This window comes from Mytilus californianus, unplaced genomic scaffold, assembly GCF_021869535.1.
Source record: "Mytilus californianus isolate M0D057914Y unplaced genomic scaffold, xbMytCali1.0.p SCAF_7, whole genome shotgun sequence".
In the NCBI taxonomy this organism is placed as follows: domain Eukaryota; kingdom Metazoa; phylum Mollusca; class Bivalvia; order Mytilida; family Mytilidae; genus Mytilus; species Mytilus californianus.
The window spans coordinates 77,482,879-77,543,826 of record NW_026262723.1 but is presented as its reverse complement, the minus strand read 5'-3'; the positions used below and the strand labels follow the sequence as shown (position 1 = coordinate 77,543,826).

General features: G+C 32.2%; 2 protein-coding genes and 1 long non-coding RNA gene across 4 annotated transcripts; 1 reads left to right on the top strand and 2 right to left on the bottom strand.

The window, feature by feature from the left end:
- Positions 1-305: 305 nt before the first annotated feature.
- On the bottom strand, positions 306-22,030 carry LOC127709042 (NADPH:adrenodoxin oxidoreductase, mitochondrial-like). The gene is made up of 13 exons (XM_052214363.1): positions 21,921-22,030; positions 19,516-19,677; positions 15,327-15,422; positions 14,873-14,995; positions 13,718-13,762; positions 13,285-13,353; positions 12,197-12,298; positions 11,317-11,509; positions 9,718-9,905; positions 8,012-8,077; positions 6,102-6,210; positions 1,555-1,722; positions 306-964 (listed from the first exon to the last, which is right to left on the bottom strand). Exons 2-13 carry the CDS (start codon positions 19,660-19,662, stop codon positions 831-833), a joined length of 1,440 nt encoding a protein of 479 aa, XP_052070323.1. The 5' UTR covers positions 19,663-19,677; positions 21,921-22,030; the 3' UTR covers positions 306-830.
- Positions 22,031-22,220: 190 nt separating this feature from the next.
- On the top strand, positions 22,221-39,492 carry LOC127709058 (rho GDP-dissociation inhibitor 1-like). Of its 2 annotated transcripts, none has more exons than XM_052214391.1 (5): positions 22,221-22,283; positions 27,558-27,752; positions 28,498-28,581; positions 32,625-32,768; positions 37,288-39,492. In XM_052214391.1, exons 2-5 carry the CDS (start codon positions 27,572-27,574, stop codon positions 37,482-37,484), a joined length of 606 nt encoding a protein of 201 aa, XP_052070351.1. In that variant the 5' UTR covers positions 22,221-22,283; positions 27,558-27,571; the 3' UTR covers positions 37,485-39,492. The 2 variants fall into 2 exon arrangements, with proteins under 2 accessions (XP_052070351.1, XP_052070350.1); XM_052214390.1 differs by lacking the exon at positions 32,625-32,768 and adding an exon at positions 32,450-32,593 and having other exon boundaries at positions 22,226-22,283.
- Positions 39,493-43,893: 4,401 nt separating this feature from the next.
- On the bottom strand, positions 43,894-46,157 carry LOC127709067 (uncharacterized). The gene is made up of 2 exons (XR_007985482.1): positions 45,537-46,157; positions 43,894-44,975 (listed from the first exon to the last, which is right to left on the bottom strand). It is a non-coding gene; the product is annotated as an uncharacterized LOC127709067 (long non-coding RNA).
- Between the last annotated feature and the right edge of the window lie 14,791 nt (positions 46,158-60,948).

Below are 60,948 nucleotides of genomic sequence, written 5' to 3'. Positions count from 1 at the left end.
ACGTACGTACAGACAGACAAGGGTAAAACTTAATGCCCCCACCGCCACGGCTGGGGCATAAAAATAGATACCCTTATAAGGAACATTCAGATGAAGTTTGGTATTATTTAGCACACTAGTTTCAGAGGAGAAGATTTTGTGTAAAAGTTTTTGACGATGGACAGACAGACAAGGATGGCGGACACCAAGAGTTGCTAATAAGGTGACGTTCACTGATCTGTGGCAGTTTTTGCCATGGCTTCATGACACTGAAAATATTAATAACTTATTGTGGTTTTAAATTAAAAAGCAAAACAAAACAAAAATACAATCATGATTAATTTATTAATCCACATTAACAATTGCTTTTTAACAATAAACTATTTGATGAAGTTATGATTAACTTTACAATTACATGTAATAACAACACCAGTGATGTAATATAATCCAATCCTTCACAATCGATTTAAAGACAAAGACTTTCTTTCTTTTCAACTTTTTATCTTCATTTATATCTTTCATATTTCTGACAAATTTATTCATGCCCCCCCTCCAAAAAAAGTTTGAAATCATATCTAACCACTAAGTATATCCATTTATTAAAAAAGAATTTTTGATCACAAATATTGCAATATCAATAATATCTATGATTTTTTAACTTTTATTGTAAACCTCATGTAACAATGTGGTAACATAATATGTATTTCAGTACATGGAATTAAATTCAACCTGCAAAATATATCGTTTAGGTAAATTATAGTACAACCCTCGTTCAAAATTTGCCAAAGTTAAATATCCATGAATTGATGTGCAAATAAATACAAAACAACAGATATACTATAAAAATATTTTTAGGATTTCTTTGCAACAGACACCATCTGACTAATGTCCACCATTTTCTCTCTTGGCTTTCCAACATCTTCTCCTTGCTTAACTTCAAACTGGTCAATATTTCCCCAGTCTTTAAAGCTTACTGTCTGAACGCCTATTAAATAAAATATTACTATTCTTATATATAACTAAGGATATATTTCTTTACAGTGTAACTACTCTTGAAACTGCAAAAAAAAGAGTTTGTAAGTAAAATACTTATATTTCAGCATTGTTTATTCTTGTTTCCTACTAAAAATATTAAAACAACTGGATTACCTTTCCTCAAAAGAAATGCTAGAATCATTTAAAATTGGACCTCAGCTCAGATAAGTTTTTTTTATATTATAGTGGACAAGATTTTTGATTTAACACTATGGACATCTAAATATAGATCTAAATGTTGCAAAATGACTTTACAATACATGCATTGAAGCATTAACATATACTATTGTTCACTTGTGAGATAGAATCTGTGAGATATGCACATTTAGCTTCACCTAAAATCTCAAGGTGACCAAACTTTTTCTGTAAGTGTTGTAATATAAAATAATACTGTAGTGTTTAAAGAGTGATGACATAAGCTCACATGGTCCTTCTGGCCAGGTGAGCTAGAATTGGTTATCTAACTGTTTATATAATTTTTTGTCTTCTTTTATTTCTTTCATTTTCAAAGAACTAAAACATTTTACTAGTAATACAAACCTTTTCTATTGAGAATATTAAAAATGTCACCTCTTCCAGGTTTAGTAAAGTCTAATATTCCATCATTAATGTCTTTCACCACAGTTTTCCCTGTTTCAAAGGCTTGGTTCATGGTTGTCAAGATAACCCCAACAGGTCCTGTACTAACCCAACCTGTACAGTACATACCTAAAACAAAACTGTCATGTCAGCTCATGACCTATTTCTAAAGACTACTTCAAGCAATTCTGGAGATTCAGGAATTTTATGACTGCATTATTATTTCAACTTTTAATGCTATTGTCAATCTGAAAGGTTAAATAAGGTAGAAAATTCTGTCCATCTGTCAGCACTTCTATGGTGTACCAAAAGGCAAGATTGCCTCAATTGATTTTCATTATTTTAATGCCCACTTAAAACAAGCATTCTGAGAGTATTGCATGGCAATACATAGTCCCCTACCGGGTAAAAATTCATTATACTGGAACAAAATGCTAACTTGTTCTATAACTTGTCATGGTGTAAACAAAAAGAAAATATCAAGTCAATATCTTCAAGCATGACTAAAAACAGTGTTGAAAACTGAATATATTAGTGAATTATTTCAAGTCCAAGGAACATAACTCTGCACAAAATTATCAGACCGAAACAAAAATTTGAACTTGATCTGTAACTTGTCATGATAAAACTATATACCAATTGTCAATCAATATCTTCAAGCATGATGAAAAAAAGTGTGGAAAACCTATAACACTTTAACATTAGATATGATTAATAGTTCTCTAAAATTAGATATGATGTAATACAATGTCAGTGATATTGTTGTTTTTTTTCAAAACTACCTCTACCGTTTTTTTTTGGGAAAAATGCATAATTTTTATTGAAATTGGGAAGTTGGTTTATTTTTTTTTAAACACATCTCAGATTTTTTGCTAAACTTTACTATCTTTTTTGCACAGTTTTATCACGTATATTTCGATTTTAAACCTGAAAGGTACTTTTAGGGGAGGGGAAAGAGACGGAAACAATGATGGTACTTAATACATTGAAAACCACGTGTTACAAACACCGTGATGATTCTGATCAGAAACCTGGATCTCAAAAGCGCTTCCATAATATCAAAATAATAACATGAATAGGAAATTTACATTCATTAATACCAATGCCATCACTTTTGGGAAAAATGTAAAACTTAATGGGAGGAATTTTAAGGCCTTTTTTTTAGTAATTGGGAATTTTCTCTAGGGGAAAAAGCCGAATTTCGGATGTAATTTGAGGCAAACAATATCACTGAATGTATATCTATTTTCAAATTACAATCAAATATAATTAATAGTTCCAAATATTTTTTCTTTCATTTGTCACAAACTAATATAGATTTGTAACTTATCTATAAAATGTCAACAACTTTTATCTACACAATGTAATGTAATGAAATATATACCTTAATATAAATAGATTATTATCTAATTAAAGGAATTCACTTAATAAAAAAAATATATATATATACATGTAGCATTCAGAAAATTAGTTTATACAAAATTACATATAAACCTGCCACAAAATTCCTCAATCAATTTACCAAAGAATGTCTTTTAAAAAAATGAGTTATCTCCCTTTGTACAGATATATGGTTTAACATAGTACTCTAACATTAGTTATGGAGTTTTTTTTATGGACCATAACTCTGGACTAAATCATCAGACCGAAATAAAATTCGAACTTGATCTATAACTTGTCATGATAAAACTATATACCAAATATCAAATCAATATCTTCAAGAACGAAGACTAGAGGCTCTAAAGAGCCTGTGTCGCTCACCTTGGTCTATGTGCATATTAAACAAAGGACACAGATGGATTCATGACAAAATTGTGTTTTGGTGATGGTGATGTGTTTGTAAATCTTACTTTACTAAACATTCTTGCTGCTTACAATTATCTCTATCTATAATGAATGGCCCAGTAGTTACAGTGGAAAATATTTTGTAAAAATTTACAAAAATTTACAAAATTTATGAAAATTGTAAAAAATTGACTATAAAGGGCAATAACTCATTAAGGGGTCAATTGACAATTTTGGTCATGTTGATTTATTTGTAGATCTTACTTTGCTGTACATTATTGTTGTTTACAGTTTATCTCTATCTATAATAATATTCAAGATAATATCCAAAAGCTGCAAAATTTTCTTAAAATTACCAACTCAGGGGCAGCAACCCAACAACATGTTGCCTGATTGGTCTGAAAATTTCAGGGCAGATAGATCTTGACCTAATGAACAATTTTATCCCTGACAGATTTGCTCTAAATGCTTTGGTTTCAGAGATATGAGCCAAAAACTGCATTTTATCCTATGTACTATTTCTTAGCCATGTCGGCCATCTTGGTTCGCGGGCGGGGTCATCGGACACATTTTTTAAACTAGATACCCTAATGATGATTGTGGACAAGTTTGGTTAAATTTGTCTTACTAGTTTCAGAGGCGAAGATTTTTGTAAAAGATAACAAAAATTTACGAAAACTGGTTAAAAATTGACTATAAAGGGCAATAACTCCTTAAGGGGTCAACTGACCATTTTGGTCATGTTGACTAATTTGTAGATCTTACTTTGCTGTACATTATTGCTGTTTACAGTTTATCTCTATCTATAATAATATTCAAGATAATAACCAAAAACGGCAAAATTTCATTAAAAATAACAATTCAGGGGCAGCAACCCAACAACGGGTTGTCAGATTCATCTGAAAATTTCAGGGCATATAGATCTTGACCTGATAAACAATTTTACCCCATGTTAGATTTGCTCTAAATGCTTTGGTTTCAGAGATATAAGCCAAAATCTACATTTTACCCCTATGTTCTATTTTTAGCCATGGCGGCCATCTTGGTTGGTTGGCCAGGTCATCGGACACATTTTTTAAACTAGATACCCCAATGATGATTGTGGCCAAGATTGGTCAAATTTGGCCCAGTAGTTTCAGAGGAGAAGATTTTTGTAAAACTTGACGGACAACGGACGATGGATGCAGGACGACGGACGCCAAGTGATGAGAAAAGCTCACTTGGCCCTTTGGGCCAGGTGAGCTAAAAAAAAGTATGGAAAGCTGAGTTGACGGATTGACGGATGGACAGAGTGCAAAACTAAAGTCCCCTTCGACGAAGTCGGTAGGGGACTTATAAATCGCTTCACTGAGCGCAGCTGGATACGACTGCAGAGGTCCAACCCTGAACAGTTGGGGCAAAAATGGGCACAATATTCGCACTTGATACAGGTCTGAATTTGGATTGTAATTAAATATTTGACACATTTAACATAATAGGTTTCTGACACAGAATAACTGTAGTCAAAGAACTTAGAATTGGTTATATGATTTGAATTTATATTCAATTTTTTGCTTTTGTGCAATACACTATGCTGTTGCGAATTGACCCCTCCCCCCCCCCCCCCCAAAAAAAATTAAAAAAATTGACCCCCCCTTTTAATCCTTTAATCCAAACATAACCTTGTATTTTATTAATTGTCCATTAACCAGGAAACCCTTGTTTTCCCCCTTTTTTGCCCCTAATTCCTAAACGGTTTGAGCCATAACCCCCCAAAGCCAATCCTAACCATCCCTTTGTGGTATGGAAACTTGTGGTATAATTTCAGAGAGATCCATACACCGTTCCACAAGTTATTGTCTGGAAACTAGAAAAATGCTTATAAGGGCCCCTTTTTGGCCCCTAATTCCTAAACTGTTAGGACCATAACCCCCAAAATCAATCCCAACCTTCCTTTTGTGGTTATAAACCTTGTGTTTAAATTTCATAGATTTCTATTTACATTTACTAAAGTTATTGTCCGGAAACCAAATGTCTTCGGACAAAGCTGCTGCTGACGACGACGACCACGACGTGATACCAATATAAGACCGCAAAATTTTTTGCGGTCGTATAAAAAGAGGGTCAATTTCCAATTTCAATTTTTCCTAATTAGACAAACAAATTGCCTTTAAAAAAAAAAATGAGATAAGAAATTATGCTAGAATATAAACAAAAACTAATACATGTATACAATTAAAATATATATTATATACTAATTAGAATTGGTTATATGATTTGAATTTATATTCAATTTTTTGCTTTTGTGCAATACACTATGCTGTTGCAAATTGACCCCCCCCCCCACCCCAAAAAAAAATTTAATCCAAATTGATTCCCAGTGTAAGAAAAGTGAAGAAAAATATTTTCTGCACACATTTTGTTAGGATTTTAATGATTTTTGAACTTGAGGTATCATATGCTTTGCTAAATTGATAAGCAGTGTCAAACTTGTGATTGGTAAGAATTTAAAAGCGTCGGGGATAGTGCAAGGCGATTTGGTGGCACGAAATATCTGTAGCATGAGTTCGAATCCCGGCCAGGGAAAAACAAAAAATTTGCTTCTGCAAATTTACAGATCTAACATTGTTGGGCTGTTGTTTAGACGAATTATATATATATATGTTTCAAATCAGTTTATTTTTTGTTGTTGTTATTATTTGTATTATGTCACAAGTATCATGTTTTCTAGTTTTCTTACCAACCTGTTTTCCCTTCTACTCTACTATCCTTATTCGGTATTGTTCCAGACTTGGTGTCAAATGGTATATCAGGGTCAATCACTATACTCTTGTATCCTATACTTCTTAAAACCTGTAAAAACAAGCAGTTTCTTGGAATTTAATGATAGGTTTTAATACAACTTATATAAACACATTCAAAGCAATTCAGGTTTATAATGCCATTAAGAACAAATATATTTCGGCTTACTATCTTTACATTGTTGGTTGTGTTCATTTATAATATAATAATAAACTGTTATCACAGAGATATGTCTCGCCTTTTTGTATTTTTGATAATGCAAATGTTGAAATTAAAATAGCAATACTTTAACATGTAAGTTATGCAAATATTCAAAGTCGATGAACCATGACTGAAGGTACATGGCTAAACAATCTCCATGGAATGAGATGTGCCAATGCTAATAGTCGTTCCCTTTAAACAAACCTAAACACAAACATTAACTTGTAAAGTATGTAAAAGTTTCAAAGTCAATGAACCATGATCAGGGGTGGGGCTAAATAATCTCCATGGAAACGATACTTGCAAATGCCAATAAATTTGCATACCAAATATCATTGACTTAACATTATCAGTTCATCTTAAACTATCTAATCACAAACTAATACATGTAAAGTAAGCAAAAGTTTCAAAGTAAATAGACCATGACTGAGGGGGCGGGGCCAAATATTCTCCATGGAAATGAGATGTGCTAATGCTTATACAACTGAACACCAATTAACATTGGTCTACCACTAATGATTCCCCTTGAACTGACCTAATCACAAACTAATACATGTTAACTTAGCAAAAATTTTCAAAGTCTATAGACCATGACTAAGGGGGCGGAGCCAAATAATCTCCATGGAAATGAGATATGCCAATGCTTATATAACTGCACACCAAATATCATTGACCTACCACTAGTGGTTCCCCATAAATTGACCTAATCACAAACTAATACATGTAAACTATGAAAAGTTTCAAAGTCAATAGACCTTGACTGAGGGGGCGGGGCCAAATAATCTCCATGGTAATGAGATGTGCCAATGCTAATACAACTGCATACCAAATATCATTGACCTACCACTAGTGGTTCACCATGAACAAGACCTAATCACAATCTAATACATTGTTGACACCGCCGCCTCCGGAAACAGCATACCTATGTCTCGCTTTTTGACTCCGTCAAGGCAAGACAAAAATGTATGTGTGTGATGTAGACTTCTGGCATGTGCCTTTTTTTACAACTACTGTATTATTTCATCTCTTGAGTGATAAACCTGGTAAGTAAGAATTGTCAAAAAGTATACAGATCCTTAGTCCTAATCATTTGTCAAAATTTGAAAATTCTGCTATAAAAATTCAAATTCAAAATTCGATTCTTTATTTCCTAATCACAGGGCTCTTTCGGGCATTGCAAAATTTAAAACAATCATTCACACATTCATACCAATCTTTCTCAATCCGCTCGCTCTGATTATGTTGATTAGAGACAGTACATTAGAACATGCATAAAAGTCATCATATAAAGTATAAATCATAAAAGTCCAATTTGTGAATAAAGAGAGATAACTCTGATTGTTAAAATAAACATTTTCTTTTTACCAGGTAGATGATCATCATAATTGAGTACAATTATGCTGTTTTCTTTCTACAAAGTTAAGCTTTAAAAATTCACACAATAAAGATAAAAATGTTTTGTCTTCATTTATCATTATACAGCTATAGCTTACTTCAAATGTCAAATATTATTTTGAGAATCAATCCCACAACATTTTTACAATTGACCTCTGATTTACATGCTAAAGGGTGTATACAGGCCGAGTGTAGGACAAGTAGGAACTAATATTGATGGATGCAAATATGATCCTAATCACACAGTATAACTTACAAGTCCACAAGACATATCTACTGTCTGGTCTGTCAATATGGCTGACTGTTTTACCAGGTCTTCTCCCTAAATATTAGATACAATGTTTTAAAATGGGACACCAATATATGACCAATGATATGAGTAATTTAATCAAAGTGCTGGATAGCACCTGTGGAAAGTTTGCAACGGTAGATGTGTAATATTTCAAATAGGTTGTAAATGTGTAGATTGGGTGTTTAACTTTTTTTCCGACTTTAAAAAAAAAATTACTTAATACAAGAAATAATTGTAACATGATGCTGTTACGAAGGCTCCCAAACAAAGCTCCCATAATTAGTCATTCCCAGGAAGGGGGTGGGAGTGACCCCAGGGGATTCGCCTTTTATTTCATTTGATTTGTTTTATTGTCCCATACAAGAATATATATGGTTTCGGGGTGGGGATCTTGACCGTTTAAAAGTTCTCAAAACAGGATGGGGTGGGGGTGACACCCAGGGACTCCCCCTATATTTCATTTGACTTGTTTTATTGTCCCATACAAGAATATATATGGTTTAGGGGTGGGGATCTCGACCATTTACAAGTTTTCAAAAAGAAGGGGGTGGGGCTGATCCAAGAGGGACTGCCGCTATATTTCATTTGATTTGTTTTATGATCCTGTGATCATTACTGAAAACCGCCTGTGTCTATCACTTACTGTTTTCAAGTTATAGTCATTTGAAAATTAAAAAAAAATAAATCCCATAGGGTTCTATAGTAAATCCCTCCCTTCTGTTAGCCCCTCAAAATACCCCTAAATAGACCTCAAGAAGAAAAATAATAAGAACTGAGCAAAACAATAAGTCTCCAAAATTTGTTTGGGAGACTTAATAGCAAGTAGTATAATTACGAATTTTGTTATAGTCCGATTTTCTGATGCAGATTATGAAATAGGCCAAGTTTATTATAGTCCAAGTTTGTTGTGGGCCGAGATGAGATACCAGGATACTTTCTATACACTCGGGCTTTTACGTCTTTAATAAACATTGTAAAAATCGTAGTAAGCGTCGAAAAATGTTCATTCGTGAAATATTTTAAACACTGTATTTATTTTCTCTTCAACCGGAGGACGGGAGGAAACCCCTGAAACCGGGAGTTTAGTACTCCCGTTGATATGGATCTCACGCATGTCTGGGGAATACCGATAAAAGCATAACGTAGAAACTGCTGTCTCGTGTAGATGTGTATTGATTTTACTTTCCGCGCAGTGCAGATCCGCGAAGTAGTGTTTGTGATAGCCATTTTCAAAATGAAGTTGAATTATTTGAATTATCAATGAACATTCAGTACATTTTAATTCAAACTGTAAGCTATTAATCAAAGTAGAAGTAACTCAAATTTCAAAAGCATCTTCCTAGAATTAGTTGTCAAACACCAGTACTACATTATCTAGGAGTAGAACACACATCCTCAAGTAAGATAGTCTGTCACTTCCGGTTTGAGGCCGATGCCTTAGGAAATTTTTTGCTATAGCAAGCTATAGCAAACTTTCCAAAAAATGAATTACATTGCTATTTTACCAATTAATATTTCATAACTAAATTGGTTAAACTAAAAGTATGTAATCTTCAAAAAAAGTTGCATTGCTATCTTACCAATTAAATTTCATAACTTCAGTGTTTCCCAGAAACTGATATTTTATCAAATAAATGATCTTAAACAGTGAGTTTACCAACAAAAGATACCTGGAGTTTGTTAATCCCTAATTTCAATCCTGTGACATAATTATCACCAAATATTTCCAAAGGACTCATGCAGAATGATAAAGACCATGACTTCTGGGCTGTTTCCCATAACTTGAGATCTTTTTCTGTTGGTTCCATACATGTCTTGTACATCAATTCTGTAAGACGTCTCCTGGGTCGAGGTAAATCTACAAGATCACACATATTTTTAGACAAATGTCATTTATTAAGGTTTATTTATACATTTTTTTAAATACATTAAAGACAAAAGTTACACATATCAAAATAGAGTAAATAATAATTCACTGATAAGATTAGGCGCACTTCCTTTATTTGTCTTTGGAGAAAAAAAGGTGTATTTGTGTTTGTTCTTTATATTAGAATGTAATGTTAGCTTTTGTAGTAATTTATTCTGATAAAATTAATAAACAAAAACTATTTGCTAAGCCTGCAAATAGTAAAAAAACAATTAATCATATTTCCTGTAAATATAATTACTTGTATAACAGGAGATTTAATGTCTATGCTACAGTACAAATTGGAATTAAGTAGGATCCAGAAATCTTCCTAGTACAAATTTGAATTTCAATATCTACTAGCAGATATTGTGATAATCTGGATCCTACTGAATTCCAATTTGTACTGTAACATCAACATTGGTTGTTGAATGGCATCACTATTTCAAAGTTAAAAAAGACTTTGTAAAAACTACATGGTCCCTGATGTCCTATGAAAAAGCACATCAATATATTTGGAAATAACGATATCACATAACAGCATTTTTTGATTGAGACATTGACAACATCACACGGCATTCATAGGCAAGTTTACTGAAAATTTAGGGTGACACAAACTTCCCTTGGTGTGGTGAGCCATGTTTTAAATGAACTAGAGGATAGAGATGAGAGACATCACATCACATAAACAAGTAAACTGTGATAGGTAATTTGATTCAAACATAGTTTATACCCAGGGAAGGTAGATGCACCACTAATCATCCCAAAACTGCAATTTTTTTTCAAGCTAGAGGTGAAAGATTTCTGTACATATGCACAGGGGTGATTAATTTGAACTAATTGAACTACATTTTTGAACAAGACCTTCACTGCAGTGTTTCATTTCTTGTATTGCATATAAAGTTTCATCACTCAAATCCAAGGAGTTTTGAAAGTTAGAGACCAGAAAAGATTATGTGCATATGCACAGTAGTGACTAAGTTAAACTAAATTTTTTACTATGACCTCCACTGTAGGGATTCTTTCTTTTACACTAGACACCATCTAGTAGTAATGAATAGTTATGCCAAATTTCAATACTGAAATCTTAGGACTTTGAAATATAGTGAGCATAAATGATTTTTGATGGATGGACACACTGACGGACAAGCTGATTGTTAAATGCATTCTGCTGATTAATCTGTGGGTCCCTTATACATAAATTTCATCTTTAGAATTTAGTTATTTGTGCAGTATAAATAGTGATGATGCACACAGCTGTAAAATCTGCAATTTGATTACTGCAGCATGCATAGATTCCTCCACCAATAGATACATTCATGTCACTATTCAAAATCTAGATGACCCAAAACAAAGATCTTACCTTGAATAAGTTTATTTACTCCTATAAAATCTTCCTCTGAAAGCACTGGTTTACAATCTGGCAATCTTATCATTTCCCTCAATTCCTTAATAGTAAAGGCTACTTGTAATGGACCACGCCTACCAATCACTGTAACTTCCTTAATCCTACTTTTAGATAAGGCATCTAATGAATACTGAGATATATCAGTTTTCTGTAAAAATAGTAGTATGGAACATAAATTAGGAAGTTTGAAGTACCTAATTCATCTTAATCAAATAATTATCAGTGTTCTCCCCAGATATTTCATTTAGCATCCTAGTAAACAGGGAAGTTTGTAAATACCATCTTGTTTCTAAAAATTATAGCATCACATCCATAACATAATCTATAAGAAAACCAATTCACATAGCATCACATTCAAGAAATATACCATCATATTACCATGATGCTTAAAGGCCCTCGGAGAACACTGATTATTATTTTTGCCTGAAGGCCTATACTTTGTAAAAGCCATCTTGCAACAAAATACCCATTTCATTTGATTTCTAGATTTTCAATGGTGATGTTTACAACAGAGAAGCTTATACATAAAATAGGAGTCCTGATTAAACAAAATGTCATTTAAAACCTTCTCTTTTTAAATTTGCAGTAATATGTGGAGAATGTGACATTTGCTATACATTTCCTCTATCTGTTTGTACATTGTGTTTCTCCAATGTTACAAGTAAAATTGTAAATTTCAATTTTTATTATAACTTTGGTACCTGTGTATATCTTTTATTTTCTATTCTTTATTATATCAATACCAACATAACTCCACAAAAACTTGTATCCAATAAAATAAATGTTACATATTAATTGAAGAATTATCACATTTCCAAGATCACTCTAAATTTACCTTTAAAAGATCAATTGGCATAAGCAAGATTCTAGCTACATCTAGTGCCACGTTTCCATGTCCAATAATAACTGCTCTGTCTGTGTCTAAATTTACTTGTAACTAAAATAAACAAATTGTGATGAGTAAAGGATTAAGGTAACCTATCCTCTGTAACTTTCAAATCTTACTGAGATAAAATTTAATTGACTCAAATCTAACTGCTCATAATCATGTTTAATCATTTCCATTCTCAATTTTATTAATCCTGCCACATTCTTTATATGCCTGTCCTAAGTTAGGAGCCTAAAGTACAGTGGTTGTCATTTGTATGACTTATTTGTTTTTGTAAAATTAGATCGTTAGTTTTCTCGTTTGAATTGTTTCATAATTTTCATGTCACAGCCTTTTATAGCCAACTATACAGTAGAGGGTTTTCTCATTGTTGAAGGCTGTATGGTTGTCTATAATTGCTTACATCCACTTCATTTGAACTCTGGTGGATAGTTGTCCCATTGGCAATCATACCACATCTCCTTATTTTTATATCACATACAAAATATAGTTTGGTAAAGCAGTTGGGCTGAAAATAACAGTAAAAAGCTTTTGTACATGAACAGGAATGAAGAGGCCTTCATATTTAATGTTGGTGCTATGTACTGTAAATTCAGAAATTATTGTGAGGTTTTTATTAATGCGTTTAATGTGACTTCTTGAGTATCACAATAATAAGAACTTGCATTCCAATAATAAATGCACGGGTTGTTGTCTCTTTGACACATTCCCCATTCCCATTTTCAATTTTATGCAATAATTTCTCAATTTACAGTTCTTAAAAAGTAATGTATTTACTGAAATAGTCTCAGGAAATAAAAGTTGTAATTTCATTTGAGATATTATATAACTTTAGGAAAAATAAACCAATTATGCAGTAATTCTTATAAATGAAAAAACCCAACATATCTCACAACTGTTATTTATAACTAGATTAAAAAGCTCAAAAGATAGTATCAGTGTTCTGTTGCATATTCTGTGTTTGAAAACAAGAATGCAAGAAATAAAGTACTAGCACTAAATGTAAATAAAACAAACAAATAAATAAATCTTACATCTATATCTTGGGGAAGACCATTGTACCAACCAACAAAGGATCTGGCTGAAATCACATTTTTTAAATTCTGCAATACAAAAGATAAGGTACTGTATTGGCCATCACAGTTGTTATCAAAATTACTCATCACATTATTGTTCAAATTTTTTAAACACTTGAATATCAGCATATTTTCTAAATGGACAAATTTTTATTCAATTACATGTACTATATCTTATATAGCCCTTATCTGTAACTCTTATCCTATTTTGTATACACACAATATAATTACTCACACACTATAAAACAGCTCTCCCATCCTAGATATTGTTTTTATGATATATGTGTCTTTGGAAAGCATTGATTGGCCTGTTTTGTACATAAAAAAACAAGTCTTTGAAATTGGTTACAAAATAATGTTGAATTTATGTAAATAAGAACTAAACTGTTACCTCTCCTGGTACTCCCAGAAGTCTGTCATTGTCTGCACCGTAAGACTGGGTTATAAAAAAAAATAAAAACATGTTTAATATGAGGATGGTAAAGTTGGTCACCATTAGATTTCAAACTTCAATATTTAGTTTGTACCTTTCTAAAATCTATTAATGTACTTCATCTATGCTATTTGTACAGTCAGAATAGCTACATAAATTTTTTTCTATAGTTGGTTACTGTTTCATTCACATATTCCTTACATCTAATGTTATCATTCACTGGCTGTTTTTGATAATATCGATATATTTTTGTAAAATATCTTTCATGTTGCAATGGAAGTTCACCAAATTTCAATCAAAATTTTAATTTTTCAAATAGTTTAAACCAATGCAGTGTAAAAGAAACAATCAAATAAATGTTGAGGACATTTCTTATGTATTATTATGAAACAGGATAGAAATGCTTGGCAATCCTTGTTTTTAACAAGTTTGTAAGCCTCTAACAAATAAATGCCAATTTATCCTTTTTAATCATTCCATGTATAAACTTTTTAAAATCAGTTCATCATCATTCCTCCATATATAGTCAGTAAGAAATGAAAGTAATCATTATTTTAATTCAATTTTTTAGGTGTTCATTTTTGGACCTTCTTGTATGAACAACTTTTACACTTTTCTTAGTTAATGTTTTTAGGAAAACAGTACTACACATGTATAACAAAGTTTTATATACAATAGATACAACATATACATTTCTAATTAACTGTTCTGTAAGCCATCCAATGATTCATAATGTGCATTTAGGTGCAATTGTTTAATCAGCTAATATTAGCTTGGTAATATGAATATGTCAACTATAGATGATCTGCATCCATTCACAATAGAACTTTTAAAGCATGTCATACATCTGAATATGGTAAATTAATTGAAATATCACACAAGATACACCACATACTAATCATTTTCATCAACTTAAATGATATGCACTTGATATTATTATGTCAGGGAAGTCTTTACTTCTGGTTATAATATATTGATAACACTTAATATTGTCATTATCAGGGAAATCTTTACTTCTGGTTATTATATATGGACAAAAAAATAGGCATACAAATACTCAAACTATGATAATTATGTTCAACAACAACTCGGCTATTTGTTATTTATACACACCAGAACAACAGCACTGTATGCCTTCTGAAGATCTGCTATAGATATGTCTTTCCCAATGGTAACATTACCAATAAATGTGCATCTGTCCTTGGAGGCTGTCTGTGTAAATGTGTTAATTACATTCTGTAAAAGAATAAAACATGTGTAAAGGGTTCGGTGGAACCTGTGTCTGCTCTTATCATTGGTATATCTAAAAAAAGGATATTTTTTGCTGACATTTTCAGTATCTGATTTGCCAGAGTCTTCTGTATATACAAAAAATCTGACAAATTTAATTTTTTTTTCTCATTTGCATAAAGACATACTGGAATGATGACTATATTTGCTATATGATGAGTACAAAGTTACAGTAAATCTTAATCATGTTCCTTTCAAGTAATCAAGTTCATCTAAAAGTTCATATTTCAATCAAAATTATTTTCTGACAGTACACTAAAGTTATAAAAATACTAACCTTGACCTCAGGGTGATCTGGAGCTACACCATATCTAACTAGTCCAAATGGTACAGGTAGCTTCTCATAGATATCTACAACAGCATTTGGATTCCCCTGTTAACACAAAGATGCAATACTGTTAAAAGTATTTTGTAAACAAGAAGTTGATGAGGGATAGATGTGACAAATCAAGAAATATCATGCTTACATGCAATTGACATGAAGCTTGATACCAAATATCAGGAAGCTCTGATTTATAGTTCTTCGGACAATTTCATGGGTTGGGCAGACATTTGTAAAACAATATTCACCCTCCCTCTTTGCAAGGTTATAAATAGCAATTATCTTTTATTTCTTTAAATATAATGTGGCAGATATTTTGCAATGTACAACCATTAGACAAACTAAAAAAAAACAGCTGTGCTATGAGCACACGATCACCCATCTTGTTGCAAGATTGAAATGACGGTTTAACCCCCATACCTTTTGAAAATTGATAGAGAGGTAACTTTTACCAATCCCAACAACAATATAAAGTTTCAAGTAAATTGGTCAAAGTATATTAATGCTATTGTGCAACATGCACGACATGTAAAAATTCAACTTAAATCAGACGGATAAAGTCCCATCTCTCTGGAATGAAAAATTAGTATTTTTTTATAAATTAAAATGTAGCTTACTTCATGTACTTTAACCAATCCAAACAATCATGTAAAGTTTCAAGTTTATTGATCCAAGCGACTTATGTTGTGTGTGAGTCACAGTGTGGCATGTGAAAAATTAAACTAAATGTGACAATTACAATCCAAATGATATTGCAAAAGTCCATATTTCCTATGGGAAACCCATAAAATAGTAAGTGCAAATTGCAATTAGGTACATATACCTTAGGTTCTCTGCTGTTTCCTAGAAAACCAGTGACTGATTAAAGAGAAGCTGTGAATACAAAGTAAGGAGAAATGAATTATCTGGACACACTGATCACTATTTACTTTACACTTCACTAAGTCAGGGTATAAAAAAGTATAACTATATTCTGTTGCAAAGCTCTAAAAATTCCCTCCAGAAGGACATTGTTCTCCCTGTGTATTCCAGCTTTCTCAATCAATAATAAAATGCTCCGCAGGGCGCAGCTTGATACGACCGCAGAGGTCGAACCCTGAACAGTTGGGGCAAGTATGGACACAACATTCAAGCTTGATACAGCTCTGAATTTGGATTGTGATTAAATATTTGACACAGCATAGGTTTCTGACACAGAATGAATGTGGTCTAAGAACTTAAAAATTTTAAATTGGACATTCACCTATTATGGTCCAATATCCAAAATCTAAATACATGGTTAGATTCAGCATATCAAAGAACCCCAAGAATTCAATTTTTGATGAAATCAAACAAAGTTTAATTTTGGACCCTTTTGATCTCAATGTGGACAAAAATGATAACAGGGCCCAAAAATCAAAAATCTAAATACATGGTTAGATTCAGCATATCAAAGAACCCCATATATTCAATTTTTGTTGAAATCAAACAAAGTTTAATTTTGGACCCCGATTTGGACCAACTTGAAAACTGGGCCCATAATCAAAAATCTAAATACATGTTTAGATTCAGCATATCAAAGAACCCTAAAAATTCAATTTTTGTTAAAATCAAACTAAGTTTAATTTTGGACCCTTTGGACCTTTATGTAGACCAATTTGAAAACGGAACCAAAAATTAAGAATCTAAATACACGGTTAGATTCGGCATATCAAAGAACCCCAATAATTCAATTTTTGATGAAATCAAACAAAGTTAAATTTTGGACCCTTTGGACTTCAATGTGGACCAATTTAAAAACGGGGCCCAAAATCCAAAAACTTAATACACGGTTAGATTCAGCATATTACAGAACCCCATATATTCAATTTTTGTTGAAATCAAACAAAGTTTAATTTTGGACCCCGATTTGGACCAACTTGAAAACTGGGCCCATAATCAAAAATCTAAATACATGGTTAGATTCAGCATATCAAAGAACCCCATATATTCAATTTTTGTTGAAATCAAACAAAGTTTAATTTTGGACCCCAATTTGGACCAACTTGAAAACTGGGCCCATAATCAAAAATCTAAATACATGGTTAGATTCAGCATATCAATGAACCCCATATATTCAATTTATGATGAAATCAAACAAAGTTTAATTTTGGACCCTTTTGATCTCAATGTGGACAAAGTTGATAACGGGGCCCAACAATCAAAAATCTAAATACATGGTTAGATTCAGCATATCAAAGAACCCCATATATTCAATTTTTGTTGAAATCAAACAAAGTTTAATTTTGGACCCCGATTTGGACCAACTTGAAAACTGGGCCCATAATCAAAAATTTAAATACATGGTTAGATTCAGCATATCAAAGAACCCCATATATTCAATTTTTGTTGAAATCAAACAAAGTTTAATTTTGGACCCCGATTTGGACCAACTTGAAAACTGGGCCCATAATCAAAAATCTAAATACATGGTTAGATTCAGCATATCAAAGAACCCCATATATTCAATTTTTGTTGAAATCAAACTAAGATTAATTTTGGACCCTTTGGACCTTTATGTAGACCAATTTGAAAACAGAACCAAAAATTAAGAATCTAAATACACGGTTAGATTCGGCATATCAAAGAACCCCAATAATTCAATTTTTGATGAAATCAAACAAAGTTAAATTTTGGACCCTTTGGACCTCAATGTGGACCAATTTAAAAACGGGGCCCAAAATCCAAAAACTTAATACACGGTTAGATTCAGCATATTAAAGAACCCCAAGAATTCAAGAATAAAACCCCATTGAAATTGATCAAGAAATAAGCAATTTATACGAAGTATCTTCTTTTGCACAATACTGTGCAATTGATTATTTCTTGCTATTGCGCAATACTGTACAATTGACAATTTCTTGCTATTGCGCAATATTGTGCTATTGGATATTTCTTGCTATTGCGCAATACTAAGCAATTGAAGATTTCTTGCTATTGCGCAATACTGTGCAATTGAAGATTTCTTGCTATTGTGCAATACTGTGCAATTGAAAATTTCTTGCTATTGCACAATACTTATTATATAATAATTTACACATCCTGTTTGGTGTGTATCTCCTACACTATCATTATTATTTGCTTTTAAATATAAATCAGAAATAACCAACTTAAAATGGAAAATTTTAAAAGAAAAAAAAAAGGAAAAAAAGAAAAAAAAAAATCCCCCCCCAAAATTTTTTGAACCCCCTTATGATTCATCACCCCCAAACTCAATCTCAGCCTTCCCTTTGTGGTATGGTACCTTGCAGTACAATTTCAGAGAGATCCATACACTTGAACACAAGTTATTGTCTGGAAACTAGAAAAATGCTTATTTTTGGCCCCTTTTTGGCCCCCAATTCCTAAAAGTTTCGGGCAATTACCCCCAAACTCAATTCCAGCTTTCCCTTTGTGATATGGAACCTTGTAGTACAATTTCAGAAATATCCTAACACTTACACACAAGTTATTGTCATAAAACTAGAAAAATGCTTGTTTTTTGCCCCTTTTTTGGCCCCTAATTCCTAACATTTTGAGGCAATTACCCCCAAAATCAATTACAGCCTTCCCTTTGTGATATGGAACCTTGTGGTACAATGTCAGAGAGATCCATACACTTACACACAAGTTATTGTCTGGAAGTTACAAAAATGCTTATTGTTGGCCCCTTTTTGGCCCCTAATTCCTTAACTGTTGGTACCATAACCCCCAAAATCAATCCCAACCTTCCTTTCATGGTATTGCACCTTATGGTAAAATTTCATGGAGATCCATTCACTTAAACTAAAGTTAGAGTGCGAAAACCAATGTGTCTTCGGACGACGCCAGACGACGCCGGACGACGACGACGACGACGACGACGACGACGCCAACGTCATACCAATATACGACCAAAAAATTTTCAATTTTTGCGGTCGTATAAAAACTGGCTGTCATGATATACATGTAGTCAGTCAAGTGTGTTGAAAGTGGTGTTAAACACAAACAATCAGTAATCAATCTAAGAATTAAGGATGACACCAAACAATTGAAATATAGGATATGCTGCATGTTTTCTTATATAAGTAAGTTTATTCAGAAACTGACATACAATGCTCTTTTACTATAAAGAGATTTCTTAATCAAGCATTTTAAGTAGATATACCTTAAGAATTTGTTGAGCTGTATAAAATCCTGCTGGACCTGCCCCTACTATACAAATATTTGGTTGTCCAGTGGTCAGCTGGCGTATATTTGACTGGACATAACTTCTCAGATGTTGTCTACAAAGTCTAGGTAAGATGAACAGCATGTCTTATGGTGTGGTCTGAATAAAAACATAAAATATGTTGTAATACATTGTAACAAATCACCTGCTAATTTATTGACTGTAACAGTTCATACATATGAAAATTCAAAAGTAAACACCAGATAAATTTAGACACCTACTTTAAACTACATTTGAATAATAAATGTTGGGAAATAGATAATGTGACATCAACCCAACTACATTGTACACATCAAGAGTGCACACACTGAAATATCTCCCCTGCATTACTGATCATGATTGGAATTATATGTTGAAAGTCTTTAAGGTTTTACTGCAGGAATCAGATAAACTTATCATTATAATACACTGATCCACAAAAATGAGGTCAAGATCAGATGAACCCTGCCTTATACATGTACATATTATGATCATTCTAAATATACAGTTGACCAATTGGGTCTTCTATCTTCTGAAATATAATATAAAAATATGAAGATTTGGTATGATTGCCAATGAGACAACTCTCCACAAGAGACCAAAAGACACAGAAATTAACAACTATAGTTCACCGTACAGCCTTCAACAATGAGTAAAACCCATACCGCATACTCAGCTATAAAAGGCCCCAAAATGACAAATTTAAAACAAATCAAACGAGAAAACTAACTGCCTGATTTATGTACAAAATAATAACGAAAAACAAATATGATATACTGCCCCCCCCCCCCCCATATACTGCAACAAACAACAACCCCTGAATTACAGGCTCCTGACTTGGGACAGGCACTTACAGAAGCTTTATACAATCAGTTTGTTTCATAGGTGGCAGGTTAGCATCCATATTCCTTGCATTTTGTGATATTGGTCACAGGCCAGAAAAAAAAAAAACAGAAAGATATCTGGAGGTTAAGTGTTGATATCATATGTTATGTTCATATATTATCAATACTCAGAATAGACCACTTTCGAGTTATGTCCTTTACTGGAAATGTTCGTCAATTGTGCGCACCTTAATGACGTCATTTACCAGAAAGAGAGGCCTGCCTCTATCCCTGCCCTATTAAGGTTCATCAAGCATCCTCGTGATGGTCATTATGCAGGATGAACTAGAAATAATGGTTTTTTTCTGTAGTTACTTAATTATGTGAATTCCCTAACGACAGCAGTGCTGATTATCACTTTTAAGAAATTAATTTACTGAATAATTTGTGCAATACAGCATCAATTCATATTTTTTCAACCGCTCGCTTAACATGCGAAGGTACAATGTAGTATAACGATGCCCCTAAACGCACGAATGATGTTCACTTAAACCAAAGTTTTTGACAGAAATGCAATGAACTCGAAAGTGGTTGATCTTCCCAAAATAAAACAATACACAGTAATACATTATTAGGACAAGAGTTAATCCAAATTTTTGTCATTTACATTGTACAATTTACCTTACTCTCTTGTTATTGTGATAAATCAAGGTGCAAAATCCATTGACATCAAACCGTGGTGTATGTTTGTATGTACATTTGTATAAGCATATCAATTAAACATTTTAGTTATATCTTTTTCTTTATTGGTACTTAAATCATATCTTGTGAATTGTCAGTAGCGTAATTCAAATTAAATAAATATTGCAATCAACATTTGTGGTCCTTTTATATGTAAAGTGAAAAATATAGTTTGATATTACAAAAGGCAATCTTTTCTCAGACTGCTTATGATGTTTTCACAATAAATATTTTTGAGGTGAATTGATTTTTCTGGGAAGTCATGATTTAGCTATTTATTTGTTGAAATTTTGACTTTAAATTAATTTGCATTCAGTAACTATATATGAGTACTCTTAGCTCTGACCGCTACATTGTCATGTTTGTATCTTTTGTCATAATTATTAGTTGTTTTTGTGATCATTGCAAAGATCTAAAGCCAAAATAAAAAAAAGAATATTTGGTATGATTGCCAATGAGACGACTATCCACCAGAGATCAAATGACGTAGATTTCAGCAACTGTAGGAGTCTGTTCAGCTTTCAACAATGAGCCCAAACAAGTTTTACATTCTTTTCCTTTACAGCTTTAGTGTCTGCATATTGGATAGTTCACTCATTGGCATTCTGTCATCCTAGTACAAGAGCCAAGGGCATGTGATTTATATAATATATATTAGCACAATTGGCATTCTTTCAAGTAAATGAATCAAGTGGTGAAAATTTGGAAAAGTCACTTCCAAATATTTCATCACAGTATGATAGTGTTGCATTCTTTTCATGACAAGTGTATAATTAGTTAGTAAAGAAGGTAGCGTACGTTCTTCCCTTTTGTTGACTGTTGACAGTTTCTAAACTCGAGGTTGAAGAGAGAAAAAATATAAGACTCAGCATGCAGTATTCAGTAGGATGCTTCTAAGGGTCAATCACCTGTTAGGTCAACATAAGATAGTTCCAAATGATGTATTGTTTTTCAAAGATTCATTTTACTTTTCTGTGACATTAAGATAATCTTATAAATCCATCTCCTCATATAAATATATATCCATAGAATCAATTATTTTTCTTCTCGGGAAGGAAAAGTAAATACCTTAGAACTATTTTTTTTAAAATTAGTATTACGCCGGAAGTCAAAATCAACCCACACCGGCTTCAAGGGGGAGAAAGAGAAAGCTACATTTTGGTAAAGAAAATCCGTTTATACTTTAAAGTTGAACCATTTTTCATATATAAAGACATTTCAGGGTTGATTTTATAATTTTACAAACTATTTTATTCTAGCAGTCCCTGCCAGAAATCGCGTTTTTGTCTCATCAATATTGATGAGTTTGTCCACTTCCTGCTTTTGTAATTTTTTCAACTGGATCCTCCTAGATACGGTAACTGAGTTTCATTTATTTATCTGCTTATGGGGTTTAGTATATGATTAGGGGTAGGTTAAAATTTGGGTTCAGTAAGGGTTGAAATATGAGCTAGTTAAGTATAGCTCTATATATGATCATATATGGGTCATGTGGGAAGCACATTCAAACAAAATTTGCATTTCTAAAAAAATTCATATTAATCCAAGATATCTGTTTCAAGAACAAGGGCAAAAAACATGTTACACATTTGTATTTAAAGTCTGCTTTTGATTTGAATAATAGATAAGATATTAATAGATGTGGGTTATACAGTACTATACATGTATATTATTTACATCAATCAAACTAGTTCATATTTTGAATCCCTGAAATGCCAAAAACCAAAATGTTTTAAATTTATTGTCAAACAAGAATGAAACAACACTTTATCAGAGACATATAATACAAGAGATTCGCAACTCGGCGAAATCCCGTAATAACACGCGGCCACTAGTTAAACCTCGCGAGATCTCCTTAGGTAATAAAGTCATTAATAAAAGTATTAAAAGTACTCGAAGTAAGGACGAATGTTTAAGCATAACATAAACTGTTTCAGTGCTAAATTTATCATAATTAATTAAATAATTTGAGTACATATATAATTATTTATTTTAATGTAATTTTGATTTTAGATTTGTATTAATGAAAAAGAGACATAATTTGATAGTGTATTAAAAAAAACTGATATTAAATAATTAACACTTGATAAATTGTGTCAGAGTTCATTTTATTTGATAGTTACATAATGGGTTTCTATTGAATATACACCTGTCTCGGAGACATAATTTCACAGTGTGACATGTATATTAGGTTTGAATTATTCGATGACCAGGTAAATCACGAACATGTTATAAATAATGAGTTTTAATTGACACCTTGTAAACAAGAAGTTGTTACACCACAGGTGTCCACACTCTTTCCAAAAATACAATTCACAAAATGTAAAATTTATAAATTATTAGAATTTTATTTATTTTTATATTCATCATTTATTGGGCTTTCATTGAGTTTTTTTTCTGTAGGATTGTCGGTAAATGTTTGATTTCTAAGTGTTGTTTGACAGTTTCATCATAGGCTTGCACTGAGTTGTTTTTTTTAAATGATTGTCGGTAAATTTATGGTTTCTTCATGTTCGAAGTGTGTATTGAGAATTAATATTTAAGAAAATTACAATTAATTTCTCATTTGAATAAAGCTTCATTCATGTGCACGCAATATGGAATTTTATTTCGTGGGATGACAATCTTAATAGTTACGACTTAAATATACTCCTAGTTGAATAAACTGATAACGAACTCTTTGTTGATAGTGAAAAGGACGAAAACATAAGCGAGAGACCCACCAACAAAAACAATTGACAATACTGCATACATAGATGGATATGTGTGTCCTAAAAGCAACAAAAAATCTATAAAAAAACACAACATTGAAGTGGGAGCCGAGGTCATACAGCAACATGGAAGACACTATTTAAAAAAAGTATTTTATAACCTTATTTCCACGAGACAATCATTTGTAGTGGTTTTTGTCTTCTTATTCTGGGGTAAAGAGATGGCAATTTAAAAGTGAGATTGTTTATGTGTATACATATACAAATCCTTGGTGTAAATAAAATCTTTTATTATCAAATATATATATATATATTATATATCTTTTGCAGTCACCATTGAAATGTCCTCAATACGATTTTAATTTAAAAATGAATTAGGTTCATGTTTTGAATGAGAAGCGTAGTCTGAAACGACAACAGATGCATGAAGCTCATTCATAATATTACGACCAGCAGAAGGTTTCCTTTACAAGGAAAATTTTACTCCTTTTGTAAATTTACTGCATTCGTTCATCTTTGGCACCCTAAAAAGAAGAAAAAAACAATGACTTCAGAATAGGAGAAGATAAACAACTTTGCCATAAACAGAATGAAAAATGAATAAATTGTCTAACAAAATGCAGGCTATAAATTTCATAGTGCACAAAAAAGAAGGACTGATTTAAGGAAATTTGTCAATGAACAATTTCAATATTTAGCCAGTTCAGAGACATATAATACAATATATGTCTCTGGCCAGTTTAATAAAAAAAATTCGGGTATCAATCAGAAAAAATCGCCACATTGTTGGATCAAATTTTACGAAAATAGTCTTATTTTCACGAAACAACATTTAGGAGTATTATTGCCCCATAAAATTATATATTTATTAGCATATTTCCAAGTTTTAAGAAAAAAATTGGGAGATCAAATGGTTTCTACGGCAATGGGTGAAGTAAAATGGGCCGAGTTTTAACTTTGTTTGTATTTGATTAATCTCATCATTAGAACACATTTTATCAATAACAAATTATTAGAATTAGTTTTTTGTAACTTTTAAATATACTTGCATGCTTTAGCTGTGAAAGGTATCGGATTTATCCATTAGAAAAATCGTGAGGCGTAGAACCTTTTTCACAACAATAGCATGTTTTTACCCATAAATCCATCGGATTAATCGGCTTTCCGGTGGCCACGTCATTTCATTGGCTGTTATATAGACTCTACTAGAGTTGCGAATCTCTTGTATTATATGTCTCTGACTTTATTAATTTCATGTGTTCAGAAGCACTTTTCTAGATTAACCTTTATCAGTCAGGGGTACTACTTGTACAAGTTATTTTTATTTACTTGAAGAAGTAAAATAAAATATACTTATATAAGTGAATTTGTAGGATAAGTATACAAGTGAATTTTATTTACTTGCATAGGTAAAAAAAAAATTGGCTTATGTCCCTTAGACATTCAGATTTTTTTACTTATATAAGTGAAAATGTCATCCTATCTTCTTTTCTTAAACATGTTAAATTCTTAGTTCTTTGCTCTAATAGAATTTTAAATTGTCTGCCCTTTGCAGATGTCTTTACTAATCATTTAAGTGTGAAAAATCCAATTTGTCTGTTATCTTCAGAACACTGCTCATCTACAAGCCCCCAAGGAGCAATTTTTGAAGGCCTTGCGCAAATACTTAAGATCTTTGTGCAATCAGTTTCTTTGTTGAATTAATGAGATGAAACATTGAACTCTAATAAAAAATTATGAGCTAAGCAGGGAAAAATCATTAAAGGCATGTTTTTACATCTCAAAACTTGAGAATTTTTGTGGGATTGTAAAAATAATTCACTTATACAAGTGAATTTTTGAGAATATTAAGGGGAGATTATTTAAACATAATAATTCACTTATATAAGTATATTTTATTTTACTTCTTCAAGTAAATAAAAATTACTTGTACAAGTAGTACCCCTGACTGTTTATCAGGGATGCTAGTCCAAATAATTATGACATCTTGACATGAAAGACTATTTTAATTTTTTGCTGTGACACCTACTCGCGACGTTATAACACCAAAACCATTATATTTTGGGTGGAGTTTTGAGAGGTAATTTTGCTTTCAACCACAACTTTGAGACCCAATTATGCCATGAAATTTTCACTGATGTCTAGAAATTTTTGCATTATTATCAGTTCTTACCTTTTGTGTGCTTGTTGGTGCAAAATTTTTTCCAGAAATATTGAAAAGTAATGATAAAGTTAGTTCCAATTTCATCCAAGGAAGTCGATGACCTACTTTTTTTCCCCCAGATTTGCCAAAATCCTTCACTTTTGGAGATGATAAAAAAACTACAAACCGAACTTCACAAAATTTGACGGAACTGAATTTTCCTGAATGTTTGATTTATTTTGTCTGGAAATTAAGGTATATTAGTGAATTGTGGTGGAGTGTTGCCACTAAAAGTGTAAATCTATAAATTTTTTTTCAAAACAGGGAATTTGTAAACATTAAAATTTGAAAATAGAAAGGCCTTGAGAATTGCTTGAAATTTTTTGTAGTCATACCATAAGAACTTTTTAAAATTTTACTACAAGTGGACTTTCAAAGAAGATCTGTTAGTTTGAATATTTATTAAATGGAAAATACACACAATGTACATGTTTAAGGATTGTGTTTCCATTGGCACTCAGTATATCTGAGTAGATATCTAATTTCCTGTTTGAGCCAAATAATATTTTTCCTTCCTCAAATACAAGCAAATTTTTATATTTGATAACTGCTGGTAATAGGGAATGCCAAAAGTAATTATCTTCCATAAAAAAAATTGTCTAAACAACTTTAAAGTCAATTTTCACAATGATTTAGATGTTACATGCATGTAGTTTTATAGGAATTATATAGCCAAAAATTGTAGGTAACCAATACTTTTTGCATTATACTGTAAATGTACATGCATGTTCTCAAATTTGATGTCAGACCAACCTTAAGGCTGCAATAGCATCTAAAGAATTGATGATATGTCTTAGAGCTTGTCTAATTTTGTTGAAAAATTTGAAAAATCGTATTTCATATCATTGAAATTTGTGCATGTCTTGAGACTGAAAATAGCACTTGGGAACATCATGATTAGTGAAATTCACCTGCAGCAGTCTTGGTCTCTGGGATATATAGATGTTTCTGTGTATCAATCAGAAAATGTCAGTGCAACATTACATCTGTTACATCTGTCATTTTAGTTGGGTCAGTACAATGTTTTGTGATTATGTTACTTAATGTTGTGTTCTGGTACAGGATCCTCACAGTTCTTCTCCACCAAACTCATTTAGTGTAATTTGATCTCTATTATTTCTGTTACTGCTTTTGGGTTATTTCAGCTAGACAATCAGAATAATTGATTTCTTCATTTTCTCGATGTTTGTCAAGTCTACTTTTAAAGCGTTTATTGACGGGCCTTTATCACATTATCACAAAAAAAGCTATTTTTCCTCAGACTTGTTTTAAATCTTGAATGATTTGATTACTATTTGTTCTTGTGCTACATGTACTGTACATGTATGTCTGTTTTCTGTATTCACCAATTATTTGAGAAAGGTACTTGTTTCTTGATCATATCTTATATTTAATATCTTGTATGTGCTTCACTGTTTTATATCAATGAACTTAAAATGTAAATCATACATGTACATGTATTTAAATGTTTATTTTGTTGTTGCTCATTTCTCTTTAACCATGTTTACTATTTTCTTCTAGTTGAAGAAATAAAAATGGCAGAATCTGAGGCAAATCCAGCTCCAGAAGATGTACATGAGGAAGATACTAATGCACCTGGATATAAACCACCAGAATTTGAACCGTTGGAAAACATCTTAAAGAAAGATCAGGAGGATGAGAGTCTCAATAAATATAAACAGGCCTTGTTAGGTGGTGGTGATGCTAAAGATCCATGTAAGATTTTATACTGTTAACAAACTAAGAAAATGATGACACAATACTTATCACTAGAACTCGATTTATCCAAAGGAAATATTTACTATCTTAATTTTTAAATCAATCAAATTTTTAGTTATGCTTTTTTGTAAAACAAGCATATATATAATTTGAAATGATACACTTCTCTATTGAAATTGATAATTTTAAATGATATTGGTTGTTGTTCTGGACAACAAATCCTGTTGTCTCATGGTAAACTTGATAAAGTTAATTTAGAAAAAAAATATACATGGCAAGAATTAATATTTTCCACTTTTCAGCAGATTTCCACTATTGTTAGTTTGAATTAATGTTTTATAATTTCCTAATTATACATAGTGATTTTGTTCTGGTACAGCCACATTAAATTTTCATTCTAATGAGCAAGAAATCATTAATGTACATGTATATATTTGTTACAAATTTGTTATTGTGTATATGTCTTATTGAAATATTCAGTCTGTTCAAGATGCTTTTAGTTTTGTGATATGGTAAAAAGTGAAAGAACAATGATATTTTATACACCAATACAACTCATGGTTGACATTCACAACTTGTAGCACACAATTTTTTTGGTAGTTTTATGTATTTTTTAGTCAGTTTGGTGTACTTACTGTCATGTCTTCTTGTATGTTTGTCTAAATAGTCCAACATACTTGTATACTGCAAATATTATCATGATCAAATAGCTTTTTACTGACAAAAAAATATTTCATTTCAGTCCCAAATGACCCACGTAGAGTTATAGTAACAGAGTTGGCATTAGTTGTACAAGATAGAGAGGATGTTACATTAGATCTAACAGGTAATAACGTACACTGTACCATAAGATGTAATACATGCGTCAAAGTTTATAATAATGTCGGAAAGTGAAAGAAGGATCTAATTAAGAAGTAACATAACATACAAGAAGGTTGCTGCAGACAGCAGTTGACAAAATGTCTTATAACATAACATGATCATGATGTTTAGGTGTCATAGATCTTTTCATTAGATGGAGAATGTATTCATGTATGAACACCATACTAAGAGACAATTCATATGAAAAAAAATGTTTTTCTGGCTTCTGATTTATCAGGAAGTCTGTTTCATGAATTTGGTTGTCCAAAACACATGGTTCTCAGAGGTTATTTGCAAAACTGAGTTTCAGATTCTTGCACAATGGAAACAGAAGGCCAAGTAAAAAATAACCGATATTGGTTGCAGTGTCTTCCCTAGAAAAATTTTCATGCATGGTGGGTCCATGGTGAATTTGCAACATGGCGCGCGATGCTTTTTTTCAGAATTAGTTACATTACATAATTTATATGTTTAAAGCCATATTCCAATCTAATTGTTTTATTATTGATATATCTTTCTCTGTTTCAACTTTCCAAAGGTCACCACATATTTTTCAAAATCAAAAGCTTCTTCCTTTGGTCCTTCAATTGATATATACATTAAGCAACTGAGCACTTTTTGGCATAGTCTGTTTCTCAAAGGTGATTTTCATCTGTCTGACTACAATTTGATGAAGGAGTAGACTTCTCTAACCAACTTGTCAAAAAAGTTGGTCCAGTAAGGCGACGTTTCTTTGATGGTTGCTTGGACATGGTTGTTAAACTGATGATTGTTCTTCGAATTTTGCTGATAGAATTGTTTCAGCATCAACAGCAAGTTGTTAAATAAAACTTTGAATGTCATCATTGCTTCACAGAGATTTTACAGGAAACAATAAAAAAAAAGTTTATTTGCGTTAATTACAGAAGTCGTCAATGAAGAATACCTGACATACGGACACACGGATGACATATTTGGCAATTACCTGTTTGGAAGCTAAGCTGACATTTTATTTCATGACAATTATTTTTTTTTTTAAATACATCCCCTGTCCGATTTATTTATAACGCTTCATAATTGTAAAAATCCTATCTTGCCGAAGTGAAAGAAATTTAGCCCCACTTGTGAAAAAAACGGCAAATGAATCCGCTACACGTGAAGCTTGTGGCCCATTGAAATAAAAATAGAACAACACAAGTTTATTAAAACAATATTTCCGTAAATAACTACGTATATTTTGAAAGTTTTCTATCAAATCTTTTAAATATTTCATAAGACACGTCTTTTTCTCGGCACGGTGGCGGTGATGTGTATTCTTTGATAAAATCAATCAACCGCGACTAATCTAAAAATAACTGATTGTTGTGACCAATCAAAAAAAAAAATTCATCGATGTAAATATAGCTGATGAAGTAACTGTGAAACTTTATTAAAAAAAAATGTTTTGTCCATTCTTGGTGAAATTACGTTAGTTTTATTTTATAATACCAGAGACTACACCAAATTTTAAATTTCTACTTTTTAAAGATCACAGTAAAATAACGATGTCAAACAACCGGCCGTTTTTAAGGTGAAATTTATACAGGAAAAGGTTAAACTTTTTATTTAGCACAGAAAGATATGCATTGGAGATAAATCTGACTATTTATTTATTAGCTGACTGGTAACTTCTATTATGTAACTCAAGTCTCGATGTATACATAACCATCTAAACAAGAAGGTTGTAAAATCCCGGCACACGCGACGTGATGCAGCCAATTATTAGTCGGATGAGTTTAAAACACATGTGGAGTGTTGTCACTTGTTACTTCACTTTCAAAATATCGATAATAAATATTTTACACAGTTATAATTTTCACACATAGCAGGATGCATTGCGGCAATGATGAAAGCATAGCGGTTGAAATTTATGCGTAGCGGTACCGCAATGCTTGAATAGCCTAGGGAAAACACTGTTTGTTGGTATACCAGGCTTGACAATGGAAACAGAAGGCCAAGTGAAAAATAACCCAGATTTGTTGGTTTACCAGGCATGACGATGGAGACAGAAGGCCAAGTAAAAATAACCGAGATTTGTTGGTTTACCAGATGTGACAATGGAAACAGAAGGCCAAGTGAAAAATAACCGAGATTTGTTGGTTTACCAGGCATGACGATGGCAACAGAAGGCCAAGTAAAAATAACCGAGATTTGTTGGTTTACCAGGCGTGACGATGGAAACAGAAGGCCAAGTGAAAAATAACCGAGATTTGTTGGTTCACCAGGCGTGACGATGGAAACAGAAGGCCAAGTGAAAAATAACCGAGATTTGTTGGTTTACCAGGTGTGACAATGGAAACAGAAGGCCAAGTGAAAAATAACCGAGATTTGTTGGTTTACCAGGCGTGACAATGGAAACAGAAGGCCAAGTGAAAAATAACCAAGATTTGTTGGTTATATGCATACATATATATTGACATCTTTACATGGAACAACATTCATATATCCTTGAAATATGTTCCTAAAAATTTAATTTTTGCAGGTGTATGACTTTTTGGCATTGCTTTCACCATGTTCACTGTTTTTACATCATACATGTACATGGGAATATTTTCTTTCAGACATTCATTTGCCTGTCTCTTATGACCTCCAATTAATAAACCAAGTTTACTCTATTACATCTTTAAAGACTAATTTATAATTCAATTTTATGGTATTATTTGTAGATAATATTTTTTCCTTTAGTCATATTATTGATATCCTGAAATGTAAAAATGAAGAGACACTACCTGGGTTTTCTTTATAGAAACATATCAAATTTCCACATACATTTTGTATAAATAGGAAATAAAAAAATGATGCTTAATGTTTCTTGTTTGATTTAATCATTTTAAAATACTTTTGTTATATATAAATATTTTTGAAAGTGAGTCTTCCTTGATTTGGTCTGGTTTAACATTTGTTTTAATTGTCATTGTTAAAGAATGAATTACCAAAATATTTCCACATACATTTTGTATGAATAGGAAATAAAAAAATGATGCTTAAAGTTTCTTGTTTGATTTAATCATTTTAAAATACTTTTGTTATATATCAATATTTTTGAAAATGAGTCTTCCTTGTTTTGGTCTGGTTTTACATTTGTTTTAATTGTCATTGTTAAAGAATGAATTACCAAAATATTTCCACATAAATTTTGTATGAATAGGAAATAAAAAAATGATGCTTAATGTTTCTTGTTTGATTTAATCATTTTAAAATACTTTTGTTATATATCAATATTTTTGAAAGAGTCTTCCTTGATTTTGTCTGGTTTTACATTTGTTTTAATTGTCATTGTTAAAGAATGAATTACCAAAATATTTCCACATAAATTTTGTATGAATAGGAAATAAAAAAATGATGCTTAATGTTTCTTGTTTGATTTAATCTTTTTAAAATACTTTTGTTATATATCAATATTTTTGAAAGTGAGTCTTCCTTGATTTGGTCTGGTTTTACATTTGTTTTAAATGTCATAGTTAAAGAATGAATTACTAAAATATTTGCCTAGACTTTAACACAAGACTTTTAGATTAGATTCTTCAATAATAAAAGTACATGTAATAGACTTGGGGATATTTAGAGCTTGACTTAAGGTTCAAACACATTTGTTGACCTCTACATGTATATAGTTTTGTTTTCAGCAGTTAAAATTTGAAATGATGAGGAAGTTAATATTTAGAGAAGTCAAGTAGAGCTTTTGTCATTGTCAATCATTTTTTGATCCATATCCAGGATGTATGTAATAATATATTTCCTGTTGCAAGTTGATTTGTTAAACATTACAAAACATATTATATATTCTAATTGTTTATTGTTAATTGTTGTTTCAGGTGATTTATCAAAATTAAAAGACCAAGTATTTGTAATAAAAGAAGGATCAGCATACAAGATGCGAGTCAAATTTTTTGTCCAGAAACAAGAAATTGTTTCAGGTTTAAAATATGTTCAGAAAACATATAGAAAAGGCATCAAAGGTAAAGATTGAATTGTTTATTTGTATTGCAGGTGATTTATCCAAATTAAAAGAACAGGTATTCACAATAAAGGAAGCAGCCCCATATAAAATGCGAGTAAAGTTCTTTGTCCAGAAAGGAGAACTTGTGTCTGGGTTAAAATATATACAGAAAACTTACAGAAAGGGTGTTAAAGGTATTATGTGCATGCAAGTGGTGTAAATGTATTTGTAAACCCCTTCATGTTACAATTTACTCTGGATGTTAACACAAAATCCTCAGCAAAGTCTTTATCTCATTAAAGTAAAAATAATTGGTTTTGCAGTAAAAAAAAGTATACATAGATACCATAGTTTTGACTATAACTGAATTAGTTGGGAAAAAAATACTTTGCAAGTTCTTTCTAGACGTATTTAGTTTTCATACTGAAAATTCTATTCTTTCTTTGTTTTATAAGAACTTAAATTATTTGCAAGTTATCTACATTCATTTCACATTATTAAATCTTTTATGAATTAATTTATATTTTGACAAGTATACTTAATACTCTTTTGTCCAGAATTAAGCATTCACTTTAGATTTGATCAAATGTCCAGAGTAAAGGGTTGATTACAATGAGTTATATCCAATGTATGCACGCAATGGCATTATCATGATAAATGTTGTAACCTTCCTGCTTGGTTGTGTATGATGGAATATATTAACAAGAGCTTTTTTGAATATGCTATTATATTTATTTTTTACCTAGGAGTATTCATTTTCCTTTATTCATTAAGTTTTTTGCCAGCATGATCAGTGTTGTCAGTCATCATCAAACTTTAATAATAATTATTAAATGTAAATTATTGATTGTGTCTTTTGCAAGGACTTCTATTCATGGGTGCACATTTTTTTCGAGCCTGCAACATTTATGTCACGAAAACGAGACGTAGCGATCCTAGATTCTGTCGTTGCCGGTGGCATCAACATTTAGGTTCAGTCTGTGGTTAAAGTTTTCTAGACATCAAAAATTTTGTCAAACCTTCATGGGATTTTATGAAATTTGGACAGAAGCTTGTTTATGACCAAAATATAATATCCAGAGCAAAATTTTGAAAATATTTGTCTTCATTTTTCCATATTTTACTAATATTAATGTTTTTTTTCACAGGTAACAATTAGATACAGTCTAGGGTTAAACATAGAAATAAAAAGATGTGGTATGATTGCCAATAAGACACTTCTCTACAAAAGACCAAATGACACAGAAAATAACAACTATAGGTCACCGTATGGCCTTCAAGAATGAGTAAAACCCATACCGCATAGTCAGCTATAAAAGGCCCTGAAATGACAAATGTAAAACAATTCAAATGAGAAAACTAAAGGCCTGATTTATGTACAAAATAATGAACGAAAAACAAATATGGTATACAACAACAAAACGACAACCACTGAATTACAGGCTTAAAGTTTGTTACACCTCAATTACTTTGTTAAACCTTCATAGAATTTTGTGAAACTATTACAGAAATTTTTTTTGCCCCCACCGTAGCAGAGGGGGCATTAAGTTTTACCCTTGTCCGTCTGTACGTACGTCCCAAGGTTGGTTTCTGTTCTCTAACTTTAGTTTGCCTCAACCAAATGTTATGAAACTTATACACAATGCTTATTATTACAAAACACAGGTCGAGTTTGAATTTTGGTGGCGTCACTATAACCATTCTAGAGTTATGCCCTTTACAAATGGAAAAATTGCCGAATTTTTCGTTTCCGTTTTCTAACTTCAGTTTGCCTCAACCAAATGTTATGAAACTTATACACAATAGTTATTTCCACATAATACAGATCAAGTATGAAATTGGGTGGCATCACTTGTACCTTGCTTGAGTTATGCCCCTTTATAATCATAAAAATTGCTGAATTTTTCGTTTCTGTTCTCTAACTTTAGTTTGCCTCAACCAAATTTTATGAAACTTATACACAATGCTAATTACCACAAAATACAGATCAAGTTTGAATTTTGGTGGTGTCACTTTTACCATTCTAGAGTTATGCCTGTTAACAAATGGAAAAATTGCTGAATTTTTATACAAAAAATTTTGCGGTTGTATATTGGTATTATGTCGTCGTCGTCGTCAGCATTGTCCGAAGACATTTGGTTTGGTTTTGGGACAATAACTTTAGTAAATGTAAATAGAAATCTATGAAATTTAAACACAAGGTTTATAACCACAAAAAGAAGATTGGGATTGATTTTGGGGGTTATAGTCCTAACAGTTAGGAATAAGTGGCCAAAAAGGGGCCCAAATAAGCATTTTTCTAGTTTCCAGACAATAACTTGTGGAACGGTGTATGGATCTCTCTAAAATTATACCACAAGTTTCCATACCACAAAGGGATGGTTAGGATTGGCTTTGGGGGGTTATGGCTCAAACCCTTTAGGAATTAGGGGCAAAAAAAGGGGAAAAACAAGGGTTTCCTGGTTAATGGACAATTAAAAAAAAGTACAATGTTATGTTTGGATTACCTCCCTTACACTGCTTTTAAATTATGTATAAAGAAATGTTGTATTGTCTTGAGGTGATTAGCTGTCAATTTATTTTTAGAAGTTATTATTTAAAAATGCTGATTAAGGAATATTAATTTTAGCCATGATTATGTATGTCATTTTCTATTTTAAGACTTTTATGATGTATTTAAATGGGTAATTATGGTTGCAAACGCCATTGGAAATTTGAATTGAGATTATGACCATATCTTGAGGGAAAGAAATTTAGGAAAAGGGGGGGGGGGGGGGGGGAGTAAAAATGAAATTGTGAGGGGGGGGGGACAATTTTTTCTCATTTCAGATATCAAAATAAAAATTTCTTCCAATATTTTTCAAAACAAAGGCAGGGGTCGGGGGTCAATTCGCAACAGCATAGTGTATTGCACAAAAGCAAAAAATTGAATATAAATTCAAATCATATAACCAATTCTTAGTTCTTTGACTACAGTTTTTCTGTGTCAGAAACCTATTATGTGTCAAATATTTAATTACAATCCAAATTCAGACCTGTTTCAAGCGCGAATATTGTGTCCATTTTTGCCCCAACTGTTCAAGGTTGGACCTCTGCCGTCGTATCCAGCTGCGCTCGGCGAAGCAATTTATTCGTTTCTGTTCTCTAACTTAAATTCGCCTCAACCAAATATTATGAGACTAATACACTATACTTATTACCACAAAACTCAGATCAAGTACAAATTTGGGTAGCGTCACTTTTACTGTTCTTCAGTTATGTCCCTTTATAACTTTATATGATATGCAAGCTGGGGGCATCATCTGTGTCCCATGGACTCATTCCCCATTTATTTATGATTAAGAGATAATATCTGAAGCAAACTTTTGAAAATATATTTTCATTTTCAGTATTTTTCTGATAGATGGACTTAGTTTTTTACAGTTAACATTTACAGACAGTCTGGGTTTAATTTTTTTTTACATGCTAAATTTGTAAACCTTCATGGATTGTTATGAAACTTGGACAGAAGCTTATCTTTAAGACCAAGAAATAGCATCTAAGGAAAAAGTTTGATTTTTTTTTTCAATTCTGTATTTTACTGATAAATGGACTCACTTTTTAATTCAACATTACACTTTAACACTGACAGCAGCAATCATAGGTGAGACACATGGTTCTGTGGAACCCTTACAAATTTTTATCATAATTAGCATAAAATATGTTGTTTATTCATTGTTTTACAGTTAACACTAAACAAATCTTTGGAAATTTTGTTTTTCATGAGAATAAAGAACTGCAAATAATTTTAAAATGAATACTACTCTACAATGAATTAAAGTGGTTGGCTGATAAAATGATTTTGTAAACCTTCATAGATTGTTATGAAACTCGGACAGAAGCTTATCTTCAAGACCAATAAATAGCATCTAAAGAAAAAGTTTGATTTTAAGTCCCCTACCGACGAAGTCTAAGTGGACTTTAGGTTTGAACTCTGTCCGTCTGTCTGTCTGTCCATCTGTCAGTCCGGCAAATCAGTTTTCCACACTTTTTTCTTCATACTTGAAGATATTGATTTGATATTTGGTGTATTGTTTTATCATGACGAGTTACAGATCAAGTTCAAATTTTGTTCGGGTCTGAGAATTTTGTGCAGAGTTATGGTCCTTTGACTTAGAAAATTCACTAAAATAATCAGTTTTCCGCACTTTTTTAGGTCATTCTTGAAGATATTGATTTGATAATTGGTATATAGTTTTATCATGACGAGTTACAGTTCAAGTTTGAATTTTGTTCGGGTCTGATGATTTTGTGCATATAGTCCTTTGACTTTGAAAATTCACTCAAATAATCAGTTTTCCACACCTTTTTTCGTCATGCTTGAAGATATTGATTTGAAAATTGGTATATAGTTTTATCATTTTTAAAATGAATACTACTCTACAAGAAATTAAAGTGGTTGGCTGATAAAATGATAGAAATTATAAATATTTAATATGAAGCTTTATGGTTTTGGTTGTCTAAATAAATTTTTTTTTTATATTTAACTTTTATAATACTGTACATTTATTATTTACACTAGTAATATGTGTACAAGTGCCTCAAAGGTAGGTATGTATTTGTAGATGTTTTATGACACTCAATATGTAACTTTTAATAAATAAATTTATAATTATTATAATACACTGTACTATTCTTAAAGTTATATTAAATTTTAACTTTGACATATTTCAGTCGATACATCAAAATTCATGGTTGGAAGTTACCCACCGAAGGCAGAAGCTCACACCTGGTCTACACCTATAGAAGATGCACCCTCAGGAATGTTGGCAAGGGGAGACTACAAGGTGGAAAGTTTATTTACTGATGATGATAAAAATGAACATCTAAAATGGACATGGAAGTTTGAAATCAAGAAAGATTGGGCATAATAATCCACCTTTGTGTAACATGACAAATCAACTGGTCATTTTAACTCATAATATATAGCTTTTTACGATTTTGTATAATAATTTGTTTATAAACTCTAAAATTTATTGCCTGATTCAGTATAGTTATGTTGGCAGTCTATATTGTCAAGTGCCTAAATACAGTAGTCAGCATAGATATATGTATTCAATAAGCTCCTTCTATTTAGTGTAAAAACTCAACTTCCAAGTCTCAAACTATAATTATGGATAGTTATCTTTCATAAATATATTAATGTTACTATATTTTCAAAAGGTTCTGATATATTTTGGCTTATGTTATAGTTACAAAATAAGGATTTTTATTTACACTGAAGCAAGGGTTCAAAATGTGTAGGTGCAAGGTCCAGGACCTTTTCATGTAGCTTATTGATCTTACATAACTTTCCACTGGAAATCTGAAGAAAAAAAACATTCAATATATTCAGTTTCCTTGTTAAAGAACTTTAATAATATTTTTTAAAACCTTTGGCAAGAGAGAGGACCTTAAGATTTTCAAATTTGAATGTTTCAGACCTTATTTGATCAATGAAAAAAAAACAGAAGCTCTCTTAAGTGAGTTGACAGGTTCTAGTACTGCTATAGTAAATGCCAAATTATAAATTATATTTTCTTCTGAATATTATCTTGTTTCTACTTATTTGCATGTGCCAAATTGGTCCTTATTTATGTGGTTTCTGCTCAAAATAAAAGTCACCAAAGAGATTTCAGTACATGTATTACATAAGGGTAGAATTTAACCAAGTATGGTAATATCATATTTTTTAACACACTTATTTGTTTGGTATAAGAATGAAATGAATAAGTAAAAGACTCCGTCTTGTAACTAAAAGTTTTATGATCTCTGATTTCATTCTTTAATGCTTGTCAACTTTTGTTTGGCTTTGTAAGACCTTAATCATTTCCCATCAAAATAGTTAACAGTCCATGTCATCCCTTGGCCTTTCTGTGGTAGGGTCAAATTATTATGTAATCTCAAGTTTGGTGATTTTACTCCCAATATTAGAAGGGTCCTTTATGGCTGCCAATACATTTAAAATTCATAAAACTGGTACACTTATATTATCTTGATCTTTATGCAAACTATCTTCATAATTGATATAAATATATGTTTCCAATTCACGTATTTATGTACTTAGTGTTCCCTGAGTTACAGTATGTTTTAGATATAGGCAGACAGCATATTCCCAAATTTGCTTTATGACTAGCACTAGTACTTAAAATTTTGTGGACTAACATGTAAATGATTTTAACTGTTTTTGTATGAGGTATTTTGTTACATAAAAACTTTTAGTGCAATTTTCTCACAAACAGAACTTTTGTAGAATATCAATTAGTTATTTCAAGTTTTTTTTATATGAAAACTATATCAGATTTTTCATGTATTTTGTGTTGAATTTTCCAGCATTTATCTATGTGCAATGTTAAGATTTTTGGTGTAGAACTTTGAATGAGTTGCTTAAAACAGATTTGAAAAAAGCCACATATTGAAAGTAACAGTGAATTTTTTTTTTTTTGTTGCTAGTGTAAATGTTTTATGGATAAAAAATTTCAGAATCTTTCAAAAACATTAACACCTTAGACTTGAAAATAAATAATAGTTTAGATCTAAGCCCATTTCACAAGTTATGAACAAATATTGTTAATTTGGTTGAATAATTTCACTGAATAATTTTTGCTCTTAATGGAAATAAATTAACATTGCTTGATTTACATATAATGATAATCTAAAGCGAACTAATTTTAACACAATTAATAGATAGAATTAATAATTGAGCCAAGAGTAAGCAATCAAAACAGAATGTTATATTGAGAATAAGGTGCAATTTTTTGGTAAAGATCTGAAGAACTATTTGTATGGTTAAAGTCATATCTGTTTTAATGTTGTTTTTTTATGCTGGTGCTGATTCTATGCAATCATCATAAGTGCTGGACATTATGAAACATGCCAAATAAATCATGGTGTATCCATCTTTCAGTGTTAGTGTTTTATCTGTGATGAATGGTTACAAGTGAGACAAGAAATAGGTGTTACTCTTCCTATTCAGCATAATGAACACCTTACATCAAGTTTTCTGATAAGGTATGATTGTAACGAAAAAGAATTAAAAATGAAAAGATCATTGATTTTTGGGTCACTTGTGCTTTAGAATCCATACATTTCTGTTCAAAACAATATGAGGCCTTATCTCTTTGTCAGGATTCACTTACATCTAAGTGCTGCTTTCTGATCAGTGTGTTATTAAAGAGAGATCTATGAAGAATACACCCAAATGTTGACTGGTGTGTAGAAATATGGTTTAACTACGTCATCCCGTTTCAGGGACCAGATGAGATGTTCGTGCGCATGTATAGCTTCAGTTCATAGCCTTATTTCATAGTGGGCAGACGTGGTCTGTCTTGTAGCTTCAATTATGTAATAAATTATCAGAATAACTACGAGGTAGTTATTATTTGTTATTTATTCAAGTTAATAAACTCGAGGCGTTTATATATATTTTCTAAAAATATATTTTTTATGTTGTAAAATTTGCGGTAAGTAGACCGATTTACAGCAGTTGTTTTTATAGGACCGCAAAAATTAAACATTTTTTGGTCGTATATTGGTATGACGTTGGCGTCGTCGTCGTCTGGCGTCGTCCGAAGACACATTGGTTTTCGCACTCTAACTTTAGTATAAGTCAATGGATCTCCATGAAATTTTACCATAAGGTTCAAGACCACGAAAGGAAGGTTGGGATTGATTTTGGGGGTTATGGTACCAACAGTTAAGGAATTAGGGGCCAAAAAGGGGCCAAAAATAAGCATTTTTGTAACTTCAAGACAATAACTTGTGTGTAAGTGTATGGATCTCTCTGACATTGTACCACAAGGTTCCATATCACAAAGGGAAGGCTGTAATTGATTTTGGGGGTAATTGCCTCAAAATTTTAGGAATTAGGGGCCAAAAAAGGGGCAAAAAACAAGCATTTTTCTAGTTTCATGACAATAACTTGTGTGTAAGTGTTTGGATATTTCTGAAATTGTACTACAAGGTTCCATATCAAAAAGGGAAAGCTGGAATTGAGTTTGGGGGTAATTGCCCGAAACGTTTAGGAATTGGGGGCCAAAAATAAGCATTTTTTCTAGTTTCCAGACAATAACTTGTGTTCAAGTGTATGGATCTCTCTGAAATTGTACTGCAAGGTACCATACCACAAAGGGAAGGCTGGGATTGAGTTTGGGGGTGATGAATCATAAGGGGTTCAAAAAATTTGGGGGGGGGGGGGATTTTTTTTTTTCTTTTTTTCCTTTTTTTTTTCTTTTAAAATTTTCCATTTTAAGTTGGTTATTTCTGATTTATATTTAAAAGCAAATAATAATGATATGGTAGGAGATACACACCAAACAGGATGTGTAAATTATTATATAATAAGTATTGTGCAATAGCAAGAAATTTTCAATTGCACAGTATTGCACAATAGCAAGAAATCTTCAATTGCACAGTATTGCGCAATAGCAAGAAATCTTCAATTGCACAGTATTGCGCAATAGCAAGAAATTGTCAATTGTACAGTATTGCGCAATAGCAAGAAATATTCAATTGCACAGTATTGTGCAAAAGAAGATACTTCGTATAAATTGCTTATTTCTTGATCAATTTCAATGGGGTTTTATTCTTGAATTCTTGGGGTTCTTTAATATGCTGAATCTAACCGTGTATTAAGTTTTTGGATTTTGGGCCCCATTTTTAAATTGGTCCACATTGAGGTCCAAAGGGTCCAAAATTTAACTTTGTTTGATTTCATCAAAAATTTAATTATTGGGGTTCTTTGATATGCCGAATCTAACCGTGTATTTAGATCCTTAATTTTTGGTTCCGTTTTCAAATTGGTCTACATTAAGGTCCAAAGGGTCCAAAATTAAACTTAGTTTGATTTTAACAAAAATTGAATTTTTAGGGTTCTTTGATATGCTGAATCTAAACATGTATTTAGATTTTTGATTATGGGCCCAGTTTTCAAGTTGGTCCAAATCGGGGTCCAAAATTAAACTTTGTTTGATTTCAACAAAAATTGAATATATGGGGTTCTTTGATATGCTGAATCTAACCATGTATTTAGATTTTTGATTTTTGGGCCCCGTTATCAATTTTGTCCATATTGAGGTCAAAAGGGTCCAAAATTTAACTTTGTTTGATTTCATCAAAAATTGAATTCTTGGGATCCTTTGATATGCTGAATCTAACCATGTATTTAGATTTTGGATATTGGACCATAATAGGTGAATGTCCAATTTAAAATTTTTAAGTTCTTAGACCACATTCATTCTGTGTCAGAAACCTATGCTGTGTCAAATATTTAATCACAATCCAAATTCAGAGCTGTATCAAGCTTGAATGTTGTGTCCATACTTGCCCCAACTGTTCAGGGTTCGACCTCTGCGGTCGTATCAAGCTGCGCCCTGCGGAGCATTTTATTTTTGGTAAAAATGGCGGATGCCATGCTTTCCAGTTCAAATCAAAGCACCAAGGGCGCTATAGGCAGTTAATTAAAAAACCAAAGGCAAACTTGGCAGAAGTTCAGATGAATATTGTGGAAGAATTAGTGGAAATATTTATCTCAGGCATTATTCTCAGCTATTTCTGAAGTATCAAATAATGTTTGTACAGAAATGTGTACGCTATCCAATCCTACCACTTTCAAAAGTTATTTCCAATTTATATTTTTAAAGATTCAATGTCTGAGATTATGCACATACACTGTCCCATGTTAGGGGAGAGTTTTGTGCCAGCTAACATGTTTAAGCCGCCACATTCTGCATGTACCTGTCCATAGTGAGGACCCAATAATTTGGTGATTGTTGCTGTATATCATATTTATTTTTTATAATTGTTTTGTACATAAATCAGGATGCTTCAGTTTTATTGTTTTACATTTGTCAATTCATGGTCGTTTATAGCTTACTATGCAGTATAGGTTTTGCTAATTGTTGCAGGCTGCATGGAGGAATATTCTTATCAGAATAATAATTTCGATAATGGTGTCCAACAGTGGTTTAATTCCACTATGTACTAGAGTTTGAATATGCCATATTAGCGGTTTTAGTTGGATCAGCTGGTGCCACTAGTTCTATGCACAATTATCAAATCATACCTGAAACTATCTGAAGTGGTGTAATTTTCTTGTATATTATATTACAAAACATGCTTATGTTGTTAAAATGGCCTAGCAATGATGCAACATATGTCTTGGAAGGCTGTACGGTTGCCTATAATTGCTTACATCCACTTCATTTGAATTTTTGTGGATACTTGTCTCATTGGCAATCATTCCACATCTTCTTATTTTTATAATAATTGTACATGTCTAATCTATAATAAGCTGTTCACACAGAGACATGTTTTGCCTATTTGTTATTTTGATAATGCAAATGTTACAATTAAAAAAGGAATACTTTAACATGTAAAATATATTCAAAGACAATGAACCATGACTGATGGTACAGGGCTGAACAATCTCCATGGAAATGAGATGTGCCAATGTTTATACAACTGCTTACCAAATACCATTGACTTTTCATAAGTCGTTCCCTTTAAACAAACCTTAACACAAATTCAATTTCTAAGTCAATGAACCATAATGAGGAGGTGGGGTTAAATAATATCCATGGAAATGAACCTTTTAAATACCAATACGTTTGCATACTAAATAGCTTTGACTTAAGATTACTGGTAATATTAAACTGACATCATCATAATAATCACAAACTAATTCATGTAAACTAAGTAAAAGTTTCAAAGTCAATAGATCATGCATATGACTGAGGGGTAAAGACCAAATATCCACTATGGAAATGAGACATACTAATGCTTCTACACCTGCATGCCAATGATCATTGACCTACCACTATTGGTTTCCCTAATACTAACCTACATGTAATCAAAAGCTAATAAATGAATTTTCAAAGTAACATAAGGTTCCAAGTAAAAAGAGCATGATTGAGGGGGCGGGCCAAAATAATCTCAATGGAAATTAGAAATGACAAAGTTTATACAACTGCACACCAAATAGCATTGACCTAATACTATTGGTTCCCCCTAAAATGACCTAATCACAAACTTATACATATGTAAACTATGCAAAGTTTCAAAGTCAATAGACCATGACTAAGGGGGTTGAGCCAAATATTCTACATGGTAATGAAATGTGCCTATGCTTACACAACAATATCATTGACCTACCATAACCTAGACCTTATCACAAAATCACAAGCTAATACATTGTTGATGCCGCCAAAACAGCATGACTATATATATATATATATATATATATATATAGATAGATGTCTCTCTTTTCGACTCTGTCAAGGCAAGACAAAAATTGCAACAAAATTAATACAAATATTTGGCCATCTTTTTTTAATAATTTTATATTCCTCATTTCTTAGATATATTAATGCTGTGTTCACACATAATTCGAATTCGATTCGCATTAACTGGTTTGAATTTATAGTTTAATACCCATTCGAAAAGTTTAACATGGTTAATGTCCAAATGTAAATTCTACTTCAAATTGCAATACGCGTCAAAATTGCTTTACTGTCCAAATGACGTTAACTTTTAATTCAATTTATCAATTAATCTATTATAGTTTAATTTGAATTACAATTTAGAAAGTGTTCACACCAAAGTTTAATCGAATTAACTCAAAAAGGTATTTCTAATGAGATTTGGATAATGCAAATTAGCCAATTTGAATTAGATTCGAATTAAAAAAAGAAGAGTGTGTGAATGCTATTAGCGAATTCGATTCGCATTAGATTTGAATTCAATTCAAAATGAAAAAAAGAATATTGTGTGAACTTGGTTCGCATTCAATTCAAATTAAACTTACGTTTGAACAAGTGACAAATATGCATTCAGTAAATAATAAAATTGAAAAAAATCCACAATCAAAATACTACTGCGTAATTATTGTAATAAGTAATTCTCCTTGATACAATTTAACCTTACTCTTGGATTGTTAAGAATACAAACTAAAATATTTCATGTTTCTGCACAATGCATCAATATCATGAATTCCAACTATCTTTAAATAACTTCATGCAAAAAGTTTTGGATTACTAGGCATACTTCTTAGTGCACAATAATAAAAATTGCTAGACCGATAGGGGCACTTAATAATAACTAATATTCATGTGTTGTTACTGCTGGCAAGTTTATAATTATTCCTGTCAGAAAGCTGAACCAAAACTTGTCGGACTAGTCAACATGATGAGACCTGGCATAAACAATCTTCAACATTGATCATATATGTAGATATACATGTACATAACATCATAGTAGTCTAGAGTTTCATTGCTGTTATGGAATTATTGTGGATAATCCAGGTGCTACAGAGAATCATGTATTGTACATGTACATGTATGCCTTGCCTCTTCTAGTATTAGCCATTGCCAAAGGTTGTAATCAAGCTGAAACAGAAACAAATACAAATAGGTATAATATTGCTTATTTTGACAAATACAATGTAGCAAAAAAACTTCATGTCTAAAATCATTATGTATTAGCTTTGTCCATTTTCATTGATGCTGAAATAATTAATGTTTATATTCTCTGGGGTCCCAAGACAGGAGCCCCTGGCCTTTGTTAGTGTTGTATGATTTTTAATTTTAATTTCTTTTGTATATTTCTGATTTTAGTATGAAGTCCATTATCACTGAACTAGTATACATGTCCCAGCTGAAGCAATCCTCCTGTGAGGAAGTTTCTCGCTGCATTGAAGATCCATTGGTAACCTTCGGCTGTTGTCTGCTCTTTGATGGGGTTGTTGTCTCTTTGACACATTCCCTATTTCCATTCTAAATTTTATTTGAAATTATAAGTAAATTAAAATATCTTGATTACGGTTTCACTGTCTTCCATTACTAATATCATAATAAAAAAAACCATTTATTTGAACTTTAAATAACTGGAATAGGAATTAAAAAATAAAACTGTTTGTAACTTCAACTTGTTGACAACGTTAACGTTACCTTCTTTTCGTATCATGCGATTTCTTTTTGCAGTATTTTCATGGAAAAGTCGTTTACCAGCATCAAGTTGCTGAAGGAAACGCATAGAAATGATTCTAGAAGTTTAAATATGAAAAATTCATAAAAAGAAACATCGAAAAAGTTGTATTTTTCACGGAAGTTGAAAAGTCCTTGTAAATCAAAAATAATTACGGTGTGAGACGCGTCACAAATTCGGACTTAATATTTTACAAAAATATGCGACTTTGGAAGTTAAATAATGCCGTCCTTTAGAAAATAATTGTTAAAGTTTTAATCTCAATATTATTTGAAGCACATTGAACTAAATCAAAGCACAGGTAGCAGCCTGTAACACCAAAGCCTGACTAAAAACACAAGGGAAACCATCTTGAAATGACCTTGACATCGACCAATCAGATCTCTAGTTTTATTTCATTCAATAACAATAACAACAACTTGATTTGACAAGCATGGAGCTCATTTACGAGATAAACGGAATATATAGTGTTAACAAGAAAACAAATGAGCATAGTTACATTTAATTAAGATGATTTAAATAATCACAATCATCTCAGACAAAAACGAATAAAATGATTAATATTAATTACTTTCGTATTATCTGAATCCACCAAATTTAGAACGTCATTGATTTACGTTTTGTCGACGAAGTTAAAATTACCGCCAACTGAGACTTAACACCGTGTCATATTAGTCACAGCCGTTATACAATATTCCTGCGCTTTTTGCCATTTGGCAAATGTAAACGACTTGTAATTAGAGATTTTCGGCGATTAAATATTTCATACCGGCAATTGTTCTATAACATCTTAGCCAAAAGCAGAGGGGATAACAATCTACATAAGGATTTCAAGCGAGCACTACTTTCTATGTGCAACTTCAAAACTTTTGGGTGGTTCGACGATCATTTAAGGTTTTTCTGGTCATATTTTTTGTATTCCAGAATAAAAAGTATGAAAAAAGTGTTCAATTAGTTATAAATAACATAATAGCCAGCCAGATAATAACAATGGCACATATTTCAGCATTTATTGGGTAGAACACAAATCTAGGGTGCTCGCATAAAGCAGCTTAACTGCTTAAAAATGATACTAAGTCCTTAAAGAAAGGTTCTAGTGCATCCAATGAAGCAAAGGGTAAAAATCCTAAAAGAAAATCGTCGTGTGATGATTCTCATTCTTCTAAGAATGATGGAATAGATGCAAGTATTGTTAGTTCCGGCGAGGCCGTTACTTCACGACCAAAGGGTCCTAGTTCAAGTACTAGCGCAGCTAGCAAGGAACCTACTTTAGCTGATGTTTTTTCTGTCCTTAAGACTATACAAATTGAAAAAACTGTTTTTGTGTCGCTTAAGTCTATGGTGGACGAGATGTACTATGTTGAGTGTTATGATGAAACCCAGGTTGCAGACCCTGACAGTTGTGATGTAAATAACAATCATGAAGATAATGATCAAACAGGTGATCAGTTTGTAGATGCTGAGGTTGTAGAACCTGCAGCAAAGAAACAAAAAACTAGTGACAAAGATTGTGACAATGTTTTTAAAGTTGCTGCTCAAGCTTAAAGGTCTAAAGATAATGTTGATTCTAGTGTAGACGACACTTTAGCAGACACTGTCAATGAGTTTTTTCGTGAAGGTATTTCAGAAGACAAGTATAATGAGCTTATGAAATCAGTTGCTAGACCAGAAAATTGTGTTGCTCTCACACCTACAAGAGTAAACCAGCTTGTATAGAATTTACTCTCTCCTCAATCTAGGTCTTTTGACTCTGTTATACAACAACATCAAGAAACTGTTGTGAAAGCAGCTTGCAATGTTACCAAACTATTAAACATTATGTGCAGGATAAAACCTGATTTGGGTGATGAATTTCAGCAAGATATGCAATCTTGTATAGATTTTGGAATAGACTCTCTTGCTTTACTATCACAGTACAATAAAATGACTAATGTGAAAAGGAAAGAGTATCAGAGATATGATTTGAGTCCTGAATATCACCATTTGAGTTCTCCTTCAATACCTTTCACAGATATGCTTTATGGGGACAATGTTCATCAAAAGTCTAAAGAGATCCAAGATATGAATAGACTTGGTCTTAATTGGACTAATGTTACAGGTAGAGGAAGTAGTTTTCCTCCAGGAGGTAGCTATGGTAGGGAACGAGGTATTGGTAGAAACCGCGGAGGCCCTCGTTGTGGTGGTTTCAGAGGTGGACGTGGTTACGGTGGTAGAGGCCAGTATCACAATGATCAAAGTATGGCAGGAGGTAGTTCAAAAATCTTGAGAGGTTTCCTGAGGAAGTAAATCATGCTAAACAGGTAAGTTTAGCAGGTATGTCTAGTAACAAACAATTTACAGCAGGTAGATTAAAAATTTTTGTAGAAAACTGGCAAAAATTTACTTCAGATAAATTTATTTTGGATACAGTTTAACACTGTCACCTTGAATTTATTGATAATTCAAGACCCGTTCAAAGCCTCTCTCCTTATCAAAGAACTTTTGATAAAAACCAGGATAAAATTATAAATGAGGAGATAGAAAATTTGAAAAAATTGGGTGTAATAGTGGAAGTCAATTTTGATATAGATCAATATATTTCTCCAATTTTTACAGTTCCAAAGAAAAATACAAATGAACGTAGAATGATTCTTAACTTAAAAGAGTTGAATAATTTTATTATTCCTCATCATTTCAAGATGGACACTTTTAAAATCGCATTGAAATTGGTGAAGCCAAATTGTTTTTTCAGTTCAATTGATTTGCGCCATGCATATTATTCAGTTCCTATAGCAGAGAAACACCAAGAATTTGGTCATTTATATTACAGAAATTTAGAAATTGAGAAAATTCAGGCCTTAAAATTGTCAATGGGAATTTTGATCAAAATATGAGTATAACATCTGACATGAAAGCCGATTTGAAATGGTGGGTTGATAACTTACATTGCCAAAAAAAAGAGTCATTAATAGAAAAAATCCAGATATCTCTTTGACATGTGACGCCTCATTAAGAGGTTGGGTGGAATGATGTTGAGCAAACTTTTCACATAAATGTTTTGGAGTTCTTGGCTATTTTTTATACTCTAAAAGCTTTCTGTAAAAATTATTCAGATATTCATGTGAAGATATTTTGTGATAATTCTAGTGCAATTGCATACGTTAACAATATGGGTGGTATTAAACTATGCATATGAATGAAATAACCAAAAAATTGTGGTTTTGGTGTATTGAAAGAGAAATCTGGATTTCTGCAGAACATATTCCTGGTAAATATAATGCTGCTGATGTTGAATCAAGAAAAATTGATGATCATTTAGAGTGGATGCTCGATAAACAAGTTTTCAAACAATTAGTGGAGATATGGGGTACTCCAGGCCATGATTTATTTGCCTCTAGATTAAAATTGTCAAGTAAAGAGTTTCTCCTCATGGAAACCTGATCCTGAGGCATTATTTGTTAATGCTTTTAGTATTTTATGGTCTGACGAGGTATTTTATTATTTATTCCCCTATTTTCTCTTATTAGTAGATGTCTACAGAAAGTTGAGAAATACAGTGCAGAGGTTCTGATGATTGTACCGTTATGGCCGACTCAGTCATGGTACCCACCACTTCTAGAAATGTTGATAGATATTCCGAAAATGTTGCCTCGAAAGAAAAGACTACTGCACATTCCGGGAACGGAAAAGATTCATCCTCTTCACAATCAGTTAAAGCTTCTTGCATGTCGGTTATCAGGAAAAATTTGGAAAACCGGGGCATTTCAGACAAGGCTTCCGAAATCATTTTGGCATCTTGGCGAAACACTACGAAAAAACAATACTCATCTTAAGTCAAACAATGGTTCCGTTTCTGTAGTGAAAGGAAAATTAATCCACTTCAACCAGCTATAAATGAAGTTTTAGAATTTTTAACAGTGCTTTTTGATAAAGGTTTGAGTTACAGTTCGATAAATTGTGCAAGATCTGCGTTGTCAGCCTTAGGAATAATGTTTAATGGAGCGACAGTGGGCTCTAATGCGACAGTCATCAGATTTTTGAAAGGTGTTTATAATTTGCGACCTTCAGAACCAAGATATAGTGAAACTTGGGACGTATCTAAAGATTTTATTTTTGTAAGGAAGTTGTCTCCTGTCGAGTATATTTCGTTGAAAGATTTAACATTGAAGTTAGTTATGTTGATTGTTTTATCTACGGCTTGTAGGACACAGTCGTTGTTTTTGTTAGGAACAGATAATTTAGTAAGAGGAAAGGATAGTTTGACTTTGTTTTATACAGGTTTATTAAAACAGAATAGACCTGGGTTTAATGTTCGTTTTGTTGAACTTTTTGCATATCCTTCAGATAGGAGGTTGTGTGTTTTTACAGTTTTAAAAGAATATTTGTTCAGAACAGCTAAAGTACGAGGTAACAGTCAGAAGCTCTTTCTTAGTTACGTGAAACTTAAATCATATTCTTCACATAGTACAAGATCAGCTGTTGTTTCGAAAGCTTTCCATAACCTAATTCCGGTGGAATGTATTTTGCGTAGAGCTGGTTGGACCAGTGAAAAGACTTTTGCTAAGTTTTACAAGAAGCCGATTGAGTCAGATGATCTCTTGGCAGAGAGTTGTTCTTAGTACCTAGAACTTTAGTTGTGAATGAACTTTTGTAAATAGGAGGGATATTTTTTTTTTTTTTTTGATGGAGGTTTTTATATAACTTTGACAATTATCTCAGGGCTTGTGCTCTTTGAAGATTCATCTGGTCCCGGAAACGGTATGACGTTGTTAAATTCCAAAACTAAACGAGACTTACCTTGGTAAAAGTCGAAGTTCAGTTGGAATTTGACGTAGTCATCTTTAGTTGTAGGGATCAGATGCCACCCGTTATCCCTCCCAGATTTTTTTTTTGCACTACATGTAAATGTAGATAGTGAGTTTTGGTTTAGTGTTTTTTGTATGCACAAACCCTTCGGCTTTGAAGACTGAAGCTACACATGCGCACGATCATCTCATCTGATCCCTACAACTACGTCAAATTCAAAATGAACTTCGACTTTTACCAAGGTAAGTCTCTGTTTAGTTTTGGAATTCACTTGAATTTCTCCAATCTGGCATGCTGAAGAGGGGTGTTTCATTTACCTCTGTGGAATTTTAAAAGTTACCAGCCACTTCCAGTAGAATGGCAACATTTAATTTGATGGCTTATGTAGCAAAAGTGCCATTCTCTCAGCATGTTAAAGAACCCTTGCAATAACTCTTTATTATGGGGGCTGTAAGTGGCATGTTTCAAGTCAAACTTCTGTCCTGGACTCCTGATCCAACAAAACTTTTTTCCAATGGCAGTTTAAATTTCATTTGTTCACCTTTAGCCACTTTTCAGAATCTATTTGTTGGATTTATTATTAATTTGTAATATCTTCCTGAATATGTATGAAAGGTAAGCAAACCTCATTAATCAAGTTAATATTTAGTATACTGTTTTACTATAATTATTGACAACCCTTATTCATGCTAGAGTGACATTTATATGGGAAAAGGGGGGGGGGGGAGGGGGGTTGCATAGGAATCGGCTGGTTTGTCTGTCCGTCCTTTTGTTTGAACTAACTGACCAATCTTTGTACAACTACAGTTTGTGATGTTTCAACTTTGCATCACATAATATTTTTTCCTCCTTGAGATTATTTTTATTTGGTCCCTGAACTTGGTAAATTTTATACTGCTCAGCTGTATGCACTTTTTGGACTTGACTCTTACTGCATGTCAAGGAAACCTTGTACAGTGTAAGATCCTAACATTAGTAGGGCATTCCCATCGTAACAAATTCCAGAGTAATTCCCTTTGAATTTTTTGGCCATGAATATGATTAAGAAAAACTGTAAACAGCAAAACCAATCAACAGGACAAGATCTACAAATTTGTCAAGACGGCAGAAATCTTTGATTACTCCTTGTAGGAGTTATTAATCAAGATGGCAAAAATCGTTGATTGACTCCTTGTAGGAGTTATAACCACTTTAATGAAAATTTGTTATCAATTTTTTGCATATTTGGCCAAGACTATAGTAGATAAAAAAATATTGTAGACAGCAAAAATGATCAGCTAGATAAGTTCTGAAAATATATCACACATGGCGAACTATAGAAGCTATTGCCCTTAAATGAAGGTGTTTACCCTTTTTGAAATGTTTGGCAAAAACCATAGTATAAACAACATCACTAAAAATAATGCAATATCTTGTTTTTAAAACGTTTTCTACAGGAAACAGCCAAACTTCAAAACCAAATCTTTGTATCTATGAAAGAATTTAGTAAAGGCTTTTAAGTAATTTGTGGTAACAAAATACCTGGTTTGATAGTTTACCTGTGATACATAGATTACGTCCATTGAATTTTATTATCAGTCCCCGGCACACCGTCCTACCATCTGTCCATGTGTCTAAAACAAAACGTTTCTAGATTATTACTGGAGTTTCTCTTGCTTGATTGGAATGAAACCTAAATAGATGGAAGATATAGGGAAAAAAGCCTTTTGATTTTGAAATCAATACATTATAGTTCAAAGGTCAAGGTCACTTTATGATAATAGATAACGAATTTGAAAATTGGTTTCTGGATGGCAACTTTAGTTTTCATTGCTTGATTGGAACGAATCTTAGAATTTGGAAGATATATGGAACGGGAAGAAGCCTATTGCTTTTAGGGTCAACATGTCAAAGGTCAAGGTATGCATTTTTTTATTTAAAGGTTTCGTGGTGGTATCTACTTATGAATTGAAAAATTTAAACACACCATTACAGGTGAAAAAATAAACAATACTAGTACATGTATACGATTTTGTCCCTCTAAACATTTAAGCCAATATTTTGAACCCTTGAAATAAAAATGTTTTCTCCCAATTTATGCGCAGTTCGGTGAAACATCAGCTGAAAGTGTCAGCGTTTTTCTTCCTCATTCTGTTCATTACTCATGCCTTTGTGGATGCCATCCTCATGATTTTAATCAGACATTTTGCAAAATTTGTACTTTAAAAAATCCTAATATGAAGATGCGCATAATATTAGTCAATTGACAAATCCCAGGAAAAATGCCTCTTTGCACATACATTTTTTATGCCCCCGCCGTAGCGGAATATTATATGAAACTATCGTTCATTCAAATGTTTAATTCTGAATGTTGATTTGCGAGTAAGCATGTAATCCTCCGGAATGAGAATGGTGTTTATGAGTGCACGTGTGGTTCTGGTGTGTGATGACTTTTGTACAATCATAATGTGTTCTATGATTATTGTAGTACATGTAATGCTATGTAATGTCTATACACATTGTTTATCTTTATCTGAGTTTTCATCTTTTACTTCTTTACTAGAAAATAAACTTTTCTGTGTTTACGTGAATCACGGGTTTTCTTTCCATATACAAATAAGATGATGTGGTGTGATCAACTATCCTCGTACATTTTTTACTGTACTTCGCTCGCCAAGATATTTTACAGCTTTCAATCGAAATTCCTTCTTCCCAATAGAAGACATTCATTGCTTATGGTTTAAAATCCTTTATGTCTTTTAATTTAATCTATGCTATACATGGTCTCTGCATTTCTATTATGTTAATATCAATGCAGAAAACGAGTATTCGGGCCACTTATACAAAATTTAATGGAAGCGCTTGTGTGCAGCTTTAACCTTAATATTAATAAGTTTCTGTTAATAGAGTTAAAAAAAAACCAAGATATATGGACGAGATTCAAAGAACATTTTGTAAAAAAATTCTTGTGGTAAAATGATTAGAAAGTTACTAGAACGTTAATGAAAACAATTTTAACGTTACGCGAAAATGGCTAAAATACCATTGTATCTTGGTTTTTTCTGACGCCCTGGAAAATTATAAAAACCCAGTTACAAGTCTAATGGTTATCATTTTATGAACTACAATAGTTAGTGATCCTTCTGCAGTAATTTCGTCAATTTCTGAGACAGGGCCGTTTTTAACCCTTCGTGGCCCTATTCCTTCCACAAAAACATGCGAATGCGTCCACTTTGTAACAGTCCGCTACATAACACTCAAAAGTAAATTTCGTTGTTAAGTCGACATGTTGTTATGTAGTTGACAAAATTCTCTGATATGAAACTGCACATATGTCTGTAGTATATCGCTGTAATGTGCATTCTTGTAGAGAACAATTAATGGTATACCAAATTGTATACTTTTTTTCATATATTCTGTATAAATTCTTTTTATTTTTTGATCAATGTATTTGTCAGTAAGTTTTTGTTTAAACAGGGGTAAATTAATGTTCATAGTAATGATTTTTTTTTCTTATTTAGAAGTTGTTTAAACACAAGTTAAACTATAAGACGGTTTTTGTGGGGGTTCGTGTTAATCAGTCTTTAGGTTTCTATGCTGTGTTTTGTAAAATGTTGTTTATCTTTTGATCGTTGTTTTTAATTTTTTGTTTTTTGTCATGGCATTGTCAGTTTATTTTCGACTATGAGTTTGAGGTTTCGTCTCTTTTTTAAAATATAAGACGAGTTGCCTCATATTTTAACATGCAAACATCTAAACGTTTGTATAAGTAATATTTTTATAATCGTATTCAATTATATTAAATGGGTGTGGAATTTTAATTAATTTTATGCACTGCCGCAGCGGGGGGGGGGGGGGGGCATTAAGTGTTACCTTTGTCTGACTGTACGTCCGTACGTCCCAAAGTTGGTTTCCGTTCTCCAACTTTAGTTTGCCTCAATCAAATGTTATGAAACTTATACACAATGCTTATTACCACAAAACACAGATCAAGTTTGAATTTTGGTGGCGTCACTTTTACCGTTCTAGAGTAATGCCCCTTTACAAATGGAAACATTGCTGAATTTTTCGTTTCCGTTCTCTAACTTAAGTTTACTTCAACCAAATGTTATGAAACTTATACACAATGCTTATTACCACTCAATACAGATCAAGTTTGAATTTTGGTAGCGTCACTTTTACCGTTCTAGAGTTATGCCCCTTTACAAATGGAAATATTCAGCAATTTTTCGTTTCCGTTCTCTAATTTAAGTTTTCCTAAACCAAATGTTATGAAAATTATTCACTATGCTTATTACCACAAAACTAGGATCAAGTACAAATTTGGGGAGTGACCTGGTTATTTGTAGGGTTTCTGTTGCCCAGTCTTTAGTTTTCTATGTTGTGTTTTGTGACTTGGTGATTTTTAGTCTTTTGCCATGGCATTTAATTTGTCAGTTCATTTTAGACTTATGAGATAGACTTTCCATTTGATATTTTCCACCTAGTTTTTTTAGATTACCTTAGGTGTATTTGGCAAAACCTTTCGGAATTTGGGTCCTCAATGCTCTTTAACTTCGTTCTTTATTTGGCCTTTTTTTCGTTTTCTGCAGTTTTAACAACATCGTCAATCGTGAAACGGATTTTTTAACGGTCAACCAAATCGTGATGGTGTCCGTAGAATTTTCGAAGGGATGATGATAACTTCACTTCTTTGAACTCGTGGTTCAATATCATCTTTGTTAGCAGCAACCCTCTATCAAGGAAATCATGATAGGAAATGCAAGCTCTGGAATATCGTATCAACTGGGAGATTGAAATGGAAAGTTCACAATTGGGAAGCTGGAATCATCTTTTTAATCGTAAAGTTTTGTTCCCGACCGACCATCATTGTCAATTTCTAGATGTAAACCAAGATATAAGACAGACTTAACTGTATATGTTGTATCCGTTATTTCAATTTCGATGGGATAGATGGGATCAAAATACTAGAAGTCACCAAACTTTGATTTTTTTTGTGGGAGGACATCATCTACTAGTATATAGCCATGATAGCAGAGATGAAGTTAAAAGAATAATGCTAGCTCGTTTTTAATTCTTCCTGAGAAGAATATGAAAGGAGTCTGCCATATGTAAATCAAGGAACATATCGAAAGGAAGCAAGTACAGTTTGGTCCCGTATTAATGCCGATTGTTTGTTGAAAAACACGTCCTCCAAACGTATCAAATATGTGTCAAAAAATCAAGAATCTCGATGATATCAGTTTCACAGGATTTTGTGTATGAACCCTTCCTAAAACAAGATGTTTGTCTCTACGTTTGGCAATCCTTTTAATGAAAAAAAGATGGACTAATTCGTTCAATCTTCTTTAATTGTAGATCGGGGTATACTTATTTTAAGTGTAGAAAAAGTCAAATTTTATATGTAGGACTCAAATCTATGGTGGGTTCCAGATCTATGGCAGATCCCTAATCTATGGCAAATATGACGTCATGCCATCCCAAATCTATGGCAGATTTGTTACAATCCTAATCTATGGCAAGATTTGTAATTTCCTAATCTATGGCGGATTTTTGTTGTTTCCAAATCTATGGCAAATTTTGTGCATATGGAAAACAAGGCAGTACATATACGACCGATGCCTTTTCTTAAACAAGTGAAAATGTATGAAAACGGAAGCATGTTTATAAACATTTTTGAAACAAACATTCCATACCATAATACAGACTTCAGGATTAAAATGATGCGCCCCGGAAAAATAAGCATTTCTTATCTGTGCATGGTACCTGTTTAGTCTATTTATGAAACCAACTAATAAAAATAGTAGTCCCATGACAAACAAGAAAGCAGTTTTTTATGAAAAGAATTTAAAAAAACAGTTTAATTTTTCATATAATATTTATTTGAGCGTTAATCAATTTTTGTTTAACTAATGACGATTTAAGTCAAAGTGGTATCCTGTAATTTCATCTCTCACTTCATATACTTTGCCAGGCGTAGATGCTAAAATGTCAATTATAACTCCTTTCCTAAAATATCCACTACTAAACACAGCCGTGCCTTTATTCATCGCGGAATTCGGACAGTACAGCACATCTTCCTTTAAACCATCGGCAAATTGTTTTTAGAGGGAGAGTGTTTCCCTGTGGTTTTGTTTGTAAAAATTTGAAATCTGTGAGCCCCGTGTTAAATATTTGTTTTCGGTTTACATCATACAATTAAAAGGAAAAAAATATAAATGGTGTTCAAATCTATGCCGGTTCTGCCAACGTTAGCGCCGGCGACGACGACGTAATTATGGCGTTATTTAATTGTGACGCTATATATCACTCTTTTCCCCGGAAAATTACGCAATTTCAAGATCTGCCATAGATTTGGAGAAAACAAAAAACTGCCATAGATTTGATTTGTAACATCATATTTGCCATAGATTAGGAATCTGCCATACATTAGGAACCCACCATAGATTTGAGTCCTACATATCATACTATTGCATATGAAATAGGCTAATATTTATGTACTCTAACAAATCTTTGGAATTTTTAGTATCAGCATCTGATTCACAACACCAAAGAGTAGGTAGTTTCACAATAAATCCGAAAAAAGTCCGTCTCTGATTGCTGATAAAATTGATGTTAATAGATTCGAAAGAGGTTTTGTGTAACACTTGACAGAAACAGCAGTATAAAGTTGTTTGTAAAGACAGTTATTTATATAATTTTAGTGAATGAAGGAAAATCCAGTTATTCATCCTTGGTTGAAATTCTAGATGAACACAGAATAGACATATGATTGTTCAGGATTTCCTATCTTGTTAGTGTTTCAGGGGATTAAGTTGAGTTGGCAATTGAATTGTCAATACCTTATTCCGTTGTAAAGGAAATGCTTAAATTCATTTCACAATTTTTACATTTCCATATATTCAAACATTCATTTTAGACCCATGCTTCATTGTTTTATGAAAATTTTGTGTAAACTGGCTATTTTCTTTTTTGTAGTGCTGGCTAGTTTGCATCTGGTGCAGAAAAGTTGATACCGTTAATGTTAATTTAGAGTGTTTCTGTGTCAGAGTATTTTGTAGAATATCAGTAGTCAGTGATTCTGTCCTTATAATTATGATGTATACATTACCTTTCTTCAATTATTCGTAGATAAAATTAGAATTTATTAAAAACCAACCCCCTCGCTCATAAAGATTTTCAAGTATTGAATTATTTATACATCCCTGGCTTTCAATGTATAATGTTTCAATTGATTATTGACGAGGAAAGCGACTCGGATGCACAAAATTTATAAAGAAGTTTTTTTTTCATTTTCATTGGCATAATGAGTGAAGCTGTAATGGAATTCTATGATTGTCAGCGAGCTACATCTTAGATTTTTTCTAATTGTTTGCCTTCGATGTCATATTCTTAATGTCTTTGTTTCACATAAGAATTAATGTTACTCCACTATATTTTGCATTTTGGACGAATTCAAAGATATGAACATGCATGTTATAGTAGAAATAAATATGTGGTTTTTTTTGGGTTGGTTACTCGGAGTATGTAACATTTATGGGGAATGACTGCATAAATCAGTTGTGTTCACAGTCGATCGCGCTTTCTATGTCATCTTCAAATCTAAATCAATCAGATTTTTATATTATCAATCGGTAAATGAAATGGTTTGTTTGGTAAAGTAGAAAAGATTTTATATAATTTGTTGTTTGGTCTTTGGTTTCCATGTTGTATTTTGTATACTGTTGTTTGTGTTTTGATCGTTTTTCGTTATTGCCATGGTATTGTGAGTTTGTTTTTGACTTATGAGTTTGAATATCCCTTTGGTATCTTTCGCCTCTCTTCTGATATACTAGTATATATACCAAATAATCTAAGTCTATATTAAAGAATACTTCGGTATTAGCATGAGGGTATCATCAGATCAGTAGTCAGAACCTCAGAACTGACGTGATTAAGAACCTCAATACTGACATGATTAAGAACCTCAATACTGACATGATTTAAGAACCTCAATACTGACATGATTTAAGAACCTCAATACTGACATGATTTAAGAGCCTCAATACTGACATAATTTAAGAACCTCAATACTGACATGATTTAAGAACCTCAATACTGACATATAACAAACCTTTCTTACATTGTCCGTTTATAGGTTTAAAAATATATTAAGAATCTATGGTTTCAGCCACCATTGAGGCAATGTTGACCTTAGATGGAATTGGCTATCATTTTAGGTACTTTCTGGGGATTTAGCTCTTCAACTGTTTCGGTTCTGATACATCCTTGACTTTCAAATAGTCGGCTTTGAGTGTTATTGATTAAGGTAAATCCAGATAAGTGCTTCGGACGCATGACACTTATAAAGTGTTGTTTTCATTTTTGTATTTAACTCTGTTTAAAGTTTTTAAACAATCCATGATGATAAGATTAATATAATTTTGTTATTTGACTCAAGGTATTTCATAATGTTGCATGCAAGTATATACATGTATATGCATTTTGCGCTATAATTTATTTAAAACATGGAGATTGGTCTATAATTCCCAGGTTGATGTTTGTCCCTATTGAAAGCAATGGTGAAGTTTTAGTGGTTCCAGGATTTTTTTCCCCGTTTTAATGGTTTTGTGAAAATAACAGTTAGTATGTTTGTGCAATTATCACTGTGATATCTAATTTATCAAATGTATTGTTGTACTGTTTTCTGAAGAGTTTATCGTCCTTTGTTGGATGTGTTGTTGAATATATATTGACTTCTTAAACTACACAAAAAACCAGTTCAAATTTCGTTTCATCTCAGCTTCTAGTAAGTGCATGTTCAAAGACCAATCTTTCTGTGCTGTTAAAGGGGCATTAGCTACGAGATATAGAAAAAAAATAAAATATGATTTGTTTTGTTCAATCATTAATGAAAGTGAAATAGTGATATAATAATTCGCTTTTAGCAGCCAGTTTGGTTCAGTTTTGTCAAAATAAGCAAAGAAACATCGCTAATGAATTATTCACTTGCAAGTGAATAATTCGACCTCATTAAATCCGTATTCATGTGAACTTCAATCGAACCCCTTAGCTAGAGATGGGTTACGCATGAACAAGACGTGTTCAGCTATCAAAAAGAAAAGAATGTCAACATTGAAAGTGAAACAAGGGTAAACCATTTGGTTGACTGATTCGATCTACAAAAACTCATTGTTATACAGGTAAAAACGATTATTAACATATTTTTTAAACCTATAATATGAAATCAAACAGACCTAAAAAAAACAATTGTACGAGTTCGCTATCTATTTATATCTATGTTTATGTTTATTTTGGGTTATATGACCGTCGGCAGTCTTCGGATGTCACCTCGATGGTTAATAAGATGGCGTCTAGACAAAAATACACACGAAATGCTGATACATATTATCGAGCATTGTAATATACTTTTTATTATTTGGATATACGTTTTAGTATGTTATAAATCAAATATGAGAATTTGAGTCAAATCGGTGAACATGAATTTGACAGCTAATGCCTCTTTAATTAACTAGTTCTCATACTTCTATTATATAACTTGTTTTTAATTTTTGTAATAAAGCATATGAAAATAATGGAAATAATGGATGTTTTCGATAAATTACATGCTTTTGATGGTCCTTTCAATTCGGTTGACAGTTTTGATTTTTTGACTCTGTACACTACACTGCCACACAATCTTATCAAACAGAAGTTCTCTTATTTAATTAAATGGTCTTTTGAAAAATGTGTTCGTAGATTTATTTGTTTCAAATCATATAAAGCCTTCTTCTGTAATAAAAAAGGGAAACATGCTAGATATACTTACCGGAATGATTAAAGCTGTAAATTTTCTTTTTGACAATATCTATGTAATTGGCTTTGAACTAGCTTTCAGTAACAACGAGTCCTCTTATTTCGGCGCTTTGTGTCTTTTGTTTTTATGTAAGTTGTGTTTATGCCTAATACCTATCTTTTGAGTAAAGTCAATTGCAACTGATTTTTACAGTTTGTTCTTATGTTGTGTTATTTCCTCACTGTGGTTAGGAGAGGGTTAAGCGCTCGCAAACATGTTCAACCCGCCACATTCTTTATGTGCCAGTTCCAAGTCAGGAGCCTGTAGTACAGTGGTTGTCGTTGGTTCGTGTCTGTCATATATGTTTTTCGTAAATTGTTTTGTTATTTATTTGGCCGTCAGTTTTCTTGTTTAAATTGTTTCAAAGTCTTTATGTCGGGGCATGTCAGGTAAGTGTGGTTTTTTTTGCATTTTACTTATTGTTTTGGGGAAGGTTAACTTTCTGGTAGTAAGACCATTCATGGCCAGGCTGGGAAACTGATTAGGCAAATGCTCACATTAAATCTGTACCAATATGTACAGTGTGTTAAATGTCATCTTTTACACCATTACCCATGATGGTGCTCCTAATAAAGGAGGAAGATACAGAACATACATTGTCTCTTCTGTGGTCGGGTTGTTGTCTCTTTGACACATTCCCCATTTCCATTCTCAATTTTATACAGACAACCGGAAACTACATGTGACATATACTATTGGTATCGGTATCGGATTCGACCCTGAACTTGTTAATTATTAATAATTTTAATTATATGGGAAACAAAAGGGCCTGGAAT

Bases quoted from the DNA above. Each gene is read 5' to 3' on its own strand.
- LOC127709058 (XM_052214391.1), top strand. From the start codon at position 27,572: ATGGCAGAATCTGAGGCAAATCCAGCTCCAGAAGATGTACATGAGGAA. The intron at 28,582-32,624 runs GTAATAACGTAC...TTTGTATTGCAG, and splicing joins TGTTACATTAGATCTAACAG to GTGATTTATCCAAATTAAAA. The intron at 32,769-37,287 runs GTATTATGTGCA...GACATATTTCAG, and splicing joins TTACAGAAAGGGTGTTAAAG to TCGATACATCAAAATTCATG.
- LOC127709042 (XM_052214363.1), bottom strand. From the start codon at position 19,662: ATGCTGTTCATCTTACCTAGACTTTGTAGACAACATCTGAGAAGTTAT. The intron at 11,510-12,196 runs GTAAATTTAGAG...CTATTTTTACAG, and splicing joins TGCCAATTGATCTTTTAAAG to AAAACTGATATATCTCAGTA. The intron at 6,211-8,011 runs GTAAGTTATACT...TTGTTTTTACAG, and splicing joins TAGATATGTCTTGTGGACTT to GTTTTAAGAAGTATAGGATA.